The sequence below is a fragment of the Mustela lutreola genome, chromosome 6 (assembly GCF_030435805.1).
Source record: "Mustela lutreola isolate mMusLut2 chromosome 6, mMusLut2.pri, whole genome shotgun sequence".
NCBI lineage: Eukaryota > Metazoa > Chordata > Mammalia > Carnivora > Mustelidae > Mustela > Mustela lutreola.
Window position 1 is genome coordinate 94,152,519 of NC_081295.1, and position 72,089 is coordinate 94,224,607.

Below are 72,089 nucleotides of genomic sequence, written 5' to 3' on the forward strand. Positions count from 1 at the left end.
GTTTTAAGGTACTTCAAGGCAGGGATTTACAGAAGGAGCAGAGGCAGGAAACTCTTGGTCCCTTTTCTCTCTTGCATTTGCTTCTCTGACTTCAACCTCCAGAGGGCACTGACCTTCAAAAGACTAAACTCAAAACTCAAAACACCAAGGCTGGGAACATGGAATGCCAACTGTTGGCCATACTGGGGGGTGGGGGGGGTGGGGGGGGATCCTCAGCAGCTGTTAATTCTCTGTGGATAATTAATACTGGTGAAATTGAACCTCAGCTTCATTAGCACTTATAAGTGGGCTCTCTTCCTCCTGATAATATGAGGAAGTCCCAAAGCCATGGTTTTTGCCACTCTTCAGGTCTTCCTTTTAGAGAGGTTCCTTCACCTCCCCACTATTAGTTCTGTGCCTCTAGTAGGCTTTCTCTGGAAATAGTCAACATTCCTTGGTCATACGTCCTATCTGGGTGACATCAGAAATTGGGAGAAGCCTGGTGGTTTCTTCCAGAAAATCTAGAGATTTTTTCAGGGCCATCAAGAGACAGCTGTGATGCTTCACGACCATGTGTTAGGAAACAAAGATGGAGGTTTTGGAGTTTAACAGACATGGCTTCAGATCCTACCTCTGCCTCCTACTAGCTATCTGACTTTGGATAAGTTATATAAACCACATCTCAGTCTTTCTTGTAAGTAGAAATGAGAACTAATCTCATAATAGTTTGGTATGGAATAAATGTACTTGGACATATAAAACACCAGCACTGTACCTAGCACAAAATAAGGGCTTTGTAAGTCTTGGTTCCTTCTTCGCCATCCTTCTATCTACTTTTACTGAGACCCCACAGGATGGACGGATTCCTGCAAGTTTTCCTACAGAAGCTTCGGTCACTTCCTTGAACCCAATCATTGCCCCCTTAAGAAGAAACTTCTTCTCATTAGTCTAGTATTCCCCTAAATAACAAGGAAGGGTGAAGGCCATGTGAAAGTCAGAAAGCCAGCTAATCTAGAGCCCTGGGGCTGTTTTCATTTTTGTACCCTGACTCTTGTGGAGTTGGGGAAGTTGGCAGAGTCCCTAGGACACATAAACCTTTGGGGAATAAGATCGGAAATTTACTTAGCAGAAAATTCTCCTATAACGTAAAGCACACTGCTCCCCCCTCCCCACCTCAAGCGCCTTATATATTTCAAAGATGATACCAAAGTCAAGTTCCATGTTGAGTAGAGAAAGTACAGGACTGAATCTTGAGTAAATGTACCTCCCTCATGTCCTGGATATTAACCAACAAGTCACTGGGCTTCTGCCCTGGGACAAGAGACAGTTGGGTCTTTGTCTCAATGATCTTCATCTACCAAGGGAGACAAGCAATAAACACACAATGACAGCATCATGTAATAAGCTCTGCATTTGGAGCCAAGTACCACATGTCTAGGACTGACATCACAGGAGATGGGGATCTGGGCTGTATTAAGGATGACCTGTACCCTTCATCACTTGCCATCCCAACTTTGGCCACCAAGATAACTTGTCTGGGTTGGACCTTCTTTGAGTTCTCTGTCCCTATCCTATCATGTGACATCTGTCTTAAATAAGGACCAGAAACGAGACTTAGAATACTGTAGGGATGGACCTAACCAGGGCCTAAATAGAGGGAAAATGTGAAGAAAATTAGACTTTAAACTTTTTAAAATGTTTTTAGATTTTATTATGAGGCTCTCAATGACAAAACTGAAGCCATCTTAAAAACAAGCAAACAAACAGAACATTGGCCTTTACCAACCATCCTGGTTTTTCTGGGACTGTCCCAGTTTTCACACTGAAAATTCCATGTCCTAGGAAACCCCTCAGTCAGGACACATGGAAACAGTTGGTCAGCCTAATTGTGTTCCAAACACAGAAGTACCCGCAGAGCAGAGAGAAAATGTATCAACCTGGTGCTTAAGCCTTGAGCCACAAATGCATAAAATAATAAACGGTTAATCCACAGGCCCAAATTGCTTCTTGAGCATGAACGTGGAGATATGTAATATTTAACAAACACAAAAATTGGTACGTACTGAATGAATATGAGACCATATTAAAAAATGCAAGAAATTGTGGTTTCTTATTCTTTTTTTTTTTTTTTTTAAGATTTTATTTATTTTGACAGACAGAAATCACAGGGAGGCAGAGAGGCAGAGAGAGAGGAAAGGAAGCAGGCTCCCTGCTGAGCAGAGAGCGCACGATGCGGGGCTCGATCCCCAGGATCATGACCTGAGCTGAAGGCAGAGGCTTTAACCCACTGAGCCACCCAGGTGCCCCATGGTTTCTTATTCTTGAAAAAGGCCTAGAACATAGCCTTCCAAGTCACTGAGAGAGACTGGGTTTACATTTTCCTGGAGAGGCTTAATAAATTAACATACAAGTTAACAGCATTGTCATGTATAGAAGACAAATTTGACCTTGAATCATGGCTTTATGCTAATATACTGGGTGACCCAAGGTAAATTTTTAAACTTCTCTATGCACTAATTTCCTTTTCTGTAAAATAATCCTATTTCAATGTCCCATTTTATAAATTAAAATAAAAAGATCGTAATACATGAAAAATAATGATTACTCAATAAATATTAACAGCTCTCAAAAAAAAAAAAAAAAACACCAAGAGGAAGAACAAAGACCTACCATTTTATTGTCTCTAGGGTACCTCGTAAAGTTAGTAATGGCTTAAAATTAGATCGTTCATGAAAACAATTTTGTCATGAAGTATGGGGAATATATGGCTATAGATTAATTCGGGTATTCTATTTTCATATATTCCTGTAGCTGAAAAAGCCTTGAGCTGAATACCTTCATTTGCCCATCCAGGTCCACTGTCCACCTTTTTTTCCATCCTTCTTTGCGCTCTGGAGGCTGGCCTCTGTGGTCGACCTCAGTGGACTTCTGGCTCTTGGACTTGGCTCAAACCAGCTGAATGCTTTCAGCAACTGAAGGTCACAGCTCCTGTCCAGAGACCCTCTCCACCCAACCCTCACTGCCTCCAAGTTTTTGCCTCCCTGTTCTTCCCACTTCTTCCCGGTTGGAGATGTTAATGATTGCCCCCTTGACCAGCCTCAGGGCTCCACGCCATCATTTGGGGTTTCCCAATAGCCTGACCACACATTTGTACATTATTTATCCAGCTGGATGTGTTTTTTGTTTCCTGCTAGAATGCTGACAGATACAAACACTAGGAGAATAATCAGCTTAGTGATTTCCAAACACAAATTTGGGCACCTGTTCTGGACGGGCGATATCAGAGTCACTTAGGGAGCTTTTGAGAACATGGATTCCTGGACCTTGCACCTGGAGTATTAATTCAGAGGAGGCTGGGATAAAAACTCACACTGTATTTCTAGCAGCTCCCCTCCCAATCCTGCTGCATATCCAGATCTGGGAAGAGTTCGCCCCTACAGTCCTCGGTGCAGCTGGACCCTTTCTCTTCATCAGTATTTTTTGTTTTTGCTTCACATTTCACTCTCTTTGATTTCATTTTGGTTCAAAACACAAAAACAAAAACCTACAACACCTACAGAAATTATGGGTATCCTCCAAAAAGGTGATCTCCATTAGGGTGAAAATTTTGGCCAATTTCTTTCAGGTCTAGAACCTGCCTGACACATAGTTGGCACTCAATAAATATTTGTTACATGACTGTTAAATAAATAATTAATTGAGAATATTTGCAGAACTCTGCAGGGCTTAGATTAGTTCAAGTTGATGACCTCAAGGTGGGACATGACCTAAGCTCCAAAAATTTGATGAAGAGCCCAACAAAAAGCAATCATGATAAAGAAAGATGAACTTGTCATCAAAACTGAGTGCATGGCTACATATAGACATAGTTTCAAACTAGCGGCTTTTCTGGAATCTTCCCCCCTCTGTCCTTGGAAGCCTGATGCACATTCCACTAGACTAGGTGGCTTATGTTAAAAGCCAAAAAGCTACTGTCTATGTGGGGAGGGACTATTGAGGTGAAGCCAATTTTACTTTCTCCTACTCTACACTATTTGACACATTCAGAGGATTTGTGGTGCCTTTTTTAAGAGGTTGCTGTCATTTTCAAATTGAGTGTTCAAAATAAATGAGCAGAATAAAAACCCAGAACCAGGTTCATCCTTCCTGTCCCTTACTTCGTTCGACCCAGTCCTCTACCTATTTCTAATTACCCGAGGAGGCTTGTCCCGCCTCTTTTTTTCCTGCCACTTTTCCTATCTTTTTTTGCATCGCTAACAGAAAAATCTCTTGGCTGACATTTTTCTGACAAGACGTATCAGCAAAATTGCTAGCTACTTGACCTCTTTTCATGCCAAGACTAAATTTGCTTGAATAAACTTGGTTGGAAAGCATTCTGGAGTAAGAAACACACTTCTCCAAGTCTTGAAATGGATTATACTGCTTATACCCTCTGTGAGCAGCATCTTTTCGAAAGGACGCACAGTCATTAGGATGAAAATCAATTACTGATTCCAAGATATTTAAAACCCATTGACAACCTAGGAGCCGAGAAGATGTACAGGGCGACTTGATCTTTTTATAACTGGCCCCAGCCTGATGCATTTGGCTGGTCTCTTGTTTGCTCTCGACAGCTCTTCTCTCACCTTCGTTGCTGGAGATGGCTTGCTGTCGTCAGGACTGCTGCTCCTAAGTTGAAGCTGCCAAAAAAGAACTCTCTGGGAGGATGAGGGGTCACTCGGGGCTTTTAGACAAATGTGTATTTCTGCTCTCAGTTATGCGGGAGCTGATCGAGGAGGAATCTTCACAATTTGAGAGACGTTGTGAAATGAGAAAGTTCTAGGAATTAGCAATAAACCGACAATTCATCAGACGTCTAAAAATATTTTTGAAGATTTGAAGCAAAGATTAAGAAATTGGTGCTATTTAACTTAGAAAATAAGTCTGATGAATAATTAGATCTTGCTTCTCAAACAGTTGTTACTTTTTGGAGCATATGCAACTCTAATTAGAGAAAAGGAGGCAGAATGGAGAAAGAAAGAAAATGAGTAGGAAAGATGCTTGAAATGTCCTTCTAAAGGGAGTTTCAGAATCAGCCTGGCTTGCAGTCCCTGCACCGAGCATAGCTTCCTAAATCTACATGGACCCAGTCTGAGGAACAAAGTGTGTGGGGCAGGAGGAGATGGGGACGGGCACTATGGCTTCTCCAATTTCTTTCTAACCTCAAATTTAGAAATATCATTTCCCCATGGTCCTCCTAAGACTTTATACCCATTTAAGGTATATCGTCCATGGGTTCAAAACTGTGCCTAATCTCTTTGATAGCTTGGTTTTTGTTGCAGTATTACAGAAAATAAAATAAAATAAAATTCCTCCATTCAGCTAAAAAAAAATAAAAGAAAGAAAAAAAAAACAAACAGGAGAAGCAGAATTTAGGATTTTTAAAATATACTATTATTTCTGGTCTTTGGAAGTACATGTGTCCCAAAACATCCTAACTCAGCCCAGCACCAGTCTCTAGCAACATTTGAGACAGTCCTCTCATTATAAAATGGGGAAATCTGAAGTATTTGGTAGGAGACCATGTGGAAAACCAGAGGTTAGTGCTTACCCAGTATCTTCCTTAAGACACCAAATGCGTATGTTTACATATGAAGAAGCAACAGTGTTTGCCTTCCCCGTATGAAACATGGGTCTCTTATTCTCTGATTTCATGTTCCTATCTCAAGAACCAGAATTTAAGCAGTTGATCATGGAAAGACTGTCCCTTGGTCACCTGGAACTGGTCAAGTAAGGTATTAGCTATTCAAGAAAAAAAGTCCTGTAACCACCAGGAGGCCTGGCTTGCACTGTAAGGCCCTCCCTGAATTTAGTCACCACTCCACCCAGTTCTAGAGGAAGAGTCACCAAACAAATGATTCAAAACATTTTCATTCAAAAATAATAATAAAACTGACAATGCCTTCCTTTCATGCCACGGCAGGAAAACTTCCACAACCAAGGAAAGAGCCTGCTTGTTACCTTTGGCAAATGGGGCCCACTGCCATGGGAGAGGTTTGTCTCTGTGCCCCTTGTGGCTGAAAAGGGGGCAAATATATTCTTAGAGTAACTGTTTGGTTTAATTGACCAGCAGTCAACCTGGCCAAAACTTGCTTGCATTTAGCAATTTTTGTTGATTATAGTTCTCTGGGTAAACATCAGGGGACAGAGGACAATAGGGAAGGAAACCACCGGTCAGGCCAAAGAAGGCAAAACAGCATGAAGGGAATCCATGCACCTGTCCATTCTCACAAATCCACCCGTTTCAGACTGACCTGTCCATTTCAGGTAGATCCTGGGTCTGAGCTCCAGGGAGGACATACAAAGTATGGAACTTTGGAGCTTCAAGGAGCCTTGAGATCTTCTAGTCTACTTCTCTCATTCTGGAGATGAAGAAACAGACCCTGAGTCTGCAAAGTGGTTTGCTGAGTGTCTTAGAACCTGAGCACCCATGGAGGGCCTGGGCAGCACAGCCAGTTAAGCATCTGACTCTTGGTTTCAGCTCAAGTCATGATCACAGGGTCACGATCGCAGGGTTGTGATCAACTGATCTCAGGATCAGCCCCACATCAGGCTCTGTGCTCAGCCCGGAGTCTGCTCAAGACATTCTCTCTCTCTCTGCCCCTCCTTCCCCCTCTCAAGTGAAGAAAAAAAAAAAAAAAATCTTAAAAAAAAAGAAAGAAAGAAACTGAGCACTCAGGTCTCCTAACTGTTAATCCAGTACAGTTTCCACGTATCTTCCAAGGAATTTTCCTGGCCTAGTGGCCCAAACTGCAGAGCACAGGCTTTAGGCCGGATCTGCTTGTGGAAAGGAGGGGAGCGTTGGAAAGCCAACTTTTAGAGGGACCCTCTAGGGAAGGAAGGCTCAGAGTCATTCTGTACCCATGGAAATCTCCAGTACCTCTGGAGGCCGTATTTTTCTCCTCTGAGAGGCCCAGCAGAATGCTGAAATATCTGTCAGGGGAAACTACATGGCTATGCATTTGATGGTTGTTCAAATTTCCAGTCCTCCCAGGACAACCCACCTGCCAGCCCTGAGATGCTGGTTTCCAACACTTTCTACAGGCCATGGCTGCCTTTGAGAGAGCCAGTGCCTTAACGGTCACAGACATCCTAGAGAAGAAGCCAAGACACCATTTAACTTTGTCCTCCAGACTTAGCTCCTGTGCTCTGGCGGGGCTGTGGGGGGGGGGGGGGGCGGGTGGTGGACAGGAGAGGATTAGCATACAAGGAGGGAGATGGAGGGGCTCCCTGCTGCCTTTTTTGGTTAATGTTGCTATTGCCTTTGGGCCAGGAACAGCTCAGAGTTTCAACTCCGCTCCATGGCACGCCTCCTCTCCAGATCGCCGGCCCCAGCTTGTCTCCAGCTGCAGTTCTGGGTCTCGGCGGGTCCGCTGAGGGTCTCTGTTGGAGGCCCTCTACCCCTCACTCCCACCAAACCTGACCCTGAGCTCTCTCTCACCCATGAAAGATGGTCATCTCTGTTTCTGCTAAACACACTACCAGCCTCCCAGTTATACCCCTGAGTTTCTTTGGATCCATTCGCCCTTTCCCATTCCCAGCTGGCATATCAATTGGCCCCCAAGTCTTAGCAAGGATCCCTGTGTCTTTGGAAAGGCTTTCTTGTATGGCCCTAACTTAGGCTTGCAGCACTAGAAGGACAAGTCACCACCTCCTTGTGCTCTGTGCTGCGTGCTCATTGCACATGAAAAATGAATCTCTGTTTGTTGAAGCCACCCAATCCGTGGTGTTTTGTTACAGCAACCCTAGTGAATTCATACCCTGCCTGTCCCTCCTGACACAGCTAGCTCTAGGGTGTACAGTGGCAATGGGGGCTTCCTGGCCTTGGCACTGGCTGAGGTTTTGGCACCCAACCCTCTTTGTCTGATTTGGTCAATTCCTAGTCCTCCCGGATTTAGCTTAATTCTTCCTTCTTCTGTGACAGTTGCATGAGGCTTCTCATCCCAAGCCCAAACTGATGTCTTCCACCTTGGTCCTGACCAAGCAGGACTCACACGTTCCTCTCCCAGCCCACAGCACACAGAGCCTCAACCACCTGCTAGCTCTCCATTTGCTTTTAGACTGCTGTTCTCAATTTTTGCTTCATACTACAGTCACTTAGAATGATTCTTAAAAATACTGGTCAGTCAGAGGTCCCTTGGTGGCTTAGTTGTTAAGCGTCTGCCTTCAGCTCAGGTCATGATCTCAGGGTCCTGGGATCAAGCCCCACATCGGGCTCCCTGATCAGCGGGGAGTCTCCTTCTCCCTCTCCCCCTCCCCTTGCTTGTGTGCTCCTCTCGCTCTTTCTCTGTCAAATAAACTCCTTAAAAAAAAAATACTGGTCAGTCAGAAAGATAAAACCCTATGATTTCACCTACATGTGGAATTTAAGAAACAAAATAAGCAAAGAGAAATGAGAGAGAGAGAGAGAGACCAAGAAACGGACTTTTTTTTTTTTTCTTAAAGATTTCATCTATTCATTTGATAGAGAGAAATCACAAGTAGTCGGAGAGGCAGGCAGAGAGAGAGAGATGGAAGCAGGCTCCCTGCTGTGCAGAGAGCCCGACGTGGGACTCGATCCCAGGACCCTGAGATCATGACCCGAGCCGAAGGCAGCAGCTTAACCCACTGAGCCACCCAGGCGCCCCAAGAAACGGACTTTTAACTATAGAGAATAAACTGATGGTTACCAGAGGAAGGTAGATGGGGGGGGGGGTGGAAGAAACGGGGGAAACCGATGATGGGGATTAAGAAGTGCACTTGCGATGAGCACTGGGTGTTGTATGGAAGTGTAGAATCACTATATTGTCCACTGAAACGAATATCACACTGTTAACTATATTCAAATTCAAATTAAAAACTTACTAAAAGAATACAGACACTCTAACTCTACCCCCAGAAATTCTGATCAAGGGACCTGGGGTACGGCTCTGATATCAGTGTTTTTCAAAAGGCCCCAGGTGATACTAACGTGTTGCTGGGGTGCTACCCGCTGTAGCGGGCTGTGCTCCTGGCAGGTAGGCTGTCCGCCTTCTTTGATTTGCAGTCACCCTGAACAGCGGCTTGACTCGAGTGAGCACTTCTAAATGTTCCTTGAACTGGATGAAGGACCCCAGACCCTCTTTCTGTCCTCTCCTTTACTCCTCATTTCTCTGCATTTAACATCTTCACCCTTCCTCAAAAGTAACCCCTGCAAACCAAAAACACAATCCCGTACATGAAACAAGCCCTCTATAAAAGGTCAGTTTGAGATTTAGAGAATCAGACCCTCTGAAATCAGCACAGGCGGTGGGGTGAGGGGTACACACACATATGATGACAGTATTTTAAAATAAGGTAAAGCAAAAGTGCAGAGACAGCTCGTATTCAATATCCATTTCCCCACCTTCTAATATTTAAAGCAAACTCTTTTCTCCTTCTGAACACAGAACGTGGGAAACCGCCTCATCACCCCACCACTTGCACTCCCACTCCCTGTCCTTTCCCTGGAGGGATTTCGGGAAGGAAATGCAATGCTATATTTATGCTTTTCTAATGCCCTTAACCAATCATCCCTCAGTGACAGTGGACTATGGGAAGATTTCGGAGCCCCTGTTTCCCAGCTAACACCCCCCAGTTAGCTCTCAAATGCTCCTTGTCCTCATGAGTCTATCTCCCCTCCTTCTCCCTCTAAAACTCTAAGAGGAAAATGACTGATAAAGAGCTATTTGATTTCACTTCTTCTGGAGATGAATCTTTTACGTATTCCTTATACAAAGTTTAGAAATATGAAAAGAAAAACCCAATAAAAAATAAAAATGATTGGCAATCCTACTAAGAAGAGCTAAAAACTGTTCAGACTTTGGTATTTTTTGTTTGTTTGTTTGTTTGTTTTTTAAGATTTTATTTATTTATTTGACAGAGAGAATCACAAGTAGACGGAGAGGCAGGCAGAGAGAGAGGAAGGGAAGCAGGCTCCCTCCTGAGCAGAGAGCCCGATGCGGGGCTTGATCCCAGGACCCTGGGATCATGACCTGAGCCGAAGGCAGCGGCTTAACCCACTGAGCCACCCAGGCACCCAACTTTGGTATGTTTTGTCATATATTATATATCTACGTAAGGGGACTGTTTCCATAAATGGAGATACAATGTATTGTGAGTAGGTGAGAGAAAGAGGAGGGAGGTGGAGAGAGGGAGGAGGGGGAAAGAAGGAAGAAGGCTGGGAGGGAGAGAGAAAGGAGGGAGGAAGGGAGGGAGGAGGGAAGGAAAGGGGGAGGAGGAGGAAGGGAGAGAATAGCTATTGACTGTCTTATGGTGAGGAGATCAGTGTTCACACTGTATTAACTTGTTTCTTTATATATTCAGAATACTGAGACTCAGTCCTACAATGCATGAGGCTGAGGATGTTCCTGAAGATTCCAAAGAAGAGAAGGAAGAGAGTCCTTCCTCATCTTGCTCGCCCACAGGTCTCACCATCTTTATCCGACTCAGTGGGGATAAAAGTGTCTCCACTCTTCAGCCTCCCTCTCAACACTCTGCCCAACTTCACATCCCTTGGCACCAGGCCCTCCACACCCAGATCTTGATCCTAGAGTCTCCATGTTTCCTTCCTGAGGCAGAGCAGTTTAGCAATATTGCTTAACTTTCATTCATTCAGAGGGGCTAGGCAGGCTTACCTCAGAATCTGAGACTGAGGTCCTTGTCTGGACAGAGTCTGTAGGAGGAGGAAACAGGTTCTGTTCAGTCAGAGCAGGAATCAACTTCCCCCAACAGCATCTCACCCTATAAACCCATAACCATAGAAACACCCCTTATAGGCTTTCTGTGACCATCAAAAGGGGTTGAATGATCCTAGCACGAACTGAAGAACCTTTCAAAAGAGACAGCAAAAGGAAGTTTTGCAAATCACAAAGCTTTCCATGAGGGATTTGTTCTTGGAAAATAATGTAGTATGGTCACGACAGGCTTTGTCTCTGGAACCCAGATAGGCATGGGATTGAGTTCTAGCTGAGTGACCAGGGACAAGTTACCTTTTGAAACCTCAGCTTATCATCTGAAAAATAAGAATAATAGTAGCCTCCTCAGAACATTATGACAAGAAGTAGATTAGATAATGTGTGAAAAATATTCAGCACAACATCCAGTGCATGAGCAGCCCTCAAGAAATGCTAGCTGTTATGAGGTCGGTCCTCTGGCTGATTCATGCACTGGGCATGTTGTTATTATAATTTCCTAAGAAGTTTTTTTAAGCATCATTATTAGCGGCCCTGGAAATTTTTAGGCATTTAATAAATGGTAGCAACAAAGATCTAGTTTGGGGATTACTTTGGCTCATGGAGCACTTTTGAAACTTGTTTGGTTAAATCTATGTGAAGAAATACATTTTATAGAGAAACCCATGACATACACTTGTGCATGTATTTGTATGCTTATAACTGGGGGTGGGGGGAGAAGTCCATGAAGTAATACTCAACCTTCTGAGCTGACACTTTGATATTTTCTGCTGCATTTAAAAAATGGTAGACATAATCAACTTAATTAAATTTTGCAACCTACTAAAAAGTTGAGACCTACAGTTTGAAATCCATGCACCATGGGACCATGAAATGGAATATCCTGAGGAATAGATGTCTCTTATCTCCAGCACAATCATTCTTTACAATTTTGAGACCTATAACATTTTCCCTTATTATTTGTTCTATGTTTCTATTTTTTGCATCCTTAATATACCTTCAGAAGTCAAAATAAAATTGAATGCTTTCTTAGAATTATGCACAACTTTCTATCATAGTGGTAGAAACAAAAGATTGTTTTTTAGGTGTAACTGAATTTCTATTTGCAGAAAACTTAAGAAACTGACTATTCTATCTTTCACGGGAAATTTCTTAACACAAATCGTAGAAGATAATCGGATGCCAAAATTGTCTGTCTAAAAAGATCTACACCAGGATGTAAAAGAAGAGACATTGAGGAAAATATGTAAGAAAAAAGCGGCCGGTCCTCCTAGTTCCTATCCCTCCACTGCCCCATACCATAATGTTAATGACAATTGCTAAAGGGCTAGATACTAAAGACTTATCATCAAGTAGGTTAAGATGTTCTGTCCTCTTCTCCTTCTAACTGTACTCTTTCAAACTTTCTAAATTATGATTCTATCTGTCACTGACGGAAGCATGATCGGTATCCACTGGTTTTGCCTAGGTGACTTGATCAGAACTGTCAGACCGAGAAGATCCTAGGCAGAGACTCCAAGACTGATGTACCCTCCAGCTCTGGACTCTACCTGCATTCCAGAACAACGCTTGTGTTTTCAGCACCTTCAACTGCCCACAGTCCCGAGCCAGATGAGACCAGCTTGCAGAATTCCAAATTCCAAGACCTCATTTTCTTTCTATTTCATACACATGTTCTAACCTTAGTCCTATAACCTATTGACCTTCACCCCCACTGGAATTTCTAAACAAGCTATACAGCTCAGCCAGGTTAGAGAAACTACTTGAGTTTCAAGTAAAGTTTCAAGTTTTGACATCCAAAAAAGGTCTCAAAATATTAGTAGTATGGTGTTGACTCCCTCCATTTCTTTTCTTTTCTTTTCTTTTCTTTTCTTTCTTTCCTTCCTTCCTTCCTTCCTTCCTTCCTTCCTTCTTTTCTTTTCTTTCTTTCTTCCTTGTAATTTGGTAAATTTCTTCCCTTTCCTTCAACAGATTATGAGGTGAAGGATATAAAAGATTACTAAAGAAAAAATTATACTCTTCTCCCTCTTAAAATGTTCAGGAGCTTGTGTAGGAGAATTCGTCATAGTTGGAGTGTTCATAGCTCAGTATCAAAGGCAAGGTCAGGAGAACAGGACAATTTTATGTAGAGTAATTATTAAAGGGAAGATGATCTGAACCCAGGTCATCTTCCCTTTGTTATTTTGTGGCTGTGTGACTTTAGAAAGATCTCTTGCCCTGCCTAAGTCTCAGTTTTTGTTATCAGGAAAATGAGATGAATAATAGATGTAACACTCACTGGACGTAGGCAAGTACACAATAAGTAGTAGTGTTGTTGTTGCTATAAAAGTTCTCCTCCACCAGAGCCCTTACAGAAAAAAAAATTTGAAGGTGATAGAAATGCTTTTTATCTTGATTGTGGTGATGGTTTCATAGATATGTGTTTATGTTGAAATCCATAAAACTGGATACATCAAATATACACAGTTGGTAAAATATCAATTATATTTCAATAAAGCTGCTAAAAAAAAGTTGGACTGGCATCCATAGAAATATGAAGGAGGCACCAATAGTATCTGTCTCCATTAGAAATTAAATAACACTATTAATAAATGTTTAAAAAGAATTTCTAATTAAACAGTTTCTATGGCAAAAAACAAAAACAAAAACAAAACCCAAAAAGCTAAACAAAGAAGCAAAAAAATCTCATAAAAGCCAGAACCTATAATCTTGGATAGAAAAAAGACTCCAGCCGCATAACAGAGGCAAAACTTCATTTCTAGTCCCACCAAGAATTTCCCACCAATGAGCAACTAGTCCTGTGTCCAGAAGCTATCGGAAAGACCTCCAAGACGATGTGACCAACGAATATTCCCTAAAGGATCTTCTAAACCTTCAGATGTGACTAGCCTCTGCTCCAGAAAGACTCCACAGAGCCAAGGGATCCTTGGAGTTCACCGGCTCTTCCGGACAATCCCTGAAAAGCACACTGTCCACACTGGAGTGAGGTTGAGTGAAAGAGCTCTCCCGAAGTTTCCCCACATTGGTTTGGGAGATATTCCCACAATACGGTTATTAGAAGCAGATAATCTGAGGCAGGATGAGGAGGACAGGCTACAGCTTGTGTTTCATAACATTACCCAGATTTCCCCAGACTCCACAACTTTGACCTTACGTCCTAGAAACACAAGCTGAGAGAACAGGGGGTCACATGTGTCCCCAGCTCCCAGGGTTTCCTGCCAGGCTTCCTACGGGCTGGGAACTCTTTGCAGCCCTGTAGGGAGGTCTGAAGGCTGGCTCCAAGTTCACCGGGTCTCTTGAGAAGACTCTTGGCTGGGATGCTCAAGATAGACCATCTATAATGGGGAGGGAAGAGACCTTTGGATGTCCCTGAGGCCAGATCCCTACTATTTTAAATGCACTGTAGCTCAGCCTTTAAAGAGAGGAATGAAGTAAATGTTGACCTCTGGAAACTCTCTCAACCCACAGGATTAGTCTAGGAAAATTTTTCACAATATAGATGTTAGAAACTGATTGTTTAAGCCTTGATCTGAAGAAATGACCTGCACACACATGTCATAACATTCCTCTGCATTTCTTAACCTCCAACATTTGAGCCCTGAGCCCTGAAGACCCAGGAGGCTGAGAACAGCAAAACAAGACATTCTGCCCCATGCTGAATTCCCATCTACAGGAATTTCCTGTCAGATCTGTAGTTTTTCTCCATGACACGGCTTCACAAGGGACAGTCATATCTCTCAGGCTAAGAAGGACTCTAGGGATGATTTGTTGCCTCTTAGGACCTACACTCAAAATGTGAGACACTCTCATGGCTTTATGATATTGACTTGCCTTAAACATCTTCCAGACCCTTTGCAGAATGACGCTTTCATATATAACAGGGCTGGATATTCTGATGCAGAATCAGAAAGGAGGAGTTGCTTCCCACTTTTTCCCCAGCCCCACTCCCATGTGCAGAAGCTCTGACTGGCACTTAAGAGGCAACTCTGATAATACACACACCATTGCTATGGGTTTCTGGTCAATGTCCCTGGGTTGGACCAGGCCACTGTGTGATGGACAAAATCTGGTTGCATCTCAGAACTTGGAGCTTCATGAAATCTCAGGAATGAGGGAGAAGATGAGTTAAAGGTGACTATGGTTTGGAGCTCAGGTGACTGAGGCATGGTCTCTGATAGAAGCAGCAAGTCAAGAAACCCAAGAATGTTGAGGGTGTGGAGATGACAAGAGAGCAGATTTGTGCTTTTCTCCAGCATGGAGTCATTTTAGAGGGCATTTTGACTTTCATTCTGAATCTAGAAAGGATGAACCTCATTAGGCAAATAAAACTATTTCTGAAGGCTTGAGGTGGGAGGGATTGCTCTGCCATGGAAGTGACTATTGTCACAGGAAGTAGTTAGAATCAGGAGATACTGCAAGATAACACCCAATCTTACTTGACATTTATACATATAATAAAATAAAAACCTTTCATTTCCACTATAACATCCAAGAAAAAGGGAGATTGTAGGGAGATTATGGGGAAGCTAATGATACTACCGTTCCGAAGTCAACCCTGAATACTCAGCCAATCTCAGTATTCTAGAATAATTCTCATCTCCCAAAAGCCTATTTTTTTTTTAGCAGAACAGCTCCAGTTCCAACAAATATTCTTCATACATGATTGTTTCCAGAACCCTCAACACTCACTCTCCTCTGAATACATTTTAGTTTGTCAATGTGCCTCTGAAACATATAGCATCTAGAATTTTAGAAAAGTCTCTAAATGCAATATAATCTAGGAAAATTAAGAGACCTATCTTGTGCTCACCAGTTTCCCCTTAATATCTGTTACTAAACTGGAATACAAAAAAAAAAAAATATTCAACTTGAGGCTCTCATTTGAGTTCATGATATAATGACTTTCTAGTTCTAGATCAAAGATTGCATCCAAGGAGAGTTGAGAATCCATAAAATGATGTTGACAATGGATGGAAGAGGTCACCACTCAAACCTCAGCAGTGTGGTGACCTCACAATCACTAAATGACATTCCTAGACATTTTATGGTTGCATAGGCACATGAATCACCCTAGAGCATGACATAAATAGAGTAATAAAAAGAAGCCATTTAAAATATCATTTCCTTCTTAAAATAATGTTTCCCATTTAGCTCAAGTTAAATAATTTATTCAAGGTCACACAGGGAGCCAGTGACCAAGATAAGATTCCAATCTTATCCTATTCAAGCAGGTGTCTCTTCAGCCTACTTGTTTCATGGCTACATTACACTTCACAGTAGATTAGGGTCTTAGGGGTAAAGCCCCTGAAGAATACTGCAAATAGTAGACGTTTCAAAAGAAAGTACAAGTTTAATCAAAGTACAATAAACTCTCAGCCACCTTAGAAAGAACACCAAAGTACCCTCTGCACCAGGTGACCCAGTCCACGACTCCCAGCTGATCATCTCAGGGGGGCACCTGGACGTAGGGCAGCAGACCTATATTGTCTCCAGTGAATATGCCATGACTGGCACAAAGCTATGACCAAATAGGGCTCTTCTCTTAGACACATGAGCTTGAAAACATCGAAAGAATGTGCAGTTATCCACAGGAGCTTAAGCTAAAATGTCTTGAGTTTGAGAGGGAGGCTAGAGAAGGCATGAGTGAGTTTGAAACTGAGAGAGCAGAAGTGTGAGTAAGGAGGAAAAAGAATGGTGATGGGTAGGTGTCATGGGAAAGAAAAGATGGAGCCCATGAAATTGAGCCAGGGAGAGTTACACAGGTCAAGTTCAGGCCACTTGTAGCTATAAACTAAAGCTGCCTTTTCTGAGATAACCCGAGGAAGTCTTTATTCTCCACAACCACACAGCTGAGAGGGAGAAAGAGAGAAGAGTAAGGGAAGTGGAGGGGGGTAACTGGGTGAGGGGCATTAAGGAGGCACTGGGAGTGGGTACAACTGATGAATCACTAAAGTCTACCCCTGAAACTAATAATACACTATATGTTAGCTAACTTGAATTTAAATTAAAAAAAAAAAAAAAAAGACTTGGGGGGGGTGGGGTGGAAGAGATTATTTACCTAGGACAATGGTTCTCATAGTGTGTTCTAGGAATTCCTAGGGAGTCTTAAGACTTTTTCAGAATGTCTTGGAGGTCAAAACTACTTTAAGGAGAGAAGAGGAAGAAGACGAAAAGGGAGAAGAAGAGGAACCAGAGAGAAGGGAAGAGAAGAAGACATCCTTTTCTCTTTCCACTCACATTTCACACATAGGTACAGAGTATGAAAAGCTTACTGATACATTTTGAAAGTTCACATTACATCTCTTCTTTAAGAATCAAACACCTGTGGGGGCGCCTGGGTGACTCAGTGGTTTAAGCCTCTACCTTTGGCTCAAGTCATGGTCTCAGGGTCCCAGGATCAAGCCCCACATCAGGCTCTCTTCCCAGCAGGAAGTATGCTTCCCCCCTCTCTCTACCTGCCTCTCTGCCTACTCGTGCTCTCTCTCTCTCTGTCTCTCTGTCAAATAAATAAATAAATAAATCTTAAAAAAAAAAAAAAAAGAATCAAACACCTGTCAAATTTTAGTATATTATTAAAGAAGAATAGCCACAATTTCCTGAAAGTCTATTAAAATACTCCCCTTTTCCAACTAATACAAGTGTGACAAGTGAGATTCTCAACTAAAATGATACATCACAACAGAAAGAATGAAGAAATTCAGCCATTTATTAAAACACAAAACATTTGCAAAAATGTAAAACAATAGCATTCTTCTTTATATTTTTTTTAATCTAGGTATCTTTCATTAGAAAAGATGTTATGGTATCAAGAAATAAATTTTCAATACATATATGAATTAATACATATGTATGTTTAAGTGTTTCCAGCTTTTTTTTTTTTAAAGATTTTATTTATTTGTTAGAGACAGAGACAGAGCGTAAACACAGGCAGACTGGCAGGCTAGAAGCAGAGGAAGAAGCAGGCTCCCTGCCGAGCCAGGAGCCTGATATGGGACTCGATCCCAGGACGCTGGGATCATGACCTGAGCCGAAGGCAGCCACTTAACCAACTTAACCAGGCATCCCAAGTGTTTCCAGCTTTAATATCCAATAAGCGCTATATGAATCAGACAGCCCATGTAAACAAAAGCTCTTGGAGATTCTCAGTAATTTCTTTAGAGTGTATAGGGGTCTCGAAACTTAAAAGTTTAAAAATTACTGTTCTAAGTGATTTTAACGCCCCTTCATTGTTTTGCTTTTCATCCAACCTGCAGGACACGCTGGCCTCCAACATCTCCCCGCACATCACACTGCTCCCCACCCCATCCAATGCTTTCCCAGCACCACAAGCCACTGTGCTCTCAAGTCCTCTTGAGAAGATGGGAAGCAAAAGTGAGTATGCCTGGGATTCTGCGAGGCCTCTCTGCACCACCTAACCTGCAGGCACTGTTTTTAATTCACCCTTTAATTATAACCTTAAGTGATAACTCTCCAGCTGTTTTCATTTAGCAGAAGCCTGTTAACAAATTCAAATGAACTCCCTTCCTAAGTATTATTCACGGAGTTGGCTTCATATTGAAATATCTTCCCTTCTGGGAAATTATTTATTTCTCTTCAGAGTTATGCTGATGTCACTTTACACCCTCTGTGGGGACACAAAATGCTAGATGGCCTTGATTGGGTCTTGCTGTGGCCAGGGACAGTCTTAAGGACTCTACATGCGTGACTTACTTGACTTTTATGGGTAAGCCTCTTGGGGTGTCCGAAAGTGTTCAGTAAGCAGGACCTGCTCAGGAAATGAGGATTGTTGTTAAAGCCTCTCAACTGCCTTGTGAGTTACCTATTGTTATCATACTTGCATTCAGATGACAAAACAGACCTGAAGCAATTCCTCCAAGGTCACCCAAGGGCATTGCCAGACTTCAGAGCCCATGCACTTAATAACTTTACGTATGACTTTCATTTGCTAGAAATTTACAAAAGTTTCAGGTAAGATAGACTATTTTCAGAATTTTTATTTCAGATTTTTCATGGTCTCTAAAATTGGAGAAATAATCTTCTCCCTTGTAAATTACTTTGTATGGTTTTCAGAAATGATTATAAATATCATCACTTAATTCTATCCTTATCACTATTGTAAAAAAAGGAGTAATGAGTTGATAATAACCTAATGCTGGAAGTGATAATGGGTAATTTGCCCATATCTTTTCTTTTTTTTATTTTTTATTTTTTTATTAACATATAATGTATTATTTGTTTCAGGGGTACAGGTCTGTGATTCATCAGTATTACACAATTCACAGCACTCACCATAGCACATACCCTTCCCAATGTCCATCAGCCAGTCACCCCATCCCTCCTCCCCAACCCTCAGTTTGTTTCCTGAGATTAAGAGCCTCTTATGGTTTATCTCATTTCATTTTTCTCTCCCTTCCCTGTGATCCTCCATCCTGTTTCTCAAATTCATCATATCAGTGAGATCATATGATAATTATCTGTCTCTGATTGACTTATTTTGCTTAACATAATACCCTCTAGTTCCATCCACCCAGTTGCCCATATCTCCTCTTTCAAAAGGTGAGGCGCATACCAGCAGACCAGATGGGATGTTGTATGCAAGTCCTGGGCAGAGACTGAACAATGACATCGACACAGTGCCAGCTGGAAGGTTTAGGCAAATATGATGGAGACCAGGCCATACCTGCCCAGAGTGTTCAGAACGGTCCCCTAGCCATGACGTGCCCCACCCCCCATGCCCTAAAGAACCTTGGGTTCATAGGCAAGTGGACCATGTGCTTCACTCAAGATTCCCTTTAGCAGACTGAGCAGAACACAGTGAAATTCTATGCAAAAAGGCCGATAGCCAAGCTCTGGGCCTAGAAGACAATGACCTTCACTCTCCAGATGTTCTGTTGGGAGTCACAGGTGAAGGCAAGTCCTCAGCAGACACGGCCCTGTTGTCCTCCCCAAGGCCGCGCAGTGAGGAGCTGTGGGTTTCGCTGTATGGGTGACAAATATTTTGAAGCCCATTGGACATACTTTTATGCAGAATGTGGACGACACCCTACCCCCACCCATGGACTAGGATAAGAAAAGGCTTCGTAAGTCCTTGCACTTTAGAAAGCATTCCTTCCTTTCACCGTGATGATCATTCTGTGAACCAGGCAGGAATGTTTCTGGAAGGAGGTCCTGGGACAAAGCTAGACTGTCTCCTCTGATTGTCATCTTGATTTCATCAGACTTGCAAACAAAAAGACAGAGGAAAGGAAAAGTAAGAAAGAAATTTCAAGGGGAAACCCTGGTAAGCCATCTACCTTCCACCACCATCCCCAATCTCTTGATGGAGAGGCTGAGCGTATCACGCTTCGTTTTTTCCCCTGTGTTAATGACCCCAGATATTCCAAAAAAAAAGCTGAGTCATTACAGCCACAAAGCACCCAAATTGCTTGGGGCGTTCCTTCATAGACCCCATGCCGCCATAGACAGCAAAAGCGTTCAGAGATGATCTCTTCTCTCTGTGTTTAGTATCTGTGAGGCCAAAGGGTACACATCTGCCCCTGCCATGCCAACTGCTCCAGCAGACAGTGAAAAAAAAAAAACAATTCGAACAGCCAAAGCCCTGTTTTGGGGACCGGGGAATGAGCCAGGGAAAAACTGCTCCGTGAACCCCACCAATATTTAAACAGAAGGTGAGGGCACGTCAAAGGAGCATCGGAGATCAATTGTTTACAAAGAAGTTACTGATTTTTGATTTCATACCACAAAAAGCAGCAGTGTGATTTGCAACAGGCCAAGCAACACTGAAATGTACAACTGTGAGGCCAAAATTCTTCACCCCCACCTCCTTTGCCAGCCCTCCAGGTAACTATTATTAACAGTTTGGTATATATTCTATCTATTAGCAATAATACATCCAGAATCTGACCAATGACCCCCTCCACCATGACCACCCAGGTCTGAGAAGCCTCATGCCTGGCCTGGATTCTCCTATTGCTCCCCTAAGTGGTCTTCCTGTTCTTTTTAGGAGATGAATGAAAGAAAGAAGGAAAGAAAGAAAGAAAGAAAGAAAGAAAGAAAGAAAGAAAGAAAGAAAGAAAGAAAGAAAGAAAGAGAGAGAGAGAGAGAGAAAGAAAGAAGGAAGGAAAGAAAGAAAGAAAAGAAAAAAAAGATGCCGGTTCCTTCTCTGCCTAAGTTCTCTAAACAGTTCCTTTTTTTAAAAAGATTTTATTTATTTATTTGACAGAGCAAGACACAGCAAGAGAGGGAACACAAACAGGGGGACTGGAAGAGGGAGAAGCAGGCTTCTTGCTGAGCGGAGAGCCCAATGTGAGGCTCGATCCCAGGACTCTGGGATCATGACCTAAGCCAAAGGCAGACACCTAATGACTGAGCCACTCCATTTGCCTCAGAGTCAACGTACTTATCCCACCCCACAAGCCCTGCCCCACTGCCTGGTCTGAGCCCCGACCTCCGACCTTTCTTTCAATGCGTTCTGTGGTCCAGCCTGGGCCCCAGCTCCCCGCTCCTATTCTTCCAACACACCAGCCACACTGCCCCAACCAAGAGCCTTTGCCAAACCTGACCTCCTCTGTTCAGAAGGTCTTTGCCTGGATTTCAAAACGACTTTGCCCCTCATGACCTTTTGGTCAATGGTCACCCTCTCAGTGTGGCACGCCCTGCAAACCGATTTTAAAATGAAGACACCAAAAATAAAATAAAATAAAATAAAATAAAATGAAGACGCCATGCCTCACTTTACCTTGCCCTTACCTCGTTATTTTGTTCAAAGCACTTAGGACCGTCTAACATAGCATGTCACTTTCATAATGTATCATGTGCAATAGTGATCACTTCTCCTTCAGCAAGAATGTATGCAAAGGTTTTCATCTGTTTGTTCTCTTTTTTGAAGGCTTAGATCACCCAGTCCATGCACAGTAAACATTGAACAATGAAGGAAAATTATTTTTGCATCACTGTTGGAAATTACTGCTTGGCACTGCAGGAGAGTGTGTCTAGAATTTATTCACTCCTGATGGGGAAATAACAGCAACAAAAGAAGGACCTTGTCCAGGAAGTAAAGTATGACAGGGGGAGTGGAAGGAGAAAACTGTAGAAAGCAGGACCAGATGCTCCAACACTATCATAGATTAAGATTCACCTTTTAAAATACCTGTACAGTGCTCCTATGTGTGTTGCCTGCTACCAGTGGTATCATAGGGATCAGGGGAATACTGGAAACAAATAATAATGACAGAACAAAAATGCTAAATATCTAAAAATGATCAAACCTCATGATTTAGGGAAAGTGACTCTTCACCATTTGCTTCTCTGCAAGTTATGTTTTTGTTTTTTTAAAAATATTTTTATTTATTTATTTGAGGGCAGAAGGAGAGGGAATCTCAAGCAGACTCCCCACTGAGCTCGTGGTCCATCCCATGATTCTGAGATCAAGACCAGAGATGAAATCAACAGTCCTAGGTTTTACCCACTGCGCCACCCAGGCACCCCTGAGCCATCTTTCCAAAAATTGGAACTGACCAACCCTCAGCTGTCTGCCCGGCACACATATAAGCATGAACACAGCCAAGCCTATTAGGAGGGAAAGAGATGAGAAATACAAATAAATAAATAAATTAAATAAATAAAATAAAATAAAAAAGAGAGAGAGAGAGAGAGAAGTAGGAAAAAGTAAGATCAAAACCAGTGCTTTACAATTAAAGTTTTACTTTAACTCTACTTAAAACAAAGCTAAATTATTGTTGCCTTGTATTTAGGGTAGCTAAAGGGAGGTAAACCATCACCTATGACCCATTTTTTCAAACAATGAACTTTCTAACTGCCTGCTTCCAAACCGTGGGCAGCCCACGGAACGCATCGTAAGGATGGAGGACTGCTTCTATGAGGAAAGCTTCCTGAGGTACAAGTCACATGATAGTTGCTTCAGTTGTCGAGAACTTCTTACTGGGCCTGCGCAAATGTCCACAGGTGACCTTTTGACATGGAAGAGACCGAAATCTCCGCCCTCTGATCATGTCAATACACCATCTCTGAACAGGCATGACGATGCACTGCGCCTGTGTAGATCAACAATTCCTTGACCTTTCATCACCCTTTCTAGCTTCCAGTCCCATTCACTCATGTTCTCCCTAAAATCCCATAAATGCTCAAGACCCCCTCTCAGAGGAAGGGGAATTTGAGATCTTTCTCCCTCTCCTTGGCTGCCTTCTTTTGTTTCCTGCAACCCCCCCTCAAAGTGTTGAGTTTCGAGGTGTCTCAAGCGTAGATGCTATCATTGGCTTGCGAGATCAAGTCCCTCCACCTTCTGTGCCGTTCTGCCGGCCACACACTGCTGCTGTAATTCACTTTGTGTGCTGTGGCCTCCCTGTGCTGCTCCCCAAGCTGTCAGGTTGCTAGAGAAACAATAAAGTGTTGCGGTGAAGAAGAGTTTAGAATATCCATGCTGCTGGGTGCAGTTGATTTGGGTTATGAGAGGGTGAGATTTACCTCCAGGAATTATTGGGATTATCTCATGTCGCTAATGGTCTATAAAAATGCCAAAGGTCCAACCCTCTCTACTTGGAGTTCAAGAGCCTTAAAAGTCTGGCCGGGGGTGGAAATCTCCTGGCAGGCATTTCATCTGAAACCTATGAAATTCAACTTGTTGTTTTCTGCTTAGGGAGTATTTGAAATTTCCTGCTATCCAAATATATTTCTCTTTCTCCTAACTCTCCTCTACCTGTTAAAAAAGAGAAAGACCCTTTTGACCTACACAAGATTATGAAAAAATTACCACAGTACTGATCCCACTGAGCCAGTCAGATTGGCAGCTAGATCTTCCCTCTCACCATGTGGCTAAATGCCAGCCCCTGGCTCAGATACTTTCAGATCCAGGCTTTGCCTCTTCCTCCATGTTGTAGCCCAGAGGTGAGTGTGGGAAATGCAGTGGATCCGATCTGACTGTTGCCGTGGCAACTTGCTGTTGAGTGAAATCCCAGTGTGGACGCCTAGGTGACGCCCGTAATGTAGCATATTTTACATTCATTTCATGCCATAAGTGACTTATCAAACACCGGATACATATGGAAACTGCCATCATGAAGACACTATTTTGGGGTCTGTTGAAAGCTGTTATTGAACCATAATTGATTCATAGACATAAATTTTGTCCTTAATGATAACCTGTTTTTAGAAGAGAAGTGGAGTGCCTACATGTATAACTATAACACCGTCATAAAAGATCTCTAACCCTTGCATAGGAGAAACAAGGAGGGATGTCATCTGATAAAGTAGTGTCTGGGAATCCAGAGAACCAAGCCTTGTGGCACCAGTGACAGTTTTGCCACATCTGGAAAAAAAAAATGAAAAATTATTTTTGAACAATGGAGAGGGAAGCATTGGGAGAGGTGACCTTGTTTTCGTATCCATGGGATAGCTGCTGAAACCAAGATCAGTTCACGGAGGCTGGACCCCAATGGCATGCTTACTCTGCACTGTATTGTTTCCTGCACACCCAGGCCCCACCCGACTCCAACTTCATGTCCTCTACTTTTCTAAAAGTGGCAACGCTGTGACCCCCAGCTCTTCCTCAATATACTTTCACTGCTTCCCCCGCACTCCTTCAAGGTCAGATAATCTACTTTCAGGAAATGACTCATACTGAGGTATACATTACCAGTGTTGACACAGCCCTCACCCCTAAGGGAATCGTGTACTTGAACAAGAGATAAGCAGCCTTTATCCCAATAAATGACGTTGGACCTCAGATTGCAGGGTGCTTGAGGGAGTGGGGAATGACTGTTACTAGAAGGAGTGGCTTCCCCAGAAATATGCGCCTCAGAAGTGGGGTCCATCCCACCTTCTTTATGTGTTTGTCTTGGATCTTCCTTCCAACAAAATGTAAGCTCTTTGAGAAGAGCTTTGTCTATCTCATTCACCTCTATCTACATCCAGTGCCTAGAACAGGACCTGTCCTATAGTGGATACTCAAAAAACCCTTCTCAACTGAGGGTTTAGTGAGTGTTGGCAGCGGCACAGACCTGCTGAATTAAGGAAGATGGGGCGGGGGAGGCAACAACGCCTGGCGCTTGAAAAACATGTTCATCGCTGGGAAACAATTTAAAACAGGTAAGCAAAAATAAGAAAATTAAAAGCATTCCTAATTTTCTCCCCTTGTATTGTTACCATTGGAAGGTAAACCAATCCAGATATTTATGTCTAAATTAAATATATTGTACACACACACACACGCTTTAGCCAAAAAACCACCCTGTCCTTAGTATTTTATAGCTTGCTTTTTAAAATATAAGAAATTGCAAACATCTCACCATGTAATAACATATTTTATAGTCTTTTAAATGACTGTCTAATAGTCTAGCACCTAGATGTTTACCAGCAGGCTCTCTTGGACCCCTTCTCTATTTCTGGACATTAGGTTGTTTCCAACTTCTCACTACTATTTATAAAAGCACAGCTAAGAATGTTCTTATTGCCAAATCTTTGTGCTTGTTATTTCCTCATACAAGTGAAAATATTACATCGTTAAGCACTGGCAGCGTGTATTGAATGGCCTCTCTGTGCCAGGGTACTTACATTACTTTATGTAATCCTCCCCCAAACCCTCTTATTCACAGATGAAGAAACTGACTTTGAAGATACTGAGTAATTTGCCTGAGGTTACCATTAGTCATGTCTTTTAGTGTTTTGGATATATACTGTCTTCTGGAAACACACTTTGGAATGTTTCATGGAATAAGTAGGAACTGTTGCTTCAGGTAAATCCTCTATTAAGAGAGAGATTACACAATCTCCCTTAGTGAACTCTTCCCATGTTTTACTGACCTGTCAACGTTTGTTTTCCCCCGTATGTTTATCCAAAATCTTTGTGGTGGTTTAATCACCCTGCACTACCTGGCAGCAAGATATCTTTTGACTGATCAGACTGATCAGACTGGATTCCAGAGAAGCCATATGGTTCTGGTCTCAGAGTCCTAAAACACAGGCTTGGACCTTGATTTCATCTCCTTTCCTGGATTGGGTCCTTAGGCACATCAGTTAACTTACCCAAGCCTTGGTTTCCATAGAAGATGGCAAAGATGATATGGACGTAACTCATCTCCCAGGGTTGGAATGATGGGATGAGAAAATGAAATGTTAAGAGCTTTGCATGCTGGAAACAACAATGGCAATGCAAGGTATTGTTATCATTATCAACACCATCATCTTTATCGTGACCTTTAAGTCAGTTACCTTGCTCTTGATTCCAGCCTTTGCCTGAATAACATATGGGTGCTTTCCATAAGTAATCAGAGAGAGAAAAACTTCAGGACAGGAGAAAAGGGAAGATCAAAGAAAATAGAGGTCAGGAAGGAATGAACTGTGCTATTAGGAGACACTGGGGGAAATGCCCCATGAGAAGGAGCAGTTGATTGAAATTCAGGACAGGCTCAATGAGACCAGACTTACATTCCAGTTGCTTGTGTCCAGAAGACAGTGCATCAGACAAAGTATCTCTCACAGGGAAATCTAACCAGACCTGCAGATACCTCCAGCCTTCACCAATAATATTACCATTATGTCTCATTTTCCCAATCTTTAAAATAACGACATTAAATTCTACACCTGGACACCTCTAGTCTTGAGGTTGACAATTATCTAAAGTATTTTCTATCAAATCCCTTTGCCCTCGGGACTTTGAAAATTTCTCTTCCTCCTTTCAAGAACTTTGAGAACACAAAAATCTCACCCTGCAGGGATGGAAGGGTAGATTTATATCAACCGTTTTCTGAGATTCAAGGTGTGGTCCCAAATGCATTTTGTCTTTCCAGTGGCCACAATACAGAAAAAAGAGAAGGGATTAGAGGCAATCCCATTCATACTGCTAGTGAAGACTAGTGGGCTTGAGAAAACCCACTGTACAGAGAAATTTCATTTTTAAATTTAATTTCTGCTTGCTAATCAGTCATTCCCAAATGAAAGAAAAAAAGGTTAATCAAATAGAGGCCTTGAAACAAAGCAGAAGATTAATGTTAGCTTCTCAGGAAGAATTCTGGGGATGGCACAAAGAGAAAGGAAAATGGATAACTGATATTAAGCACAACATCTCAGAAAGAAATGTGAATGATTTCTAAAGGGAATGACTCTCTCCCATGATTTCTTAAAGATGCACTTCTCTCTCCCCTCCAAGGATGGACGTGAGATGAATGGATTTCCTTCCTCCCTTATTTAAATCAGAGAACTGAATGACATCTCACTGCCAAATGATTCTAAATTTATTACTTGGTTTTTAGAACGCAAAATGGGATTTTTCTATGAATGGTTTGAGACTGTAAAAATGCAAATGACTCTGCCTAATTTACAAAGCCACTGAGGGGGAGACGGTGGGTGGGGGAGCTGAGCCTAGAGGAGAATTTTCTCATTCTGCAGGAGGCAAAAAAAAAAAAAAAAAAGAAAGAAAGAAAAGAAAAGAAAAGAAAAAAAAAAGAGCATGACAGCATGACGCGAGCGTCTCTGATTCTTTGCGTGGAAAACGGGGACCCGTTCTCCTAAAGCCTGTCAGGTTAGATTGGAGAGATTTGTCTTAAATCGTATCCACATGAAGTTGGGCAACGACTCTTATGAGGAAATTCAATTCCTGGAACCAAATAGATGAAAAAAAAAAAAATTCTTACACTGATAGGCAGCTACGTGTCTTATAAGTGGTATTTTGGAAAGAATTTTATTGGAAATGATGGGAACATAATGAAAGTTAATGAAGTTAATTGTCTTAGTTGCAGAAGCTGACCTGGGTTTTACGGGGTTACCCTACAGATTTCTGTTGTGGGAAACTACCCAGGAAGTGACTGAGCCAAGCCGGTCATTATTGGAGGCATGCAGAGGAAAAGGCAGGATTGGTTGTGAATGTCCTCTTCTGGGAACACTCTGGAAAGGGGTAGGGAGGGTGCTGGGATCAGGCTAGCCCCACAGGGCCTCAGTGTGAAGGGACAGAGAGAAACAAGGGTTGGAGGTAGTAAGAACAGAATGGTACTGAGAAACCAAGAGAAAGGGAACAAAGCACAGAAGCTACTAAGAGTGGTGGCATCAGTTGTGACAGTCCTGCTATACCCAGGATTGGTCCTTGTCAGCCTCCCCAACAAGGGGAGTGGATACAGCTCTGAATAAGACAGTTCCCCCTTCAGCCTGCTCTGAAATCCCCACATATTTCCTTAACAGCAAACACACAGACCCCATGTGGAAAAGCAAATCAGCTGTTCTTAGGAATACTGGAATAAATGAAGCCTTGATTACTCATTCATGTCTTGGGAAAATTTTATTTACCAGAAGTTACCCCTTTTGCAGGAATTCTGACAACATAGGAACAGTTGTTTTCATATTAACAGTGAAGAGAGGGAGATAGCGAAACACTTACAAAAGGCTTCATTCATGAAGGTGTTTAACTACTGTTTATCAAGCACCTATTCTGTGCAAAGTCCTGTACTTGAAGTCAAGACTTTCAAAGAGGTTTAAAACAACATCCCTGTCCTCAGGTTCTTACCATCTAGTTTGGGATCTAAGATATGAACTGTAGGAAAGGTAGCACTTAACAGAAGGCGGACACAAATGCCAAATGAAATGCAGAGTAAATTCTAAGTGCCACAAGAGGTCAGAAGGGAAAGGAGACCTTTGAGGAGGTTCAAAGCTACCTTGAGAGGGGGGCCCAAGTAGCCTGTTGCAAATGGCACAGACAATGCAAAAGGGGAAGGTGGGAGCAGGGCCAAGAAAGGTCTCAGAGGGTAGTTATTAGCTAGAGGCCAAAGACGGGCAACACTGGGAGACAAAACTTGAAAGAGGGAGGAGAGTTCCACAAGAGGATCCCAGCTGGGAACGAGATTCACGCAAGACCAACTACCACACCTCCAGCCAAACAGCCTGATACAGCAGAAAGAGTGGGTTTGCAATCCAAACAGCCTGGAATAAGATGGCTGGCTGTCTTGTGTTGGGCAGTGCCTTGATGTTCCCGTTTGTAAAACTGGGATAAAAATCCCTATCTCACAGGGTAAGATACATACCAATGAGCCTGATGCATGGTGAGATCTTTACACAAGTTCATCCCTTCCCTTGACCTCCAGATTTTTACACACACACACATACACACCACCCCGATAAGCTAGGAAGAAAAAGGACATTCACCATATACTTTTGTTTAACTTGATCCCTAAATCTGTTTCATAAACTGTCTTTAGGAGAGGGAAGAGAGAGTTATAAAGGACTCTGAATCAATAGCATGAAACATCTTCTAGGTTGGGTCCTTTAAGGGAATCCATTATTAGGAGTAATAGAAAAAAAACAGGCATTTTATACATACCTAGAAAGGAGGACATCCTCTGTTGCCGAAGTTAGCAATCCACCAACAGGACAGTCGTTAGCAAATTAAGTTTGGCACAGCTGTGGTCACTCTCCTTTCTTACCCGCATATTCTACTTAGTCTAATAACTGCTATTGGCTCTGGTCATTTCTTGGAGGTGAATCACAACTCGTCCTCCAAGTCTTAGAACAATTTTCTCCCTCCCTACTACTCAAAATAGTGATGGTTTTAAGAGACTTTCTCTTCCAGACACTTAGGATTCTCCACCAACTCTGTATTCTTACTTGTCTCCATGCACAGAACCAAAAGGTCAAATGAAAGGGAGTGGTGAAAGAAGAAAACTCCAAGGTGAAAGTCAAATATTTGGCTACAGACCCATCTTAAATGCAGTAAGCACTGCACTGAGGCTTCATGTCTCACACACCAGATTTGTGGACAAGAACTAGACTTTGCGCCCCGAGTGTTTTGGCCCTTGTCTTCTTTCTCCTGTTATTGTAACCCTAACTGTAGCTACTAAGAAAACATGGGTACCACTATGAACTAAAATGTTTGACCTCAAGGTTCTAGAAGATGCATTTAGAATATGCAATAAGGATTTCGGCTCAGGTCACGCTCTCAGGGTCCCACACTGGGCTTCAGGCTCACTGCAGAGCCTGCTTGAGATTCTCTCTCTCCCTCTGCCCTTCCCCCGACTCATGCTCTCTAAATAAATAAATAAATAAATAAATAAATAAATAAAATATTTTTTTAAAAAAGAATATGCAACAAAGATTAACTCCAACAGGCTTCTCGTCATAAAGGCTTAGGAAAGTTAAAGTATATCTCAAAAATCTGTCCCTCGTGGAACTCTGCCTACAGTTTGGGTAAAATGCTCTAAGATTTACTAGCACAATTCTGTTCAATTATCTGAACACCTATATATCCCTTTAATTTGGCTAATAGCACACATGTTTTCCTCCATTACACTTTTAAATAAAAACAGAATTTAAAATTTACATAATGTGCCAGAAACAAATGTAAAAAAAAAAAAAAAAAAACTTTGAAATAGGCAGAAAAATTACTGGATATTTTTTCAATGGAATATTAGACATTATCTTGTGGACCTTTCCGAGTTGTCTGATTTTACTGGATCTGTGCCTTTCATTGTTTTTGAGCCATTTTATAACTTTAGGAATTGTAGAAAACTGATAGTATAATAAATGAATACTGTCCACAAAGATGGAAATGAATTGTATCCAGTGGAAACTCAACTGTCTTCTCTCTTGCAGAAGGGAACAATTTTGAATTTAATAGGAAATTTACTTCAGAATTACTGCCTCTTCATTCGTCTGTCCTGTGGACTGTCCTTTGAACTGGTTGTAACACCTTACTGGTTTCCTCCATAACTGATGGCTTAAATGAACCCTATGATGTGTGTTCACTTAATATTTTGTGAGAATCATAATGTTACCATTTTGAAAAATTCCCCTTAACATTGGAAAAGCAGAGTTGACTCTTAAACAACATGGATTTAAACTGTGCAGGTCCATTTATACATGAAGAACGGTACGTTGTTTTCTACAATACAGCACTGTAAATGTATTTTCTCTTTCTTAATGATTTCCTTACTAATATTTTCTCTTCTCTAGCTTACTTATTGAAACAATAGAGTATATAATGCATCTAAGATATCTAATGTATGTTAAGCAACTATTTACGGTGTTGGTAAGACTTCTCAACAGTAGGCTATTAGTAGTAAAGTTTTGGGAGAGTCAAAAATTACACACAGATCTTCAACTTTTGGCACCTCTAGCCCCTGTGCTGGTCAAGAGTCAGCTGTATACATCATCGACCACTAATTCTGTGCTTAAGAAAATGAAAAGAAATAGAACAAGATTTACATATTGCATTAAGTAGATACATTTACTGATGATAATTCCTATTCACGCCCTCCAAAAAAACTGTAAAATGTCTCTCAGTTCCGTTTCCACGTAGTCTCTTCTTCATAGAATCTACTGGTTCAGTTTTTTTCCCCCAAAGAAATCTCACCTGAGCCATATCCTTCCTCCTCCTCTACTGAGAATTGCTTGCTCCATTGCAGCTGTGGGATTCCCTTCCATTTCTATTCCAGTCCCATGTTTCCCTCTCGTCATGTCATCCTTCATTTTTGAGAAGCACGTTCTACAGTAGCATTTGAGAAAGAGTTTACTAGAAATAAGTTTTTGAGACATTGCCAGTCTTAACATATATCTTTATTCTACGCTTGCCTCTGCTTTGCTGGTTTGGCTGGTATAGAATTCAGCTTCCCCTTCACACCAATTAAATTAATAATAACAATAATTATAATAATTATTTCCTTGGAATTGCAAACATGTATCTTCATTGTCTTTTTTCCTTTCCATTTTCATTGAGACGACAATACCATTCTTTTCCTTATTCTATGAACAATCTATTTTTCCTCCTGGAAACTGTCAGGATTTTTCTCTTTATTCCCAGTTTATGGTTATTTCATGATGAAGCTCATTGGTATGAGTCTTTTTCTTTTCATTGTACTAGGCTCAGTGGATTCTTTCTATCAAAAAACTCAATTTTTTGTGTTGTAAGATGTTTACTTGTGTTATTTTTTTTTCTTCTTCCCCCCACTACTTGTATCATTGTAATACTTTTCTCCCTCCTCTCAGTTTGGTTTGGTTTTTTGTTTTGGTTTGTTTTGTTTTTTGGTTTCTATTTCTGGAATTTTATTATCCACCAGATCATTTCTCTAAGTTTCTTTTTCTTTTTCTTTTTTTTTTCCTCTACTTTCCGGGGTTGTTGGGGGTTTCTTGTCTTTTTTTTTTTTTTTCTTATATGCAATAATATTTCTCCAACATTATCCTCCAATCTCCCTTCATTTTCCTTCTCTCATATTTTAAACTCCCCAAAATTCTTTCTTGTCTTTAACTGGAAATGTTGGCCTTATTTCACTGGAATGTTGGCCTTATTCAACAGATACAGTAACTTCTCTTAACTCTTTGAAGATTTTAACTACACATTTTTAAAGTTTTCTTCTATTCCCTGAATTATTTCTGTTTGCATAAACAGTCTCAACTCAGGTGGTCAGCTGAGCTCTGCCTGCTTCCTTTTCCTCCACCACAGCCTGGAAACTCTCTAAAGGCAGAAGCTGAAGCAGTCACAGAACTTAGAACATTTGTTTTCTGTCCCTTGGGAATCAATGTCCTTTGTTGCCTAATGTCCATTGTTTCAAAAACTGCTGTTTCATGTTTTGCATGCATTGGTGTTTGGTTATATCAGTTGGGGTAAGTTCAGTCCCTCTTATTCCATTTTAGGAAGAAACAGAAGTTCTGTGTGTGTCATTATTTCTGTAAAAATATCAATTTTTGAGATCTCTCATTTTAATAGTTTTTCAGGTTAATTTTTTAGTTTTCTTGATGTAATATTCATATCTCTTATTCATACTCATCTAACTGTAATAGACCATACACAGCAAATAGTGTCTCACCACAGTGCTGAGTGCAAAACCATAGCTTTTAAAGTTTTTAGTGTTTCCACCTTAAACTTGATGCTGACTGAGGGTTTGAAATATCTATTTTATTGTTTGGTAAAGAAAGTATCCATCTATTGTAGTTTTCCTTTTTTGTTTGAGTTGTTTATGTATGATTTTAAATCAGAACTAATTATGGGAGTGCTTGGGTGACTCAGTCAGTTAAATGTCTGATTTTTGGTTTTGGCTCAGGTCATGATCCTGGAGCCCTGAGATCGAGCCCTCTATCAGGCTCCCTGCTCAGGGAGGAGTCTGCTTGAGATTCTCTCTCTCCTTCTTCCTCTGCTCCTTCCCCAATAACCCTCCTCTAAAATCAGTCAATCAATCAATCAATCTTTTAAAAATAAAACTGATTATTGAACTTCCTTTAAGGCCTTTGGCCATTAACTGAGATGAACATCATTTTCTCTTTGACCTATATTAGGATAGTGTGTGATCACAACCTATATCAAGTACTAAGCTATCCTTAATTTTCAAAAATGAATTCCACTTGCTGTATTTTAATTGTTTTGCTGAATCATGTATTTTTAATATTTAATGTAAGGACTTATTGTTCCTATTCTTAAACAAAATTGGATGCTAGGTTTATTTTTTAGTGTTTTTTTGCAAGGTCTTGGTACAATGTTACTTTGGATTTTTAAAAATAACGTGAAAGCTTTGTATGAAGCCTCTGGAACAGTTTAAATAGTAGGGAATTATCTGTTACTTAAAAATTGAAACAATTCACCCATGAAGCAGTCTAGGCCTAATATTTTAAGCAGTGGCCAGCAGGTGTAGGAGTCAGGGAGGTGGTTGGATAGATTTTTAATCATCTTTTCAGTTTCTTTTATGGTGGTTGGTCTGTTTTATGTCTTTACGTCTCCTAAGGTTAATTTTGTTACTTAGAAAATTATCTTCTTACCCAAGTCTCCGAGCAGCAAAACGCTGCTTCATAATGCTTTAAATGTCTTCAGAATGTGTGATTATTTCTGATTCCTCATTTATAATTACATACAAAATGGGTGATGATTTTTTTCTTTCTTTTGTCTTCTTGATTAAGCCAGGTAGGGGTTAGCATATGGTTAAGATATAACGGGCTCTGAGAGGTAAAACTGCCCGGGTTCAAATCTTGTCTCAATTATCTTGTGTCCTTAGTGTCTTCATGTGTCATGAGTTTATCTGTTAGAGGACGGACTGGGTTATGCCATGGAAACAAAGAGCACCGACATCTCTCCGACTGGCAGTTCTAACATGTTGCATGTTTATTGCAGGTCAGATTCATCTGGCTCTATGTCACATTCTCTCCAGGACCCCAGCTAACAAAGCAGCCCCTTTTTGGAATATTGCCTGACTCTTAGCAGAGAGAGAAAAGAAAAGGGCACAGAGGATCACATGCTGGCTCTTCAAGCTTCTGTTCAGAAGTGATACACATCACTTCTGCTCAGATTTCACGAGCTGAAGCAAGACATGGCTAAGCCTGTATCAATGAAGCAGATAAATTTAAACCTCCGAAGTAGGGACAGCAAATATCTTGCGGGATTATGCAATCTACAAGAGAAGATGATATTAATAAATTTATGAGGATAAATCCATGTAACATCTTATGGACATAACTTAGTGCTTAACTGTAGTAAAGACTTATTAAATTATCCCACTCAGCAAATACTACAGAATACCTGCAATACGCTGTGCACTATGCTAGACATCAGAGATAGGATGGAAGTGCCTGGGTTCTTGGTTACGAACCCATTCTAGTCTGTTCAAGCAGAAGAACTGAACTAGTTGTGTGTTTTAGCTGTCTCCCAGAATCTATGGAGGGCCAGAGAATTTGGCTTCGAGGCTACTATTCTGTGACCAATTCCTGGTCATACCACAGACCAGCTCCAGGCAGCCCCCACAGCCCCACAGTTGTACAACAAACACAAGAGGTTGTCCAAGCATTGCTGGGTATCAGATGAAAGAAACTTCATCACTGCTGTCCTCTGACAGCTTCATGCCCTGATGCCATCCTGGCCAGTGATGAAAGCCTCCTGGTAACTGGTTGTTCACATAGTAGTTCGTGATTGGTCTCACACAGTTTAGTGTGACTGGGCAAGCCTGGGCAAACTGCCTGGACTCCAGTCATAAGGGAAGAGATGTGAATGAGTTCTGGATTCTTTCTGGAAGATGCAGGACTCATAATGAAGAAAACTGGCCAGATTTAAGAAGATGGTCCAAAAATACAGGATGGCCACAAGGCATGATCAAGCTCTACCACACAGATAGAAGGAGAAAGTTGGCGTGAACTTTTCCTCACGGAGCTTTCTAGTGATGTAGAGATACTTGATATTCAGGCCTTGTCTGATGGCAGACATCCCTGAGGAAATAGTAATAGATTTGAAATCTGAAGATAGTGCAAAGTAGGAGCTTGTCAGACAGAAGGTGAGGAAAGAGCCTAAGAGGCAGAGGGAATGATTTGTGCAAAGAAAGACCCATCAGGAAAGTGCTAGAAACCCCATGAGGGACTAAACAAGAAGTCACTGAGTCCAGTGGGTAGAAATCCTGTGGTGAGATACACAGGAGAGCAGGCAGGGCTGTGCCTCCACCACCTACCTCTGCAGAGCAGAGCTCTGAGAATGTCCAGGGGCACAACGCATGCCCACACGTTGGTTAAGACTGAGATGGGACCATGTATCCAGTGAAACCTCCCCAGGGCTCTCATCAGGATTTGGAAGCATCAGTCTAGCCTAGTGTTTCCCTTCGAGTGACTTCTCAAATGTGTTATTAGTAAGGCAGCAAGAGAAAAAGAGGGTTTGGTGAAGGAGAGCAGTATTTTGTAACAACTACCAGTTGCCAAGCACTGTGCAAAGGGGCTTTGTATAAATTACCTCATAGGCTGGTGGGGTTCACACAAATGAGAAAGCTAATTCCCAGCAAGTTTAAGGAACTTGCTCAAGGACATACAGGTAAGAAGGAACAGGAACAAGCTCCGAACTCGTGCCTCTGTGATTCCAAACCCCACGGTTGTTCCATAACACTTTGCAGCCAATAGCAGTTGGGGGGGGGGGCGGGGAGCAATGCCCCAGGGCAGGGTTCTCTAAGCATGGTCCTCCAACCATCCACATCAGCTGGTTTGACAGGAATGTGTTAAAAATGCAAATTCTCAGACCCCACCCAAGACCTGGTGAATCAAAAACTCTGCCAGGGAGGCCCAGGGAGCCATGGGTGTCAGAACAAGCCGTCCAGGTAGTACATGGCACAGTTAAGAAGCAGTTCTTGAGGCTGGGCATCTAAGCCTACCTTGACCATGGCCTCAGCCTGTCTTCTCCTCCCACCGTGAACGCCGTCTCAGAAGCGCTTCTCCGACAGGACCCCAGGTCGCTACCGGCGGTCTGTGGTCCGCAGGGGCACGCCAGCCACCGCACTGTTCGTGGATGTTTTTGCCCTGATTTAAAAATACTCCCTCAGAACCTTGCCCCCGGGCCCGTGAATAACAGCATGTGCTTTCTCTGCTCCCCTGGAGAATAGAGAGGACAGGAGGAGTATAAAAAGAGACTTCCTGTCCCTTTGTACTTGTAAGAATGTCAGAGAACTGGAAAGATTCTCACCATCCTCCATAAAGGAAATCCCACAGGAGGGGCTCTTAAGAGGCAGAGTTACCTCCAGGGAAGCATGAATCAATCATTGTGTGTGTGTGTGTGTGTTTAAAACAATTAGCAGCCAAAACTGTGTTTCAAAGAGCGTGGTAGGAGCATGGTAGGCAGGGAAGAGAGAATCGCAGAAATCAGGGAGAGAGATGCGCTCCGTGGGATACCTGGTAGAAATAGGAGGTGGGGTCCTGCCAGTCCACCTGTCTGGGTCTGCCCGACTGAGGGGTGTGGGGGTTTGTCATAGGCCCTGAGATCATAGGCCCTTGTCCACAGACCTGGTAGAGCCGGCTTCTTTCTACCCCTTCCGCAATTTCAGCAATTACCTTCAACTGCCCAGGGCCCTGAACAAATTCAAGGTGTCCCCAAGGCATCCAACTCAGGAAGAGTGACCCAGTTCTCTGTACCCTGAGACAGCCTCGCATCTGGGAATTGCAGTGTTAGATCACAGTGCTTCTTTGTCATTCACGTGTGTTAAATGCCCGCTTCATGCCAAGAGAGAGCCAAGATCGAAAGGTAGGGTGGCAATACGGACCACACAAACTCTACTTTGGATCTAAATCCTAAAGCAGAATTATGCTGACCCATGATTTTTCACAAGGGCACTGGGATTGAACTGGAATTAAGATTTCATAGAGTTGATGGAGGACAACTTGAGGTTAAGTAGGAACCAAATCCATTGATTGTCTCAGCGAACAGTGATGGGGAAAACAAAAACAAAAATCAAAAAACCTCATTCAGTTATGCCCATGGGACTTGTGCTTGTTTCTCTGCTCACTTCAAAGCCCGATCAACTTGTGAAATCTCAGTAGCCTCTTTATTTATATGGTAACAAAAGAAAGAAGAAAACTATCTATATTTGCTTTCACTGAGAAGGTGCTACAGGTACGTGCTAGGTCTTTCTCTTTCTCTCTCTCTCTCTCTCTCTCTCCCTCCTTCCCTCAGTCCCTCCCTCCCTCTCTTTCTTTCTTTCTGGAGAACATTTTTTTTTAACCAGATGCTGGTGACAAGGGAAGGGCCTAGGTTCCGAATGAGCATTTTTCTCTTACAAGACTTGCATGTCAGTGCACCACTTATGGATTATACTGCAGTGTTCACAGAAAGAATAGAAAGTGGAGACTAAACTGATGCTAAAAAATAAGCTGAATTATTTAGCAGACTTAATCACATGACTGCCTCTGCTTGCCCATAAGAGCTCACTCACCAGCCTCTTATGGGAGAAGAAAAGTAACATTGAGGTTAAACAAATCCCACCAACATGAATCAACCACAGCATTCCTAATTAGTGAGCCCCTTCTTTAGTGGGTTAGTGGAAACCATGACCAGGACCCCTTCATCCTCCTTCTCCACCTTTCCCACTGCCAGGTTGAAGAACTTCCTGTCTGGCAACTATCAGCTGCAGACTTATAAAGACAGTATACATGTGTTGTTGTTGTTCAGTCTCTCAGCATTTTTCAACACCTTTCTTGTGATTGGGAAATTCCTCACTGGAGACACCAGACCTTCCTTCCAAGACTAGGGCCTGGCATGTGACTTAGCTGTTGCCATCAGAACCACCTGCTTCAGACTTTGCTTTAGAAGCCAGTGACCTAAAGGAACAGGTACCATGCAGATTTCATTTGGGTGAGGATGATGGCAGCCAGTTTCCCAAGGCAGCAGTGATGGGGGAGTCCAGAAGTAGCTTCCAGTATCTCCACCCTGAGAGAGGGACCATTCCTGCGGCCCTCAGCCCAGATCCTTTATCCAAAATAAGGCATCTCTGACTCTGTAGCCTCTAAGCCCAATTTTCTAGCCCTAATGGAGATTCTGTAGATTACCCATTCTCCAATAAGTTCTTTTCAGCCTAAATTGGATTCTATTGCCTGCACCCAAGAATCCTAACTTGTACAACATGTTCTGTCTCATTCAATCCCCAGAACGACCATGTAGGTTAACCTCATTTCATAGATGGGAAAATGGAGAATATGAGCAGTTCACTAAGCCTAATAAATGGGAAAGCTGAGTTAGCATATCTCTTTTTCCAATTTCATTGCCTTTCAACCATATTCTACTACTTATCTCCAAGGGAACTTAGAACTGGAATTTCTTTAATTTTTCTGCCTCCAGTCTTCTATCTTTAATTTGTACATCATTCTTTTTCATTCCTTTAGACTTCCATCTTATTGCTTACTGTGACCTTCCAACTTCCGGGACCCTATGGAATGTCTATGTTACATCTCGACTAGCTTTTCTCCCTCCTCTTCTTATCATGTTTATACAACCAAAGTCTGATGGAAACGAAAACACTACCATGTTTCAGTTTATACATCTCGAAATCAATGTGCAGCCTATACAAAGCTGTTGAAGGAAGAAGGAGGTTGTTGTTGGCAGGTACCCCCTCTCCATCTTGCCTGTGAATGGGGTGCTTAGAGCATCCATTCTCCTATAATGCTAGTGGCTTGCTGTCTTCTCCCCCACCCCTTTGTGCACACATATGGGCAGCCTCCCTGAGTCACTCAAGCCTTCTCTCCTCCAAAGAAGCTCAAAAAGTTGTTATCTCAAAACTCTTCCTCAGTCTCTCTCCTTAAGTCTCTCTTCTGGTCAGCCATGGGGTAATCAACCTCATGACAGATGAGTACCAAGGCCTCCACCCTTGGTAGAGCTATAGACAAGACCTGCTCATCTGAGCATTTCAAGAGGAGTTGACAACAGTTGTCAATTGCCTGACATGAGGCCTGTGTTCTAGTCATAGTGGCACCGGCCACAGGCGCTGGGATTCCCCACCCTTGCAGAAAATGAGGCTGGGTGGGTGCACAGGGTGGGTGCACTAGACTTTGTCTCTCCTACCTCCATCTATCATCCTTCTTCCCTCTCAAGTCTTAGGGAATTTGGGGGGTTGGTGCTCCTCAAAGTCTGACACTCTCTCAGGGTCCTTTGTTTCTGGAATCTTCACTACTAGTGAGCACAAGGTAGGCACTGGGAATAAGACCAGCTGGGAATGGCAGCAAAGAACAATGTAGCATTCTAAATCACTGTCTGTCACTCAGATGTTAAACACTGAATATCTGTGTCCCTCAAAATTTATATCTTGAAGCCCTAACCCCCCATGTGATGGTATTTAGAGGTGTGATATTTGCAAGGTAATTAGGTTTAGATGAGGTCAAGAAGGTGGGACCCCATGATGAGATTAATGTCCCATAGGAAGAAGTAGAAAGACCAGAGCACCCCTCCCAACTCTCTTTCTCTCTATCTCTCTGTCCCATGAGAACAGAGCAAGAAGCCACAAAGAGGGCCCTCACCAGGAACTGAATCTGCCCTCATCTTGACCTTGGACTTCTCAGCTTCCAGAACTGTGAGAAATAAATGTCTGTTGTTTAAGCCACTCAGTCTGTGCTATTTGTCATACATTGCAGCCCAAGCTAAGACAGCTGTCATCCCATCATCACTATTACTGATTTGTTCTTCTTAGCATCTATAAAAAGAGGGGCAGAAAATAAACAGCTCCCATTTCCCAAGTGCTCACTTTTTGCCATGCTCTGCACCAATGATTAAGTTCTTTACTTAATTTTTACAACAACCTTACAATATCAAGTCTTTTGTTTTGGTTTCCAAAATAAGAAAACTGAACCAATAAGAGAATAGACAACCAGGGTTACATAGGTAGTATATAATAGAAGTTTGACTTGAAGCCAGAATTTTGGATCCCAAAGTTTCTACTGTAGCAAAATGGAATTTGAGAACAAGGCTTGCTTTCTCAAAGGTACATAGAAAACAAAATGTAGATAAACAAGGATTTTTGTCTTGCAAAGTCCAGGGTCCAAGTATTTATTTTTGCTTTGGGAATTTACAGAAATGTAGATGCTAGTTGTTTTTTCCTTAAACTAGTTTATTTCATTTAATCTCTTATAAACAGTACTTCCTTAGCTGATAAACCTAGAGATTCAGGCACAGCCATGTCTCATTCATTCTAATATATCTTACAGTGAAACCACCAGCAAAATGCGACAGGAAAATGGCATTCACTCCAGAATGGCCTTCCAATGTGGAGCAAAATGGAGGAAACCAACCTCACATTATCAGGCCATAGACTTTGAGGCAGATTTAAATGGACTATAAATGAAAAGCCTGCCACCAGATAACACAGGGAATTCCAGAGTTTTGCCCCCCAAATTTCCTGTTACCTCTATTTGCCTACACCAGGGATTTTAACAACCACTACCACGAAATTATTATGCATTGGATCAATTTAAAAAAAAAAAAAAAAAATCCGGGAAGCAAATAGAGGAGGAAGTCTTCCTTATTTTTTTTTTTCTTTCTGTTGAGCGTGTTCTTCCAAGATCTCATGATTCCAAAAATATGGAAGACAGTTCTGCTAACTAAACAAACAAACAAAAACATGAATGCTAATTCACTCCAGATCTAGAGCGGAAACAAAGAAATCTATTACTCCTTGTGACGAAATTCAAACAGGCAGATAGAGACTAAGAGAAAAGAAGGCCAGCTTGAGGATCAGAGTGCTGTTTGTTGTGTTTTTCCCCCGTCATCTGTGGCACCTTTCTCCCAGTGTTCTTACATGTGACAGATACCCAGCAAATTAAAGTGAAATTTCTTTGCCACCACACCTGGAAATTAGGGGAAAATATTGTTCCCATTAGCTGGGTTAGAGGTCAGTTGATGGGCAAATATACATGTTCTAAGTTCTCAGTGCCATGCCAGTTGCAGTCAAAAATAGAAAAGTTTAAAAACAAGGCCTTATCCTGAAAGAGGTGATATGCTTGTATGGACAAAGATGATCACAAATGAAACAAGAGTGAGCAAAACAAAATGACATTACATCAGTACACTTTATGGCATGCACTGCAAGAGCTGGAAGGTTCTGAAAGGGAGAGGAATGGATCTGAAGGCTGCTGGTAGGCAGAATCAGGTTCATTAATTTCCTCAGCCTCAACCTATCCTTCCCCAAGGCCAGCTCCATACCCAGAGGCTTCCCTGCCAGGCCAGCTGCCACCTTGCTTTGCTATGAACCTTAAAGCCTTCAGAAACTCATTCCTTACTAGCTTCCAGTTCAAATAAACAGAAATGTATTAATAAAATACCATGTGCAAAGTACTTCCTGTGTTTTGAGGACACAGCCATCACTGAGAAACCAGTATTCTTCAATGATACTACCCTTCAGTCTTTGGATGTGGGCTGCTGCAGAAAGGAGGCGTGTGGCCTTAGGCAAAGCAACTAACTTGAGCCAAGGCAAATATTACGAAAGGCTGACAGTGGAGGGTGTCTCAGTAGGTGGAGGAATGAAGCTCTTCAGTACTGAAAGGGAACCTAGGCAATGACCACAGCCTACGTTAGTCTTTTCTTCATCCAGCTTGGATCTATTATTACTTTAAGTTCTGGAAGCATCTCCCCTAGTATTCTGGGGTCAGTTTAGTTGGGGTAAAGATTCTCCCAAAGGAAAATTAGGAAGGTTAGCCCTGGGCACCACAGCTGGTTTCAAGGTAACTGCTGATACTCACCATCTCCTTCCTCTCCAACCATTGTAGATGCTCTCCACTCCTGTCTAGTATTTGGACTCCTGTTGGCCTACCTTGCAGCATTACCCATATCATCATCTGCAAGGAATTTCCCCTGATCATCCTGCCTTTATGTGGTTTCTGTACTAATTTCTCACTGGACAAGGAAGAATCAAGAGGAACCCAAGTGAGTTGCTTGGGTGACAAACATGGTTCTGCTTGCCTCTGTTGTGTAAGGGAAGCCATATTTCCTCCTGATAAGCAAGGTTAATCACCCCTGCTAGAATTGTGACTTAAACTTAAATATATAGCCCCCTTATCCTAGAATCCAGCTCAGGGTTTTTCCCCATACACCAGCTGGTTGTTGGGGATCCTCCAGATGGTCATACGTGTGAACTGAGAGAGAGATTCTATTGCAACAGTGATGGATGATATGGGAGTCTGGACCCCTTGCTTACATAACTTGTTTGTGCTCTCTGTGCCTGCTCATGCTTAATTTTTCCTGTACTGCTTCCATCTTACAATAGAAGCTTGCTGGATCTGTCCAACTATATGACTGTCCAACTACATGACTGGGTGGGTCTGATAGGACCCTGCTCATGATGGACAGTTGTGACCCAAGGTCATTATGTTTCTCATAATCAGTCAATCCTCCTCTCCCATGGCTCAGTAGCATGCCAGAAGCTATTTTTCATAAGGTATATAATTACTTGTTAGAGTTTCTATGGTATTGCTCCAAAATCATATAGTCTGTGTTGTGATTCACATTTGGGGTTTAGCATAATCTCTACATGGAGTCTTCTCCCACCACTGGGGATGCTTCTAATATAGCATAGGTCCACTAGGTCATTAAGCCAAATGTCAGGGTCAAATAATGCACAGAAGACTTGATCTGCTTCAAAGCCCTTTCCTTCTCTAGGCCCTATCAATTCTGGCAACCAATGTGTTCCTAGGTATTTGGGCTGCAACAACATTTCTAGATATGGAATGTGCCACCTCCAGAACTTAAGAGGTCTACTAAGTGTTAATTTTCTTTCTCTGTGCTGGGAAGTGCAAGATGAAATAATTTGCCCTTTTCTGCAGAGATGATCTGACCTACCCCAGACTACTGAACACTCTAAACAAAATTTTTACTAATATGGTCCCCCTAAATTTTCCTAGTTTTTTTCTATATCCTAAAATATATGGGGCTCCAATGAACTGGCCTCTATTTTTTCATCTAGTCCAATTAGCATGATTCCATTGATAGAGTGAACCAGGGGATATTCTGTAGAATGTTCAAGTCTCTGAGAATTAACATAGCCTTAGACCAAGACTGTAAATGCATTTTTTGTCTCAAGCAAATCTGAAGTCTGCCAGATATCTTTTTCTGATAGAGATAACAAAATAATGGATTGGCCAGGTCAGGGATAGCCTATCATGAATCCGAGGCTATGGTAATCTACTCCAAAAGAGATACCTCAGGGCAAACAGTCAGTATGAGTTTGAAATATCTTTGACCATCCAAGATCCATCTGGTTTTTTCAGGGCTCATACTGATAAATTAAAACACGAGAGGATGAGAAAGAATTTCAAGGATGGTACTGATTTCTTTCATTCCTCCAAGATGTAATATTCTTTTTAACTTACTACCTCTGCAGGAGAGCAGAGGTGCAATTTCTGAGGCTTCCATCCCGTCTTCTCCACTACAGTAGCACATACCCCACTGGTCAAGAAGACAGTGTCAAGAGTGTGCCCATTACCAAATATGTCTTCTCTGCACTATAATCCAGACATAGATCTGAGCTCCATTTATCACCAGGTGTCATATGCCCTATTCTAATACAGGGCCTTTGTTGATTCTTCAAATCTCTGTGTATCAGTTATCAACTCAGACCCAGGGTCCAATACTCTCAGATGTTGAGTATTCCCTTTTCCCTAACATATGGTTCCCTGAGTAAATGTGTATAGATTCATTTGGAAAAGTACTGGAGGAATCCTTATCTGTTGACTTATTGTGTTGTTATAGAATCCTTCCTCCTGGATACACAACCTCTCCTTCAGTCAGTGGTTTCTGAAGGAGAAAAGGTTTGATAATTGCCTCATATCTGGAACTGGACAAGAAGTCATAACTTTTTATTGGGGCAACTGCCTTCAGCATCCTAATCATACATCTTTGATAGCTTTCAATTATATAAATTGAGTAGGTTCCTTGTTGTCTGCCCATCTATTTTGCTCCTCATGATACGAAGTTGTGTTAACCAATTCTGTCATTCTCTGTGGGTCAATCTCCAGGCTGCTCCTCTGTCTTTGACTTTCATTATGATAGGGCTAAGTAAAACCACCTCCAGCTATTGTTCTGGGTTCCTATTATCTTTACTGCTGTCAAGGAACCCAGCTCTATAAAGGCATTCCTTATCATCAGCTCTACTATACACACCATAGCCACTACTGAACTTCTTAATAATTCTTGGGCACCTCATATCAGCACTTCCCTTAATGTTACCAGGAAAGCCCTCTGACTTGCTGCCTTAGCCTTTAATTGCCAACTAATCTTTCACAATCTTTCATTTTCTCCTTCCCAAATGTCCATTGTGCTTAGCAACAGCTACCCCCATTTCACTATTCTTAGAGCTACTTTTCCCCTATTTCTCAAACCTGCTGGAACATTCTCTTCCATAAGAATACCTTTCCGGTTTACCTCTGGTATAAGTGTTCATAAATGCACTACTATCTCATGCCAGGTGCTATCTGGTGGTTGGTGGAGGTCCTCACTGCCAACTGAGCAGCAAGGGATCCAGCTCCAAAATCTCTTCTTAGCCCCTGGTTTCTCAAACCAGTTCTGGCACCAGTTGTCATGGACCAAGTTCCCAGGAAGTAGACTCTGAGCCAGAGAGAAGCATGTAGGGACTGTATTACAGATAGCTCTTAAGATTAATATCTATGGGGAAAAAAGGGAAAGCTTAAAAGGCAGTCTTAACAAAACCTCAGTTGACTCCTTGGGCAGCTCTGAATCTGGGATGACCTATAGAGTTGGGCAGTATTGGGGCATGGGACCAGGCACTGAATTTCCACATTAACTAGTTATTGGAAACAGGCTGATTCAGGAAAGGAGTCTTCAATTTGGATAAGGTGACCTTTCTTAAATAATTCTGGAGAGGATCGACAGCTGAAGGCTCTATGGACCATGCTCCCCACAGCCAGGGAAAGGGAGTCCTTTGTTATGGAGGGATCAAGATAACACACTGCAGCAACACCACAGCTGCTGTCTTTGTTGTATAAGAAGATGCGATGACTGGAGTGCCTCAGTAGCTCAGTCAGTTAAGCAGCTGGTTCATGATTTCAGCTCTGGTCATGACCTCAGATCCTACCAAAGTGGTAGGATTGAGCCCTGCTTCAGGCTCCAAATTCCCTTTCCCTCTTCCCTTCCTCCCACTCATGCAGTCTCCCTCTCTCTGTCTCAAATAAATAAATAAAATCTTTAAGAAAAAAAAAAAAAAAGAAAGAAAGAAGATGGGATAACCAACATAGGCTAAGAGGCATTATAGGACCAACTTTGGCTGGCTCACACTAGAAGGACCTATGCCCAGAAAAGGACTCTGCAGTTCTAAAAAATAAATCAAGGTTGGGCTCCTGAGTCAGGGAAACACCAACGTAAATTGTGGGAAAGGTACTATGTGGAGATTCAGGGCACAACCATTTTGGCCTTTCCTTCCTCAGCTACTAAGTGACTAGGAAAGTAATTTTACTTCTCTCCCCCTCAGTTTCATCATCTGAAAATGAAGGAGGTCCCTAGAAGATAACACAGGAGAAAATCTGGATGACCTGGGGTATGGGAATGACTTTCTAGAACAACATGAAAGGCACAATCCATGAAAGAAATCATTGATGAGCTGGACCTCATTAAAATTAAAAGCTTTTGCTCTATGAAAGACAGAATCAAGAGAATGAGAAGACAAGCCACAGACTGGGAGAAAATGTTTGCAAAAAATACATCTGATAGAGGACTGCTATCCAAAAAAATACAAAGACTTCTTAAAACTGACCAATAAGAAAACAAAGAATTCAATTAAAATGTCAGTCAAAGATCGTCACAGACACTTCACTAAAGAAGATATACAGATACAAAAAAATAAAAAATAAAAAAGCTTATGAAAATGTACACTCCATCAGTCACCAGGGAAAAATGCAAATTAAATTTAAAAATTAAATTAAAAAATTAAAAATGCAAATCAAAACAACAATGAGATTGCACACCTACTAGAATGGTATAAATTCAGAACACTGACACCACCGACTGTGGGCTTGGAGAATATGGAGCAACAGGACTTCTCATTCATTGCTGGTGGAAATGCACAATGGTACAGTCACTTCAGAAAGCAGTTTGGCGGTTTCTTTAAAACTAAATGTACTCCTGCCGTAAGATCCAGCAATTGAGCTCCTCATTAATTTACCAAGATGAAACCACATAAGAATAGGAATTATGTTTTGGGCAGAGAAAGAGGTGGTTCGAAGAGGAAGAAATAAACTAGAGCCTTGAGAATGAAGGAGCTGAGCAGGGGTAAAATGCAAGGAAACCCAAATGAGGCTGGAGAGGCAGACAGAAGCTAGATCATGCGGGGTCTCCAAGGCGATAATAAAGACTTTAGACTTTAGTTCAAGAGCAGTGGGAAGACGTAGGAGGGTTTCAAGAAGAGTGAAAGGTGATCGCAGCTGCATGAGAATCTAAGATATTTTTAAAAACTTTGTGATTACAGTAGTAACTCAGCACTGGAAGGGATTGTCAACAGAGCTTGGGGGAGCATTCTCCCTAAACAGACTGAGTTGACTCTTAAGGAAGATAAATAACTTCACATGGGAAAGTTGCAGAAGAGTACTCCAGGGGTTTGCAAATTAGGTCAGGGTGGGGGAGTTGGACAAAGCACAGATATTAAGCCCTTGTCTCTGAGATAAGAGCCTTTGAAGAAGGAAAGGAAGAGTAGACATTTCGCTCCTTTTGTCACAAGCTGGAAGACTATTTCAAAGGGATTGAGGAGCATTTTGTTCTTGCATCTTAGGCCCACTAATGTGCAGGATGGTAGGACAATATTTCAAAAGAGAAGGAAGGATTATAAAGCCAGAAATATCACTCCCTCCAACTTCTGCAAAGACTTTTTTAGAGATTTCATCCACATTAGTGGATGATTATTTTCCTGGAGCACCCCCTGTCTATAGTAGGTGAGCAACTTGTGAGGAAGAGGGATTGGAAAGGAGATGGTCTTAATTTTCAACATTTGTCATAGGACTTTTTCCTTTTCTTACTCAGTCATCCCAATCTCAGACTGAACTCTGTGTGACTCCTTTTGTTTTATTATACAATTTCTGCTACTTAAGGACAAATGGTTAACAATGCTGGAGTGGGGAAGCCTGTAAAATCCATTGTAACAATGGTTAATGCTAAGAATTTCTAAATATAATCCCAAGTGTGCTTAGTAACGACATTAACATCTATTGAGCACATACTAAACGCCATGCTACTATAAATTTTATGCTTTATACATGCAATTTCTAGAAAATAGTAGTGAAAATGCTTATTAAATAAGTGATTACCAATAATTGGTAGTCATCACTAGGTAATCAGACTCTGACAATGGAACCTATGTGAATGGAGTCAAGAAAAGAAATCAGAGAAAAAGCTGAGAATCTATTGAATGGTAAAGAGATTGAAACATATGTTAAACACTAGCATTCAGGGTGTTGGTTGTTCTATCAACCTGGGTCCTTGAGCAGGCCTCTGTTGGCCTATAGCTAAGCAAGAAATAAACCTCTCTAGGTTTGTTATTCAGAATAAATCCAGAGTATGGGTTCAGTTCCCACTAGGAGCTCAATAAATATTTTATTTCACTGTTTTGAATCAGACATACAAAATTAAAACATTTGTAATCTTTGATTCATGAAACAGTGTCAGTAATCATCCCCACAGGTCACTCTTTTCATTTTATCTCTTCTCTTGAATTTGGAATATTTTTCTAATGAATACCCATGAACATCTCATCAAGGTGAAGAATTAGAATACTGTCAATACGTTCACTTCTAAATGCTCTTTCCTTATTCCATTCTCCTATCTCCCAGCACTGAGATAAACTCCATCCTGATTTTCATGTTTCTCATTTTCTTGCTTTAAAAAAATCAGTTGTATCGTATATACTTATGCCTAGGCAATATATTGTTTTGGCTTTCAAACTTAATAAAAAGTGTATCATACTGTATATATTCTCCCAGAACTTAGTTTTTTAAATCTAATTTATCTTTATTCCTAAGCATAACAGTAATTCTTTAATTTTCTCTGCTGTAACTGCATTATCCATTTTCCTGTCGATGGGCATTTGAATTGCCTCCAGTTTTATTATTTTTTTTTACTATTATGAAATATGTTGCGATAAACATCTCTCTACATGTCTATTAGCACGCATCTGCAAGAATGATGAGAAATAAAAATGAAGATACAAGAAGATATTATAAGATATAAAATTATTTGAAATGTCAAAAATTTAGAAATCTGGCAAGATCGAGTGTTGGAGAGATGAGCATCCATAAAATCTTACAACCAGTAAGAGGATAAGTACAAACATCATTTAAAATAACTTGACCTGCCTCCTTAGCACAGTAGGCAGTAGTCAGTCTCATAAAATAACTTGGCATTATTGTTAAAGCTGAACATTGACACATCCTATAGCAAACCTCAATAAATATTCAATGAATATGTTAATGAGCAAATAATCACTCAAATAATGAGCTAAGGTATTTTCTATCTCTGTTCATTTTTTCCCTTACCAGTCTCCCAGTGACTTTTCCATATTTATGGATTTTGACTACTGGCCCACCATTTTCCTCTCTGCCTCAAGCTCTGCTGCCATTTAGTTTTGCTTTGACTCCCAAGTGGATGATTCACCCCACATGCTAGCCTTCTCCTTACATAACATCTGTTATGAAGACTAAATAAGCTAATAAATCCAAAGTGCTTAGAACAATGTCTAGCACAAAGTAATATATGAATGTTTATTATTATTGAATTCCTTTGGTGCTCTTATAGAAAAATATGGCTGTGGTCTGATATATAATTCAGGTATTCTTGGTTCCTTGGCCAATATTATATACTCATTTCCATTTCATTTTGATTGGGGGCCCAGATATTTGTTTTCCTAACATATTTATCTAAATCTTTCCCTTGGTAGTTCCCCATAGTGAAATATGAAACTTAAGTGAGTCTTGGATCTGCCCAAATCCCCTATTATTCAAAGGAGTCTCATCACCCTTTCCCTTCCTTTGGAAAGATAACTCAACTTTGATGTTGCCCCCTCATGACATTACAACACTTAATGAAGATCTGGACTGCACCCCCTTGGAGCTATACCTGTGTTCCCTTTAGTGAGCCTCATCTCCTCCTTAGAGTTCTGATTTCATAAACTGTCCAGGTATATCAGTCATTTCTCCTTTCTCCCCTTCAATCACACTGCCACTTTGAAACTTACTGACCAATGCTCAGAATAGCTCCACCTGATCACTTTCTTTACCTTCACAAACTATTCAAAATTTCTATACCACTTTACATAGCTGTCCCAGTCATCAAAGGCAAGTTCTTCTATTGAATTTATTATCAATTCCCTTTCTATACCTTTCAAAAAACTGTTGAAATTGCCCTCTTCCATCAAGGTCAAACATGCATGAAGCATTGCTATTTTGGTATTTAATGTATGTGCAACTGGCCCCAGGGTTTACCAACTAGAATTCCTACTAATCCAGGAAGGATCTGGAAAGCATATCTGAGACTTAGATGAAGTTTTTACCATACTAATTGTGTGAACCATCAAACACAGTCTTTCATTTTTATCTCTACCAGGCAGAGGTTATCAAAAGAAGTCAGCTTCCAGGGTCCATGAGAGGATTGTGTCTTGGAAAGGTTAGATATATTGTTTACAGGCTTCTGGAGAAGGGCTTGGAATGGAATATTGGCGTCTCATAACCATTCCCAGAGACAGCTTGCTCACTCAGGAGCTATAGCATGAACTGGTCTGGGTCAAGAGGAGAATAGAAAAGAGAGGTAGGTGTGTAAGAAGAGTGGGAGGCCAGAATCAGATAATGAGGTTTAGAAAGAGGTCACACACCAGATCATGCATGCCTTAGAATCATTGAATTTCAAAACTGAAAGTGACCTTAGGAGTCTGTCTAATTTAACCAGCTCATTTTGCAGGTAGGAAAACTTACATCATAGCAGTGAATGGACTTGTCCAAGGTCACAGAGCTGTTGTTTAGATGGAAAATCCTTTTTACACAAAGGTGTTTCTTATTTTTTGTTTTTTACTTTATTATAAAGAGAGGCTATGGAAGAAATACCTAAATGAGTAAAAATAGAAAGAAAGGAGGAAAAAACCTTTTCACTTAAATCAACTATTTATCATAACATGCAAAAATGCTTGCTATACTGTGAGTTAAAAATAATGTGAAAATGTACTATAATAAAATTTTAATAAAATAAAATTAATCAAGAATCAATGTTCCCCTGGGCAAAATTCCTTCATCATTCTACCTTGGCTTTTAACCATTAACACAGTTTACTCTGATGCAAGGAATTATAAACATTTTTCCTTCTGTTTTTCTGTATTTCCACTATAATCACATATTTCTCAATAATTAAAAAATACATTTTAAAGCTATTTGTCCCCATTAAGTTGTCCAGAAGGAAACAGTAGACTGGATAATCTAACATCTCCTTTTAAGATATAAGGAACTTGGCAATTTCCTTTTGGTTGCTATTCTTAGCAGAGTACCATCTTAACACTCTCACAAAAATTCTTAGATACCTTCTTCACTTTCCAGTTTTCAAAGCACAAATACACATTAATCTAGAAAAGAGCACAAATTCCCATGGTGGGGGGGAATCCTTTATATGTGGATCATGTTAAAAAAATAAACCTAGGAGGATTCTGGGAAGATGGTAAAATTGGAAGCACCAGGAATCTATCTCCCCACCTAGGCAATAATTACAGAATCTGTCTGGTGTAACTATTTTGGAACTCTGGAGTCTATTAAAGTTTTGCAACTTCCAAGGTAAGGATTAGAAAGTTATACTGTGGTTAATTTCACTCAATTTCAGCTCTTAGCCCAGGAGGAGCCAACTATCTCAAATCTACAGCTGTGCACATGCTCCTGGAGCAGCTGGCACACACCTTGTGGGAGCAGGGTAGGTAGAAAAGACTCTGTCCTTCAAATATCAGGGATCTGTGTCCTAATCAGTGATTGCTGCTTCTCATCACAAAAGTTCAAAGAGATAGGTACCAACTGTTGATATACCTCCCATATTATTGCAAGGTCCTATCCTTCAGCTGAATTGACTTCCAGAGGACCTAGTAGGTGCCTTTTTTTGCCCCTTCTTCATTTTTAAAATTTTTCCCTTTGGGGGAGCAAAGATTAGGACATTCAAAAGTAACTGTATAGAGAGGGAAAATTGCAAAGTGACCACACATGCCCAAGGAAAGACACAGGCTCAGAAAAGACCTATGTTTACATCTCAGGCTAATCTTTGAGACAGAGATGGCTTACAACAATCAAAAACACAATAAATAAAAACAACAGCAAAAAAAATCAAACTCTGAGGAAGATGAAGAATCTGATTTCCAATTACCACATTATTAGCTTCAAATGTTCAGTGTCAAATAAAAAACTCTAAGACATACAAAGAAACAGGAAAGGATAATTCATTCAAAGAAAAAAAAAATCAATCAATCAACAGAAACTATCTTTGAAAAAGACCTGATAACAAATATACTGGATAAAGGCTAGAATAACTGTCTAAAAGATGTTCAAAAAACCTAAAGAAAGATGTGGAGAAAGTAAATAAAATGATAGGTGGACAAAATGGATATATCAATAAAGAGATTAAAAAAAGAAACCAAAAAAATTCTGGAGCTGAAAAGTACAATTACTGAAATGAAAAAATTTACTAGAGGGATTCAAAGACTGATCTGTAAAGACAAAAGAAAGAATTAGTAAATTTTAACATAGGGAAGTGGAAATGATTGAGTTGAGGGAACAGGATTGAGGAAACAGGATTGAAGAAAAGTAAGCACAGTCTCAAGGACCTGGGAACACCATCAAACAGATCAACATATGCACTGTGAGAGTTCCAGAAGGATAAGAGTGACAGAAAAGGGGAAAAGGACTATTTGAAGAAACATTGGTGGAAAACTTCCCAAGTTTGGTGAAAGACATGAATATACACATCCAAGAAGTCCAAACAACTCTAACTAAGACCCATACTGAGACACATTATAATCAAACTTTCAAAGGCTGATTTCTCATCAGAAACTTAGAGGACAGAAAGTATTGGGTCAATATATTCGAGGGGCTGAAAGAAAAAACCGTCAACCAAGACTTTTAATTACCAAAACTGTCCTTCAAAGACAATGAGGGAGAAATTAAGACATTCCCAAATAAACAAAAGCTGGGAGGAAGCTTGCTACTACTAGACCTGTTTTATAAGAAATGTTCAAGGAACGCTTGCAGACTGAAATAAAAGAATAGCAGACACTGACTCAAAGCTGCATGAAGAAATAAGGAACTAAATTAAGGTAAAGGCATCAGCAATTATAAAAACTAGTATCATTGAAACAATGGCTTATAACTCTGCTTTTTTGTTTTCTATGTGACTTAAGACTAATATATTTCCTAAAAATAATAATCGCTACTCTGAAAACTAGTACCATTGTAACTTTAGTTTGTGATTCCACATTTTGTTTTCTATATAATTTGAGAGACTAATGCATTTAAAAGAATTATTAATTTATATTTTGGTTACACAATGTATAAAAATGTAATTTTGTGACACCAACAATGAAAAAGGATGGGAACAGAGTTCTTATAAAGGAGGAGAATTTTTGTATGTTATTCAAGTTAAGTCAGTAAAGTTTACATTATATATGTACATGTATATTCACATTATATCTTTGAATCTCTATGGTAACCACAAGGAAAATTCCTATAGAATATACACAAAAGAAATGGGAAAAAATTTAAACATTTCACTACCAAAAAATTAATTAAATAAATCAATTAAATTAATCAAGAAATGCAGGATATAAGGGATAAAAAGCTCTAAGCCATGCAGAAAACAAATTTCAAAATCACAGAAGGGGAATAGCTCAGGGTTAGGGTATTTGACCACAAAATGACAGAATACAGTTCCTCCTTATTAGTAGTTACCTAAAATGTAAGTAGATTAAACTCTTCAATTGGCAAAATGGATTTAAAAAACAAAAATTTGATCCAGCCATATGCTGTCTATAAGAGACTCACTTTAGGTCTAAAAAAACAAATAGATTGAAATCGAAATGATGGGGAAAGATATTCCTTGCAAATAGTAACCAAAAAAGAACAGAGGTGGCTACACTAATATCAGGCAAAATAGATTTCAAAACAAAAAAAAAAATACAAAATACAAAGAAGAAGATGAAGGATTAATGAAAGTTTAAATATAGCAAGATAAAAGTTATAAATATCTATGCCCCTTATAACAGACCATCAAAATATATGAAGCAAAAACTAATAGAGTTTGAAAGGATAAATAGACAATTCTACAAAAGTAGTTAGAGATTTCAATACCCCACTCTCAAGAATGAATAGAACAACCATATAGGAGGCAAGTAAGGCAAGAGACTCAATACAACAAACTAGCTATATCTAACAGACATGCAGAACACACTATCCAACAACTAGAGCATATGTGTTCTGCTTAAGTAGACATAGGTCATTTTCTAGGACAGAGCATAAGTTAGATGACAAGTCATCTAAGTAAATTTTAAAAGATAGATATCATAAAAAGTATCTTCTCCAACCACAACAACTTGAAGTTAGAAATCAGTAAGAGAAGTAAAACTGGAAAATTCACAAACTTGAGGAAATTAAACAGCATACCCTTAAACAACCAATGGATCAAAGAAGAAATCACAAGGTAAACTGGAATATAGCTCACATGGATGGAAATGAAAACACAACACACCAAGACATGTGATACCTGAGAGAGTTGTACTAAGGAGAAACTTTATAGCTATAAAGGTGTATATTAAAAAATAAGAAGGATTTCAAATTATAATCTAACTTAACAACTCAAGGAAATAGAAAAAGAACAAACTAAACCCACAGCTAGCAAAAGGAAGGAACTAATAAATCATAGATCAATGAAAAACCATACATCCCAGAAATAAACCCTCTCATATATGGTCATTGAAACACTGCATGTTGCATGTGTGTTGGAACCAAATACCTCCAGACTTCTTGTTAGGAGAGGTAACAAATGTTTATTTGGTTAAAGCAACTGCTATTTGGGATTTCTGTTACTTGTAGCCCAAAGCACTCCTAACCAATACCATTGGCCAGTAGCAATAATAATAGTAGTAATACTACTGGGCTTGAATGAATGCAGATCTGTCTGGATCCAAAGTCCTACCATTTCAGGTATAATGAGATCTCTTTCTTCTTCCCTAACTAATGATTAATTTCCCTGAAATACTTCTAAGTTTCTGAAAGAAAGAAACTTGTTTTTGAAGGAATACCATCTTGTTCCTATAAGACCACTTAGTCCAGACAATTTAACTTTTACTCTGGTCTTCCTAAATACTGATTACAATTTTGCACTATTTTCATTTGCACTCATTTTGCACTATTTTCAAAGTTACTTAATGCCATTTACATTTTTCCCATATTAATAATGGTAGAGAATAGAACTGAGTCGAAGTCAATGCTGAAGAGTTACTATTTGTTTGTGAACGTCCATTCTCCCCATCCTTCCCTCCTAGCCCTGAGTCACCAACAGACCTCCCTCTGAGCTGGCTGTGCCCTTGGCTCACTATAATAGTGATTCCTACCACTCAGCCACCCACCACTGGCGGTGATCCAAGGGCCTGGATTGTCTCTTCTTGCTTCACAAACTCCCAAAATCTACTCAGGCTGCAAACTCTTCCATCTATTCTACTGTCCAACTAGCTGAGTGAAAGTTAAGAATCAAGTAAAGAAGTTTTGCTGCTTCTATGACCTGAATTCCTCAAGAGAAATGATCACTAACTGCAGCAGGCATTTAATATCCTACCTAGTATATTTCCCCTGTTGAATAAAATGATCATGATAGTACCACTCTTAAGTGGTACTAAATTGGGTAGAGGAGAGCCAGGCCATCCAAAATGATATATTCTCCCACACCATGTGGGAGGCTGATCTTGAAAACCATCAGTGAAAAAGAAGTTTGGTATTAGGTCCTGGATAGTTCACAAGCTAAAAAAAAAAAAAAAAAAAAAAAAAAAAAAATAGAATGCAACACTCAGAAGGATCGAACAGAAAGCAGTTCTGGGGGTACCGGGGGAGCTCCGTTTGTGAAGCCACTGCCTTCAGCTCAGGTCATGATCCCAGGGTCCTGGAATCAAGCCCCACTTCGGACTCCCTGCTCTGTGGGGAGCCTGCTTCTCCCTCTCCCTCTGCCCTGCTTGTGTTCCCTCTCACACACTCTCTCCCCCGCACCCTCTCTCTCTGTCAAATAAATAAAGTCAGAAAGAAAGAAAAGGAGGAAGGGGGAAAAGAAGGAAAGAAAGAAACACAAGCAATTCTGGGGATGTTGGTAACCAGAACTGATAGATGGGGCCTTTGGGAAATGAGGACTGGGATCACATTCTGCCACAAGCACCAGTGATTCCACAAAGAACACAGGGCTTGGGGAAAGAAAATCTTCCCAAAGAAAAGTGACAGTCTTTTTAAAGAAAGAATGCAGACTACTGAGCGTGCTGGGACGCCATGTGTTCACGTGCGTGCCTGTGTCGGGAGTGGGCAGAAGAAAAATCTGTTCACGAAAACCATCTAAGTCGAAGCCATAGGAATTACAGGAGCAGTATTTACATCTACATCAAGGCAGCCAAGACACTGTTTAAAACTGGGCTTGTCTAGCCATGAGCTTCCACCAACCACCTTAAAGTCTGAACTGCAGTGTGGGAAGTTTTGTCATTTGTAGGGTTGGGTTTCCTGGAGTAAGGGGAATGGGATTACCTGAAGTTAGAAAATGCTTAGAATACTGGCTATGATGGGCTTGAGATCGTCTCCCAAGAAAGTCATGAGCTGTTGGAAGCTTCTCTAGATCTGGTACTGACCTGCGCAGTTCGACCAAGCACAGTCCTGGAACCTGAGAACCTCCTCCCCGACTCAGCTCTGACGATCCTTCCAGCAAAATGGGCTTGACTCACCACCTTCTGCCTTGGGGAGGTCAGCCAATAAAGGTGCCTATTCTCTCTGTGCGGGAGGAAGGCCTTGCCAGATGGTTCACATTTCTCAACCTCTTAGCCCTGAAGAAAAGGGTGTATGTGGCAAAGGGTTATGAAACTCAGCCTGAGGGATCAGAAAGAGTCCGTGCTGTTTTCACCAAGAATCTTCTTTAGCTTTGTGTCATCAGCATTTTGCTTCTTTCCTTTATGTAGCCCTTCAAAGCAGAAACTGCAGAAACTTGAGTCCCCAGCTCCTATGTCAGTCATGGATGGGGGAACCAAGGGACAGTTGGGGGAACACTGTCCGGGTTTTTATGCAGCAAGAGCTAACTCTGTCACTTCCCACCTCCGTTACAGACACTTCTCCAAGGAACACAACCACACCTGTCCATTCAGGACTAGCTACATAATTTGAGCAACATGAAAATGGGGGGTGGGGATTCGAAACTTAAGAACTTCAAGACTGTACCAGCAGAGTACCAAGTGCAGACCCTCCTGTGTGCAGGCAGGGTCTGTGGCTCAGGTTGTGTGCTCAGCCAGGTTACTGACAGATTGAATGAAACCCACCCACACTGGGAAGGACACTCTGCTTTACTCTGTATATCAAATCAAACATCAACCTCATCTGGAAATACCCTCACAGACCTACCCAGAATAACGTTTAACCACATAGCTAAACAACTCTGGCCTATTCAAAGTGACACATAAAATTAACCATCACAGTGCTCTTTCTCTCCCTTCTCTTGATCCTTTGCTAGAATGCTTGTCATAATTCTGGCCCCTCCAGTAGAAGATGAAAGCCAGGCCCGGCTTTCCAGAGCGTCTCAAAGCTGGTGAATGAAGTCTGTCTCCACACACTGGCCTCAGACCTCCTCTCTTCGCTCAGGAGTTACGTTGATCTACTCTCTGCACCCACTAAACTCTTCTTCATCCTCTGTGTTGGCCAGCAATCCCTCCAGCATCCACATTAGGCTCTCTTGGCTTTTTCTCAGCTGAATTACTTAGTATATCTCTCCCAGCAGAAAGTCTCAGGAGACCATCTGCACTCTCCACTTCGAACATATGAGTATTTTCACAGCAGCTTCCTAATAAGAGGACTTTTTCTTCTCTTGGTTCCTGCATCCATTTGCTACACTGGGGGTTGAGCTAACGTGTCAGACAGAAAAAACCATGGATAGGTCACTAGAGACTTTGGGGGCAAATTTCTCTGTTTAGGAGAGTAATCCTGGAGGACAGACAAGGGCATATGTGGGAGTCAGGGTAACTGGGCTTAATTTTCTGATTTTTTTTTTTTTCCTGTTCTTGCCAGAGGACTAGGGTCACTCCTTTTGTGTAGCTCTTGGCTATAGCTGCTTGTTAGGGTAGAAAGAGTTGAGTTTGGGAGTGACACCTTCCAACTGGAGGGAGACTTGAATTCATTGCTAACTTGCTCTGAGTCCCTGGACACAGTTCTTAATGTCTCTATCTGCCTCTTGGCTTCATCTGCAACATGGGAAGGCTAATATTTACTCTGTGACATTGATGTGTAAAGCACGTGGCATAAAACAGAGGCTCAGAAGACAGCTGCTCAGAGCCAGTTTCCACGTTCTACGACTCCATCCTTGCTCGTTCATTCTGAAAAACCAGGGAAAGATGAGCATGGACGCTAGGGGAAACTCGGACAGGCTGGGTGTGGTGTCCCTCTTCAAAGGAGAGGCCTGGGGTGTGGTGAACCTCTTGCTTTCCTTTCCCCAAATCACTTCCCTTACTGGCTTCCTGCACTCCTACCGCCCTGGGGTCATCTCAAGCTTCCTGCCAGCATCCTGCCCCTCCCTCACTCCTCCCAGGGCAAACATGTCAGCACTTGGTGTTTAGAAACAGCTTTGAGGCTCATCCCCAGCATACCCAATGGCCATAAAAGAACCACTTGGTCTTGATCCCTATTTGGCAATTAGAGAGCACCTAAGGATATGCAGCTTGAGATGCATGACTCAGGCAAAGAAATCCCCTTTCTCCCTTTCCTTCTTAATGTGCTCTGTTTGCTGAGTGCCATCCATAATTGCTTAATAATTACATACACGGACCAGTATCTTTCTACCCCATACTCCCCCCACCACCACCACACACGCGTTAAACCCTTGAAGCTCCAACTCAAACTAAGATTTATTTCCCACAACCCATACATAAAAGTTAAAAAAGCAAGGCTTCTAGGTTCCCACATTTCTCAGGGGTGATTCAAGATATACATTCATCTATGGTTAATGGACACATAAAACTAGGCTTCCTGTGTTTTGAGACCCAAGCCTGTGTCCCCCTGAGACTTGCTGGCCTCCCTCAGTCTCCTCTCATCCTCCCGACAACCCGCTCAGTGGTCAACCTTGCCCAGTGTGGCTACTCCTTATACTGTCAACCTTAGAATGATGTCTCAGGCTGACTGAGGGTCTCCTACACAGGCTTCGGTATGGCAGGGATTGGCCCAGGGATTTTTCTGTAAAGGGCCCAATTGTAAATAGTTTAGGCTCTATTAACCAAGAGGCAAAAAATCAAAGATATCACGTGGGCACTTCTATAACCCTTTAAAATGCAATGATTTTTTTTAGCTTTTATTAAATTTAATTTTCACTTCTGGACATTCTGTTTGATTATCAAATAGAACCAATCATTCAGTGGTCTCTTATTTTTCACTCCTCCATTTGATAATGTCTTTTCTTTGTCAAGCATATTAAATAAACTTAAATTTATTCCAGAATCAATAGCCAAATATCTAAAGTGTTGTCAGCCTGATCTGCTCTCTGTGGTTTTGTTGGTTCTCTCTAATGATGCTTCCATTCCTCGAGTATACCCCATTAAATCATGAACCCCAGTCCAATGGAATGGTATATCTGGAAATCTTTGAGGCTTTTGATAAGGGTGATGCCTTCCGTGAGGATTTGATTTATTTCTCCACTGAGAGTGCTGTCAACTCTGGGCCCCATGAAAACAAATGAAAAACTTGGGTTTTTCAAACTGTCCTGGGAGTGTCAACTTGGCTGCAAGCTTGCATAGACGTTAGTGTGTGGTTATAGAGTCTCAGATTTTTCCTCCTGCTATCTAGAACCAGGGTCAAGATGGGCAAATTTCCTTTCTAGCCTCTTCATTGAGGAAATGGAGTCCCAGAAATTCCTGGTTTAAACTGTCACTGAGGAGGGGCACCCAGATGGTCCAGTCAGTTCTGCACCCAACCTTTGATCTTGGCTCAGGTCTTGATCTCAGGGTTGTGAGTTTGAGCCCCATGCCTCGAATGGAGCCTACTTTAAAAAAGATATTAGACTGTCACAGAGGGGACGTCCTTTGGGGTCTAGGGTAATTTATAAGAAGGTCTCTGATCTGACTTTTCCAGTTCCCCTAGACTTTGTCTCATGCTTACCATGCAGACATTAAACACACTTTTTGAGTCACCTGAGGGTAGACAGATGCCACCAAGGCAGGCTTCAGCTTAAACACTCATTTATTTCTCTGGATTCATAGTTCCTCATTTGCTTGTTTATTTTGCCTCTCCTTGTTCCAGTAAGCATTACAGTGCATTCTTAGAGGTTTTTAAAAGTTTTTTATTACAAATATTTAGGTGCTTAGGGTGTCTGGGTAGCTCAAGTCATGATCCCAGGGTCCTGGTATTGAGCCCCAAGGGCTTCGTACTCAGGGGGGGTCTGTTTGTCCTTCTGCCCCTCCCACCTTCTCATGGTTTCATGCTCGCTCATGCGCTCACTCTCTCTCTCAAATAAATAAATAAAATCTTTAAAAAAAAAAAAAGAAGAAAAAGAAGAATATTTAGATGTTTTAAAGAAGGAAACTTTTACGATACCCAGAGCATCATATTCCCTGTGGTATATATTTTGAAAGCTCTAGTGCCCCCAAAATATGATTCAATAGTACCAGAATATTTGAAATTGTCCCCAGTGGTCCCAATCTTTATTTATCCCTTTATATAATTTCTTTCCACATTGTATCCTGGCGGGGGGGTCTGAGTGAGCAGTAAAATATAGCAGAAGTGATGCTGTGTCAGAGACTAGGTCATAAAAGCCACTGAGCTTTCTGTTTGTTCTTTCTTTCTTATCACTCATAAGAAAGGCCAGTTGTGAGAATATTCTCCTTTGGAAATACACATGAAACTGAAGCCCCTGTCAACATCCAGATAAGTAAGCTTATAGGCCAATCCTTCAGCCCCTGTCAAGCCTTCGGATGACACAGCCCTGGCTAATACCCTTTGATAGAAATTTCATGAAACACCCTAAACCAGATCTACCAGCTGAATGGTTCCTGAATTCCTGATCCTGGGAAACTGTGTGAGCTAAATGTTTGTTGTTTCTAAGTTTGGGGGAGAATTTATTACATTACAATAGGTATCAAATATAAGCTCTTTTTCCCTGCCTGAAATCTCAAAAGTTTTAGAAATGTTTTATGGCAATATATCCAGAAATTCCTCATTTGCTTGTTTATCTCTCTGTTATGTGGGTGGGTTAATACACGATTACTTAACCCCAGATTCTCTTATATATCTAGCTACCACCCTTCAGAAAGCAGACCTGGGATGGATGAGCCATGGGATGGGTAAGTTCTGTCAAAAAGAGGTTGTGGTCTACAGTGAAGTTTGCACTTAAGAATGGGGATACAGAATGAGAGTGAGTGACATGATGCTGTGGAGTGACTGAGGTCACGAACATGGAGCCCCTCCCCACACCACGCTGCTTCCTTCCCTTACAATCCTGCCGAATCTTCTCTGGTTTTCTGAGTCCTATCCATTGTTCATTCAACTCAAGTCTTATGTCAGTGTAACCTTCTCCAATGGCAAATGAAAGAGTGATTATTATGCTCTCTTGTGAGCTTCTGTGCTCTCATGGTTGACAGTGCTCAGGCAGCACACAGTAGGCACTGCCTACCTTCAGAGTTAGGTTGGAGACATCTAGGCATCTATGCAGCCCACCATCCCCTAGAACCTGCAGAGTACTTTGTGTGCAGCAAGTGCTTTAAGCAATGATACTGACCAAGACCCACACTGAGAATGGCTTTTCTCCCAGAGAAGTCTATTACTATTTATATTGTAGCCTTATATGAGATGTTTTAGTCTTCTAGGACTTAACTTCCTCATTGGTAAAAGGGGCTACACCTAGAGTAGAGCAGATAAAAAGGTTTTCAGGGGCACCATGTACAATTACAGAGTATCTGCACTTCACGAAAGGACTAAGCTGAGCGGTAGATATAGGCTGAAATCCAGCCACCACTCCCCTCCCCAAATCTTGTGCCAGCCCAGAGGAAAAGTGACATTTTGTCATTCATCCTCCCAGAGGGCACCTTTTTTTTTTTTAACACATATAAGGGTGGTCACTGTGCTGGCAGGGCCCTAAGCACCTGATGCTATAGAGTGTCATGGTCTTGCCAACTATGACCTTCCTTAAAGGACAAGCCAATGGGTTCTGCTGTTAAGAGTCTTGGGATCATCAAGGAGGTGTCAAAGACAGGCAGGAAGTTGGTTCTGTGTCTTGAGCAAATGGTAAAGAAGTGAATGTTATTTGCTCTCTTCCCAGTGTGACTGATTGTAACTGGCTATGACCTTGATTTGGATATTTTTGCCCTGCCTGGGATTCCTGTGGGTTGCCACATTGCTCTCTCCTGACTCTTGTTCCTTCTCTCCTTTTTGTATGTTTTAATGTTCATTGTTTCCTGGTTAAACCAGTTTTTAGTGTTGATATTTAATACATCTGCTTTTAGTAAACCTTGCAGGGTGTTTCCATTTGTGTAAACAGAAGAAAAAGTCAAATAAATGGGCCTCACAACTGCCATTTGAATGAGCTCATGATAAAACCATGGCCCTTTTGTTCAGATGTACAATAGCATAGCCACTCCTTCCCATCTTCTTCTTAGTCTTCCTGTACTCCATCAGGATCTCCAATAGCCAAGAGAAATTACTTGTATTTCCTTTGACTACCAAGGTACGTTCCTGATTATTTATGTGTGTATAAACCTGAAACTTATCACCACCAAATTTCCAAAACATTCTAATTTACAGGAAGTTGACACAAAATCTTAAATTTATCAAATCCTTTCTTATTATGTCTTTCCACAAACTGCCATTCTAAAACCCAAGTTAAGATCATAGATACCTTTCAGGCGCCTGGGTGGCTCAATGGGTTAAAGCCTCTGCCTTTGGCTCGGGTCATGATCAAGCCCCACATCGGGCTCTCTGCTCTGTGGGGAGCCTGCTTCTCCTTCTCTCTCTGCCTGCCTCTCTGCCTACTTGTGATCTCTCTCTGTCAAATAAATAAATAAAATCTTTTTTAAAAAAATCATAGATACCTTTCCAAAAAAATGGCTTACATGTACCTTTGTACCTTTATGAAATGGTCAATTATTTCTAGCATTTTTCACCTACATGGTAGATAATATGTCTGATAGAAGGCCTAAAAGTCAGAGATCAGTGTCTTTTAATTCCCTCAGCCATCCTGGATGCCCGAGATTCTAATACTTTTGTTGTTCTCCCAAAGTGCCAAAGGCTAGCCTGCTTCTCTCTCCCATTCTTCATATGTTCTTTTTATTGCTCTTTTTTCAACTCAGACCTTGCTTTCCTTCATGTGGGTCAGCATTATGAAGGGATAGTAGTGTTGGAGGTTTTCTAGGGTCTGTGATTAAGAGAGCATCACGGAGGTCTTCCTAAAATAGATACTGACAAGTATCACTTGCCTGAAATCCAACACAAATGAGGCTTCTTTGGGCTTAGGTCTTGCCTTTCCCTCGGGCCCCCCAACTTTCTTTTTCCTCCCAACATTTTTTTAATAAAGATTTTATTTATTTATTTGACAGAGAGGGAACACAAGCAGGGGGAGCAAAGAGGGAGAGGGAGAAACAGGCTCTCTGCCAAGCACTGATCCCCATGCAGGGCTCAATCCCAGGACCCTGGGATCATGACCTGAGCCAAAAGCAGATGCTTAACTGACTGAGCCACCCAGGTACCCCTCCTCCCAACATTTTATTATGAAAAATGTCTAATATATGGAAGTATTGATAAAAGGGTACAGTAACACCACTAACCCTTAGATTCTATAATGAGCATTTTGCTGTCCAATTAACACTTGAACAACACAGATTTGAACTGTGTGGGTCCACTCATATGTGGGAATTTTTATGGTAGAGCACTGTAAATGTATTTTGCTTTTCTAGTGAGTTTCTAAGTAACATTTTCTTTCCTCCAGCTTACTTTATTGTAAGAATACAGTACATAATACATATAATATATAAAATATGTGTTAGTCAACTGTTTATGTTATCAGTAAGGTTTCTCATTAAAAGTAGGCTACCAGTAGTTAAGTTGTGGGAGAAGTCATAAGTCATGCATGGATCTTTTACCACATGGAGCTGGACAACCCTTAAGTCCTGTGTTGTTCCAGGCTCAACTGTATTTTCTTTATCACATATCTAGGCATCTCTCTGCTCATCAATGCATCATATATTTAAGTGCATTTCAGAGTAAGTTGCAGACATCAGGACAGTTTACCCCCAAATCCTGCAACATGTGTGTCATTAATCGTAGTTCCATATTTGTATACAGTTTTTTTAAAATATTATTTACATACAATGAAATGCACAGATCTTACTTTGAGTCTTCTTTTAAAATACAATTACATATGGGGGCACCTGGGTGGCTCAGTGGGTTAAGCCTCTGCCTTCAGCTCAGGTCATGATCTCAGGGTCCTGGGATCGAGTTCCGCATCGGGCTCTCTGCTCGGCAGGGAATCTGCTTCCCACCACCCCCACCTCTGTCTGTCTCCCTGCCTACTTGTGATTTCTCTCTCTCTCTGTCAGAAAAGGAAATAAAATCTTAAAAAAAAATACAATTACATACACACACAATAACTCCTGAAGTCATTCATATCTAAGCATAAATTGAATTAACTTCTTTTCTCTCCTCGCCAAAAGGAATAACATACCACAGGATAAAAATATATAGCAAAAAGCAAGTGTGCAGATTCTACTTCATTAATTTCCCTCATTGGAGCTTCATAGCTATTTTTTTAAGTAAGTAGTTCTTAATTTTGGAATATATTTCTGGTTTCCAACAATAATATCGTGGACATCAGTGTTTCTAGGTAACATGGTCATCTTCACTAACATATCATTAACCATCCACTGAACTGATTTCTTTATGGGCAGATATCATTCAATCTTTGCTACAACAATATTAAATGTATTATTACCACCATTATTGTTTTACAAATGTAGAAATGAAGATACAATGTTCAAGTTCACACAGCCAGTAAGTGATGCCGCAGAAGCTCAGAACTCAGCATGTCTGACTCCCAAGTCCACTCAACAATCAATATTCCACCAATATTTACTGAGCATCTCCTAAACCCCACCACAATTCTTGTCTTGTCACCACAAGACACACAATGGAAATCAAAACAGAGTTGGTACATAGAAGAGCATACAGTAGTGGAGATGCATTAAACAAGTAAACACACCAATTCTGTTTGCTCAATAAATTTTCATGGAAATCATGGGTGATAGATTTTTGTTAACCCCAATTCAGCATTGAACAAAACTGAGATTATGAAAAACAAAACTGGCCCCAGATTATAGTCCTAATTAGTAGGCCGATGGTATTGAAACAAAGAGCAACTTCAAATACAGATCATTAATAGCACATCACAGCTTTCCTTTTTTTTTTTTTTTTTAAAGATTTTGTTTCTTTATTAGAGAGAGAAAACAATCATGAGCAGAGTGAGGAGCAGAGGGAGAAAATAGCACATGACACATTTTTTTTAAAAGATATTACTTATTTATTTGAGAGAGAGAGTGAAAAAGAGTAGAAAGAGTGGAGCATGAACAGGGTGCCTGAGACACTCAGGCACCCCCCATGACAGTGTTTTGATGGAGAAGACTTTCAAGGACACATTGAAAGAAAAAAAAAACCCTTAGATTAAAACAAAAACAAAAGAGAAAACAAATTCAACTAAGCACAGAAAACAAACCATCTAGCCGTGGCCTGCTCCACCCTGGCCTAAAGAAAGATGAGGTAGCTCATGGAGTAAAGTTTGGCCAAAAAGAAACAAATCTCTGGAAACTGGATAAATCGCAGCAAAGTTTCCTAAAAAAAAAAAAAAAAAAAAAAAAAGGCAATGTGAAATAAACTTGGGAGGGATTATCAAAATACTTTTTAAAAGACTCTTTAAAGCAACATGGATTATTGTTTCTACTTTGGCACTTCTATTATACCCACATTGCTATAGTTATATGGACCATGTATATTCTTGGGATCGATCTACAACAATTGAGACAAAAAAATTTTCAATAAAAATCATAGGGAAGGGGCACCTGGGTGGCTCAGTGGGTTAAAGCCTCTCCCTTCGGCTTAGGTCATGATCCCGGGGTCCTGGGATCCAGCCCCACATTGGGCTCTCTGCTCAGCAGGGAGTCTGCTTCCTCCTCTCTCTCTCTGCCTGCCTCTCTGCCTACTTGTGATCTCTGCCTATCAAATAAATAAATAAAATCTTTTAAAAAAAAACCATAGGGAAATCTTAGGACCCAATTTAATTCATGTCCCAGCATATGGGTTGATGGTGGATCAATGATTCTCAATGATTGCAATGATTCTCAAAAATAATTAAATAAGAATTTCTGGGGTGAGGGTCTAGACATCAGTACATTGGAAAAGTTCTCTGGGTCCTGGGTTAATTCTAATGAGCAACTAGGATAAAGAACTATTGGCACCGGAGGAAGACGCTGAGGATTGGAGTCAGGGCACTGGGTTTGAACTGCAGCTAGAAGTTACCTGCCTTGTGACCTTAACGGAAGTTACTAATCTTTCTCATTCTGTTTCCTTATTCACAAAATTGAGATGAGAACATCTACCGCATAGAGCTGTTGTGATTATTTGGTGGGACAATGTAAGCAAAGTATCTGTCTTAATGCCTACTGGAGCATAGAGGCCCCATTAAAGTCACTGAGGGTGTTCTGTTCACATAGTCTAGTAGTAATAAATACCTCTCCAATTTAAGTGATTTTGCTAATGGCCACCCACACAACTGTGCCTGGGGAATTAGGAGACACTACAACAACCCTTTTCTTCCGTTACACACGTATCTATGCAAACACGCACAGACACCCACAACTGTGCTATCCAAAGGAAACTGCAAATAATTTCTGGTTGGGGAACTAGGTCCCAGGACCAGGGGAAAGGGAGAACAGGAAAGTAAAACATAGTCACGAAAGGCTGGGTGAGGAGCTATGACATCCCAGCATGCCAGGGAAGGCAGGCTTAACGCACGAGATGAACTAACATCTTAGCAGGGCGGACAAGGGCCTCAGCCTGAGAACAGAACATGTCCTTGACCTAGGAAACTGAAAAGGGAAACCAAAGGAGTGAAGAACTCTCTCCAGAGGAAGACTAGGATCCGTCCTGCATTTTGTTTCCAAACTCCATACAGTTAATTCCTTTATATAGCCTTGACTGTTTGTAGCAAAGTAGTTGCTGCTAAAGCCAAGCTAGCTGGTCTGAATGTGTTTCATCATTTCCAATAGGAAGAGCTACCAATGAGTGAATCTTTCCTATGGACCAGACACTGTGCTAAGTCCTCTATATGCATATTGAGAAGGAAGGTAGGTAATGACTTCTGAATAGGTAAATTCTTCTTCCCATGTTACAGATCAGCATATATGAGAACAGGGTAACTTGTTAAGGCACACATAGTTAGTCCAGGGATGGGAACACAACACATTCTGGTCCATCTGATTCCAAAGCTGAGGCTCTTAGAAACTGAGCTCTATGCTCAGACCTGCAAGCGTGACAGTCCCTACACTGGTCAATGAAGATTTCCCGAGCAACTGCTTGATGCAAAGATAAATGAGAAAAGATCACTACTGTCACGTAATGTGGGACCCAGTGGAGGAGCCAGAGAAGCAAGAGCCCAGCTATTCATTTAAAAAAGTCAGGTATGAAGGGCTGCCAAATTTAGTGTGTGTGCCATACAGGGTGTTCAGCTACATTTTGAATTTCCCATGCAATATGGGCCATACTTATACTAAACCAATTTACTCATTGCTTATTGGAAATTTAAACTTCATTGGGTGTCCTGTATTATACCTGGCAACCCTATTTTGTGATAGGTTCTATGACAGAGAATCAAGGTAGAAATACGGAAGAGAGAAAGCTCTAGGACCAATTAAAAACAAGATATGGAAAATGACAAACATATTGGGTCCAGGTAATTCAGGAGGAGAGATCTCACCTAGTTGTTAGGAAGGGCTAAAGGTGGTATTTGTGTTTCACCTTAGAAGGTGAATAGGATTTGCCTATATGAGGAGTAGAGAGAGACTGCTTCTCTCTTCTATCTTACGTCAAGATGGGCATGGGGGTGGGGAAAAATAGTTGTAGCTCAATACAGCTAGGAATAATGATTAGAGCTGGATTAGAGCCCAGGTTTTTCTGTCTCCTGAGTCCATGCCTCACATTCTACTAGTTAGAGAAGAATGAGGTCTGCTCAGGGTAGAAGCCAGTGACAACAGTTGGTTGGGAACAGACCGTCCAGGGACCAGAATACCAGGCTGGGTCCTGTGGGCTTAATTAAGACCCAGTGAAGGAGCTGGGAAGGAAAGATACAATCTTCCAAGGACACTGCATGCCCAAACCACAACTAATAGAGGGATTCCAGAAACTCTGGGGGCTGTGAGTGAAGACCACCGCAGGGGTCACAAAGTTGGTCAATTGGCCAAATGCTTACTCCACCACTTCCACACCCATATCCTGGGTGGAAACTCGCAGTACGTGTAACTTAGGGTGGCTGGGAACCAAAGGGGTTGGTTGCATTTTATTGGCTGAAGATGCATTTAACTTCAATGAGACATCAGTGTTCCAGGCACTGCATCTGCTTGGTGCTGGTTTTTACCAAAAAAGCTGTAAAAGTGTACATCTCCACTGTAAAGTCAGAGAAAAAGAGAAATGTGGTTTAATAAGCTCATCCATGATTGTGCTGACTAGGAAAAAACTTTCCTGTTGAAGCCTGGGTCATAGCAACCATCATTCTAACCTTATCTTGGTTGCAAAAATGTCTTTCCACCCAGTTACTCCACCTGTGGAGGGTGGAGTTGGGAGAGTTGTTGGCAGAGGGAGGGCCCAGGGCAGGGAAAGTGGACAAACCGTGAGTGGTGTCTCGTCTGCTCATTACCAATACGTCATCACATTCACAGAGTTTCTCATCCCGAAGAGCAAACCTGCCCACCACGTAGGCATCAGCCTGCTTACTCATCCATGTGAAGCCATGGAAGGAGTTAGGAAATTGTCCCATTAAAAACCATGCTGGTAATCTCAATATTAAAGAGCTTCATGCATGGTGTTCCCTGGGGCGGGGGGGAGGACACCCCTTTAGGAAATTGGCTCCTTGTAGGCTGGGTATTGAATGAAACCTTGAATGAAACCTTTCCTGGTCAGAGGAAGGACGGTCCTGGTTAGCAACCTAACCAAAGAAACTGCCATTTGCCCGAATCTGCTAGGTGTCATGTACTGTGTATCTTCGAAAAGTGGGCAAGTTTCTTCTTTAATTCTGATGTTAAATTCTCTTAAAATATTTTTACCCTGGGGATGCCTGGATGGCTCAGTCAGTTAAGCATCCCACTCTCGGTTTTGGCTCAGGTCATGACTGTGGTGAGACGGAGGCCTCCATAGGGCTCCACCCACAGCACCCGGTCTGCTTAAAGATCCTCTTTCTCCATCTGCCCATCCCCCTGCTCTCTCTCTCTCTCTAAAAAAAATAATTGCTTTTACCCTGACCACCCTGAATGTGGCTCAAAGACCCATGTTTAGCAAAACTAATTTATGGGGACACAAATCAGAATATTATTATACCTGGGTGGAGAAAAGGTTGACTAGAAATTGCATGAGGTAATTTTCTGGGGTGGTGAAAATAGTCAGGTCTCATTTGAGGTATTGGTTTCAGAGGGCATACATTTGTTAAAACTCATCAAATAGTACATTTAAGATCTATGCAATTTAGTGTATATAATTATACCTCACTTTAAAAAAAAAATTCTTTTTAATTCCTGCTTTCTGACCCTACATCTTAGAGCCAGTTCCTGCCACATGCCCTTGCAAATCATCTCTCATCAGAAGCCTGGGCTAACCCTGTGGCCCGGGAAAGAACTCAGCAAATTCTACAATCCCCGCAAAGCAATCCAGAAAACCCCTGGTAGTTGCAGTCCAGTTTCCTATGTTTGCTATTTAAATTCTTCCTAGCTATTCATTTAAGGTTTTAATCTCAATATTTTGTATTTTAACAAATTTTTGTATTTTAATCTCAATATTTGTGTTTTAACACGTGTTAGCCAAACTGGCCCAGAAGTACGTGATTATACGGATGTTTCTTAAATGAGACTGATCCAGGTGATGGATTTTTCCACTTGCTTCGACTATCTCATCCTTTTCCTTTATTCACAGAACCCAAGTTTTGTTCAGGTAGCAATATTTGTAGTTAAAAAATATTCATCTCCCAGATCCCTCGCAGCTATAGGTGGTATATGACCCAGTTTGGGCCAATAGGATGTAAACAAAAGTCTACTGAATAAGAATTTAAGAGAAACTATTGTCTTCCTGATAAAAAGGGTCAGATGGTTGGCAGATGTCTTTTCGGTTCACTTCTCTTGGATCACCCCATCTCTGGAAGCCCTGTGAAATGACTAGAGGAAGTATAGATATCTTGGACCATAAAGCTACTATGCATGGGAGAGGAAGGAAGGAGAAAAAGGCTGTTTCATTGAGCAGCTGTCCTTGTCTTGAACTTTCTGATTGTCATCTCTTTATTACATGTAAAACTATTTCCTGTTGGGTTAAGCCACTAAAGTTGGGTTACTTTTATATCCAGCCAAATTCCAGTTCTGTACTTAATATTTAAATTTTTCAACTAGAAAATTTAAGTTTCAGTAACCCATGATTATGCAAAAATTTAAGTATGAGACTCCAGTGATGACATCTAAGTATGATGATGTCATAAATATGAGACCCAAGTGATGATATCTATGTGTGATGATGACATAAGTATGAGACCTGAATGATGACTTTACTATAGACTGTGAGCTCCTTGAAGACAGGGACCATGTCTAATTATTGTTACACCTTTTCATGAGCACAGTACAGGAGCACAGTGTGTGTCCAATTTATATTTGCTGGATGGAATCTCCCTAAAACCCCAAACAAGGAGCCACAATTCAAGAGGACCTATCTCGCAGATCCCCAAATTTGTTTTCTCTGTGGGAATCTGACCTATTAGAGACAGACCTTATATTTAAGAACTTCCTCAACCAAACTTGAATTCTTCCTGAGGCTATGTAAGGATTCTATTGACTCTTTTCCTCTAATTTACTGAGATGTAATTGACCTATAATATTGTATTAATATTGGTCCAAGGCATACAATATAATGATTTGATAAATTTTTAATAAATCTATATAATGCAAAATGATCATCTCCAGTTTAGTTAACATCCCACACCTCACATAGTTAAAAATTTTTTTCTTATGATGAGAACTCTTAAGATCTACTCTGTTAGCAAGTTTCAACATACAATACAGTATTGTTAACTACAGTCACAATGTTGTACATTGCATCCCAGGATTTATTTATCTTATAATTAGAAATTTGACCACATTCCCTCTTGATCTTCCTCCCATGCAGAAAATTACAAACTTCAACCCAGTGCAGATTCTGGAAGCAGGTTATTTCCCTGATGGTATCACTAGCTCACTGTAATGTGCTGACCTTCCTAGGTGAGGATTACCTTGAGACCAACCCCCGCCCCAGAATGAGCATTTTCCATGCATTCTTTTTTGTGATGGGGACAGAATGTGAGCTTCTGTAGTCGTGTAAGAGCTGATCTGTCCATCTTCCCCCAACTCTTGGCTCCATGACTTCATGTTGTAGATTGAACTCAGCCATCATGGGAATATTTATACGGAGGTAATAGGTAAATGCTACAAATCAGTACCTAATCTTTGTCCCAAGAGCTGGTTATTAAATTTTTACCAACACACCACTCTGCTTATCCATCCGTGGTTCCGTTGTTCCTGTCTCAATTAATCACTCTAATGCTGAGAATGACAGGGCCTTCTATAGGTATCCCCCAGTTTGCAAAAGTTTGCATTAGGTCACTTGGCTTTTACACAAGACCTATATTAGTCCTTGTTTTTGTTACCTGAAAGAAATCCAAAGAGGATTTTTGTATTTACTAAAAAAGGAGAAGTGCAAAAATAGCATTCAGCATTTGTTTTTTTTCAACATGCTGTTATGAAGACAGCGAACCCCGGGCAGGAAGAGTGGTCCCGCCAAGCTCCTTCCCCAGGAACTACACTCAACATCCCAGCACCAAGCTGACAGAACTTTGAACTGTGTCTGGGAGCATCTGTGCTTTATTTCCATTTACCCTTTTCATGCATTAGCAAAATGTGTCCCTAAGTATCAGAAAGGTCTAAGAGAGATTATCTGGGGCATCTGGGAACCCTCAAAAAATTTTGCATATAAATTAATGGTGATTGTTTCCTCCCTTTATGCCATTCATATTAGGAAAGATTTCATAGGAACATTCCAGTTATTGGGTAGCAGGGTAACCTCTTTTTGGATGGTGGGTTACCATATTTAATAAAGTGATATCACTTAAATGATTTCATTTGACTCTCACAGCAACCCTAAGAAGCAGACAAGGAAAGCATCATTCACCTCCTACATTAGTTTCATTGCTACTATCACAGACTTAGCAGGTTAAAACACAAATATATATAATCTTCCAGTATCTGTACATCAGAATTCTTAAATGGTTCCCAAGGGACTAAATAAAGGCATCAGCAGGGCTGTGCATCTTCTGGAGACTCAGGGGAGAGAATCAGTTCCTTGACTTTTCCAGTTTGCATCCCTTGGCTACCTGGGTTTCCAGGCTAGTGGTCCCCTCCAGCTTCAAAGCCAGCAACCCTATCACTCCAGCCTCAGCGACTGTGGTCTCATCTCTTCCAGTGCAAACTCCTCTGTCCCTCTTTCACCTATAAAGACCCTTGTAATCACAATGGGTTCACCTAGTTAACATGGGATAATCTACCCATCTCAAGACCCTAAATCACACCTGAAAATCACCTCTTACCATTTAGTGTAGCATATTCACAGCTTCCAGGGATTATGATATGGACATTTGGGGGAGGTCATTACTCT

The 72,089-nt window shown here is 41.2% G+C and overlaps 2 long non-coding RNA genes across 2 annotated transcripts in view; one reads left to right on the forward strand and one right to left on the reverse strand.

Annotated features, from left to right (window-relative positions):
• The window catches only part of LOC131834071 (uncharacterized), a 19,279-nt gene extending 6,963 nt beyond the window's left edge, over positions 1-12,316 (reverse strand). The window contains exons 1-2 of the long non-coding RNA XR_009354740.1: positions 12,260-12,316; positions 10,653-10,690 (exon numbers count right to left, since the gene is read on the reverse strand). This is a non-coding gene — a long non-coding RNA (uncharacterized LOC131834071). The remainder of the gene's footprint in view (positions 1-10,652; positions 10,691-12,259) is intronic.
• Positions 12,317-24,488: 12,172 nt separating this feature from the next.
• On the forward strand, positions 24,489-34,176 carry LOC131833195 (uncharacterized). Its single transcript, XR_009354355.1, has 2 exons — positions 24,489-24,812; positions 33,799-34,176. It is a non-coding gene; the product is annotated as an uncharacterized LOC131833195 (long non-coding RNA).
• The last annotated feature ends 37,913 nt before the right edge of the window (positions 34,177-72,089 follow it).